General features: G+C 30.2%; 4 protein-coding genes, 1 long non-coding RNA gene and 2 pseudogenes across 6 annotated transcripts; 5 read left to right on the top strand and 2 right to left on the bottom strand.

Moving 5' to 3' along the window:
• The first annotated feature begins 18,261 nt into the window (after window positions 1-18,261).
• LOC129303382 (glutamate decarboxylase 1-like) lies at window positions 18,262-25,219 on the top strand. Its single transcript, XM_054942671.1, has 6 exons — window positions 18,262-18,462; window positions 18,578-18,782; window positions 23,262-23,462; window positions 23,574-24,042; window positions 24,152-24,204; window positions 24,493-25,219. Exons 1-6 carry the CDS (start codon window positions 18,377-18,379, stop codon window positions 25,003-25,005), a joined length of 1,527 nt encoding a protein of 508 aa, XP_054798646.1. The 5' UTR covers window positions 18,262-18,376; the 3' UTR covers window positions 25,006-25,219.
• A 13,048-nt stretch (window positions 25,220-38,267) lies between these two features.
• On the top strand, window positions 38,268-44,213 carry LOC129303381 (uncharacterized). 2 transcript variants are annotated; one of them, XM_054942670.1, is made up of 14 exons: window positions 38,268-38,369; window positions 38,452-38,509; window positions 38,615-39,124; window positions 39,672-39,874; window positions 39,964-40,161; window positions 40,445-40,516; window positions 41,191-41,286; window positions 41,579-41,658; window positions 41,840-41,921; window positions 42,078-42,288; window positions 42,432-42,625; window positions 42,842-42,947; window positions 43,081-43,170; window positions 43,273-44,213. In XM_054942670.1, exons 1-14 carry the CDS (start codon window positions 38,283-38,285, stop codon window positions 44,004-44,006), a joined length of 2,721 nt encoding a protein of 906 aa, XP_054798645.1. In that variant the 5' UTR covers window positions 38,268-38,282; the 3' UTR covers window positions 44,007-44,213. The 2 variants fall into 2 exon arrangements, with proteins under 2 accessions (XP_054798645.1, XP_054798644.1); XM_054942669.1 differs by having other exon boundaries at window positions 38,446-38,509.
• A 2,911-nt stretch (window positions 44,214-47,124) lies between these two features.
• LOC129302570 (uncharacterized) lies at window positions 47,125-52,624 on the top strand (annotated as a pseudogene).
• Window positions 52,625-57,866: 5,242 nt separating this feature from the next.
• On the bottom strand, window positions 57,867-59,848 carry LOC129303383 (universal stress protein PHOS32). The gene is made up of 4 exons (XM_054942672.1): window positions 59,251-59,848; window positions 59,048-59,157; window positions 58,731-58,849; window positions 57,867-58,145 (listed from the first exon to the last, which is right to left on the bottom strand). The coding sequence occupies exons 1-4, from the start codon at window positions 59,507-59,509 to the stop codon at window positions 58,049-58,051; spliced, it is 585 nt and encodes a 194-aa protein (XP_054798647.1). The 5' UTR covers window positions 59,510-59,848; the 3' UTR covers window positions 57,867-58,048.
• A 3,276-nt stretch (window positions 59,849-63,124) lies between these two features.
• LOC129302569 (uncharacterized) lies at window positions 63,125-63,762 on the top strand. The gene is made up of 3 exons (XM_054941500.1): window positions 63,125-63,209; window positions 63,340-63,458; window positions 63,553-63,762. Exons 1-3 carry the CDS (start codon window positions 63,125-63,127, stop codon window positions 63,760-63,762), a joined length of 414 nt encoding a protein of 137 aa, XP_054797475.1.
• Window positions 63,763-63,911: 149 nt separating this feature from the next.
• LOC129302568 (uncharacterized) lies at window positions 63,912-64,758 on the top strand (annotated as a pseudogene).
• Window positions 64,759-66,469: 1,711 nt separating this feature from the next.
• LOC129301767 (uncharacterized) lies at window positions 66,470-68,297 on the bottom strand. Its single transcript, XR_008591089.1, has 3 exons — window positions 68,137-68,297; window positions 67,408-67,473; window positions 66,470-66,858 (listed from the first exon to the last, which is right to left on the bottom strand). It is a non-coding gene; the product is annotated as an uncharacterized LOC129301767 (long non-coding RNA).
• Window positions 68,298-68,436: the final 139 nt, after the last annotated feature.

Raw genomic sequence — 68,436 nt, 5'->3', positions numbered from 1 at the left:
AAAAAAAAGGGGGGACTCATAACTAACTTTTTTGAGCAAAAGAAGAGAACCAGATTCAAAACCTTATGCGGTTAGGCTATATAAATGTCAACAAAAGAAAACGATTCTCGAACGCAGTTGTCAAGATTAATTTAATTAAGAGTGTGAACTTTATATTGGGAAATAAATATATTATTCATAAAAAAAAAGTAAACGTTGAATAGTTAAATATTGTGGAGTAAACATACGGTACAAGTATATTAATAAACTTCAGTACCATCATTAAAGCATAGAAGAATATTCTCCACCCATTTCATACTTTTTCTTTATCATCTTAAAACGTAGTTAAAGATTGAAAATTTATTTTAAAAAAAAATTGAAAAAAGGCTCCAATAACAAAGGAACGAATATGAATGAACCATGCTTGTGAATTGAAAATTGAAAAGTCTTGATTTGAATATTAAGAAATAAGACTGGCGAAAGTGTTTGTTGGGTTGCAAAACTTGACTCGCAATGCGTATGGGTGTGTTTGGATTTTAATTAAAAAAATTAATTAAGAAAAAAATTAATTATTAAAATGTGATAGTATTTGGATAAATTTTCAACAATTGATTATTATATTAATTTTTTAAAATGAAATAAATTTTAACTTGTTCTAAATGAAGTTTTGAAAATTAAATGGAGTTTGAAAAAATTGGGGTGTTTGAATAAAATTTTTTAAAATCATAATTTTAAACCTAAAATTGGTTCTAAAAGGGTATCCAAACAGGCCCTATCTGATTTATTTATATTCAATTCAATGTATTCTTTTATTATTTTTTTATTTTATTATTAAGAGGGGCTAAAAAGCCAGGAAGATTACAAGGAGACGTGTCGTGATAGTTTCACACTGTGTCATGGAATATATAAATTGGTGGTTTTAGATTAAAGACAACAAAAAATATTCTGTCACAGGAAAGCTTCGTAAGTGACAACGTTAACTCAAGGGAAAATTACTAATAAACCCTTCTTGAGATTGAAATTATATTAAATGACCAAAAGACCAAGATGCAAGCTGATAGCAATGAAATTCTAAACTTGTGTACTTTCATCCTGGTACTTTAATCCTGCAGCATAATTTTGATTCCAATAAAGGATTTACTAGCAATTTTACTTATATCAAAGTGTTGTACGTAATCATTGACCGTGTGTGTGTTCGTGTATGCATATATAATAATATTTTGATTCCTATAATTTATTTCAAATCAAAATAGTCCCTGCATGCACACTTTTAATTTGTCTAATTAATTCCCTGTAGAAATGAAATTAATCCCTTTGAAAATTACTTCCATGGTTCAAAGTAAGATATTGAAAACACAATTAAGTCATTTAATTGGTAAAAACACTGATTTAAAAGTTAATAATTAAAGTTATAATTGAATCATAATCAAAATGTTCATAAATAAAATATTTTATTAAATAAAGTTAGCCAGAATTTTTATTATGGCCCTTTTATTTGGCTCCAAGTTCACCCACGTGTCAACTGTAAATGGCTCCTATTGGTGAGAAAGACATAAATAGAATGAACATAAGTATAAGAAAAATATGTTTAGCACTTGTATGAACGTAAAAGGATCATTTAAAAAAAAAAAAAGACAACAAACAATACCTCTTATTTTACTAGATAAAGTTTGCTATATGAATTACATAATATTATTGTATTATAATATCAACGATCAAATTTTTAAATATATTATTAATTAAAATATCATTCAATAATTTTATTAAGTGTTGTTTTTTGTTTTCCACTATCTCTCTTTAAATGATTCTTTTTATTTTTTAATTTTTGTGGGGTCAAACACTCCTTAAAATGATTCAAGGCTATAGATTTTTGTTTTATTGTCCTTGTCGTGCCAAACACGGCATTCTTCCCACCCAAAAAAAAAAACACTATTTAAACTGAATTTTTTTTTTTTTTTAAATTAAGAATATTTTTTGGGTCAATGGAAAATTAAGATGGTTTAAACACTCGATTTCTTTTCCTTTTTCTTTTTTGGTTGGTTTTCTAAAATATCCTCTTAGCCAGAAACCATGAGCCTAAACACTTGATTTCTGTTCCCACCTCATCTCACCATGGAGTCATAGACAAGATTATACGCATCACTAGATGGCCAAGTATCCCTGCTAACACTAATCGGTGTTGTTTAGAAAGGAGAAATAACATATGGATTCCCTGAGAAAAGCCAATTTCACTTGCCCCATAAAAAAAATTCATTTGTCCCCACCGAAAAATAATTTTGTTGTTTAAACCCCATTATTTTCTGTTATATTGATTGTATAAAATATATAGTTTCTCTAGTAATCAATTTTAATATGATTTATTTTTATGTTAATTATATATATATATATATATATATTTAAAACTATGTTTTTTTATAAAATATGTATATTTATAGTACTAAGAATAAAATTTACTATCCTTAGATAATTTTTCTAAACCATCACTACAGCATACCTTTATCATGAGCTTGTTGTTTAATGTTAAAAAATAACTAATTTTTCATGGTTTAAAAATTTTATAAAATGAGATTTATTTTATAGGGCTTTTATAAAAAGAAGATATTTTTATGTAATAATAAAAATAATTAGTTTTATTTTTATTTAATTAATTTTATATTTTATGTTATCTTCATAAACCTTTGTTTATAAAAACTAATTTATTGTTTAATTGTTTTAAAATTTTATAATATATTGCATAGTTTCACATTTTGATGACATTCTCCCTATCATATTATTTTTAGAAGCTATTTAAAATAGTTTCTAAAAATAGCTTCTAAAAATAAGAAAAAAATATTTTTTTTTGGATTATAATTATTTTTAAAAATTTAAACAATTATCCTAATATTTAAAAAATAGCTTTTTTAAATAAATAATTAGCTATTCTTCATTAAAAAAATAACTTAAACAAATGGCCCTAAATGAGTGATCTCCATATCAACTTTCAAATCATACAAAAAAATTTTCAAGGACCATTTTTTCATTCTTTCTATAACTTTAATTATTTTCCTTCCTTTCAACCCAAGAAGTCAATTTTGTCCGAAAAACTACACCAACGTGCTACATCGTACATTTTTCTCATTTTACACAAACCAAACCATGGAATCCTTCGTATTGCTTTCACAAGCTTTGACATTTACCGTACGAAATGAATAATTCTTCATGCTTTAATTCTTAATATTCTTTCAAGGATTTGTTATCTCAATTCACAATCCTTGCTTTGGGTTAGACTAAGCTAATTCATCATACCCCACCGATCAATTCAAATCACATGCAATAATGCTCAATAAGGTATAATGCTAGCTTTTTTTTTTTTTTTATTTTTATTGGAATCATAATAAAGTACAATGCTATCATTTAACGGCATGCAGCTTTTACCTCAAACTAGAAGATAATAAATTAAAGTTCATAGAAAAAGAAAAAAGAAAACTACAAGCTTAAGAAGAAAAAGTTTGCATCAATTCATCTTTCCAATCAACATCATTAAAAGAATAGAATTATTACATGTATATTTCTTTTAAGTTCACCAAAAAACAAACAGAAAAGAAAAGGGAATTGCACATTCACATTCACACACACACACACACACACATATATATATATTTGAGATCACTGGTTTATTTCTTTTAATTATTTAATTTCTACATTGGTCGTCCTCTATACCCTCAATCATCTGCGGGATTTGATCATATGTTACTTTCACAACTTTAATAATTATCTTGCCACCATCTTTTGGTATTATATTTCTCAATATGTAATTGGTAATATTTGTTTATAGAGGCCGGTGTGACTGAAATTGATATACACGTAATCAAAGAGGACGAAGCCTTAAGAAAAGCACAACGGATGGGAGAAATACTTAAGGAAACTTGATTTATCATATTATTTATAGGCTCTTCAATTAAAATGATCATATTTGATTTTTTATTTTTTTTTCTCTTTCTACTATCATTAATATTAAAATTAATTTATATTTAATTAATATCATCTAAATTTTATATTTTTATTAGATAGGCCAAAAATAACGTGATGCACTCGATTTACTTAAAAATTTCTTTAATGGATGAACATATAGATACACACACTCTATTTGCTTTTAAATTTATGACCTAATTCACCAATACAGAGATTAAAAATATTGGTTGAGTTGGTTAGTTATTATTTTGTGAAAAGATAGTCCATTTTACTAAAATACTCCTCTTTTAATGAGAATATTAAATATGGGGAAAGAGAATGAGAAATTTTTGAAATTAATAAGGATAATTTAAAAATATTAAAAAAAACTTCGCCAACATCGAAAAATATTAAATGAAGACAAAGAATAATGAGGTCATATATTTAAAACTAAAACAAGTCCCTGAACTAATTTTTATATTTAGGATTGGAGGGAGTGTGTGTGTGTGTGTGTGTGTTTGGGTAGCTGAGAGGAACAGCATTACCATGATTCCCATTTGTCCTTTTTTTTTGGCTTTTTATTTTTTAATAAACGCTGCAAATTAAATAAAAGCACAAGCTTTCATTTCAATTCAATATATCCCTCAAATCCACACTTGCAGTTTTGTTTAGATTTTACTAATATCGAATTTTTTTACATCCATATATATATATATATATATATTGTAGTAATGATGCAACTATAATAGATAAAAATTGCTCATCTTTTAAAATCTTGTTCAATTTTTATCCAAAAAAATATTCTTTAATTTTTTAAGGGGAAAATTTTTGCCACGAAATCCTTGAGAGTCATCATTTTCAAAGTCTTAACCCACCATATTAAATGCTGTCATGGATAGAATTCTTTTTTCTTTTTAAATTTTCTTGCAAAATAAATAATCCTATTTTTTATCATTAAATACATTCTTTCTAATCCTATTTATAAAACAAAAATATAAAATTTTTTGTCTTATTTATAAGTCTAGAAATATAAAATTTTTTTGTCTTATTTATAAATTATTTCATCAAATTTTAATTATAATTTTTTTCATTTGCCCTCTACTAAATGTTAGGGAAAGAAAATATATTATTAAAGTATATATATTTAATAGAAATAAAGTTAAAAAAATTATTAAATTTTTAGAAAAAATTAATAAATTTTAAATTTTCTTTAATTTTGATAAAATGCTTTGAAAGTAATTAATAAATAAAATTATGGGAGTATTTTCTATTAATACTGCGCGCCACCACCAAAATAAATTATTTATTTTCATATCACTTTACAAGAAATAATTTCATTTGACTTCAAATTTAATGACTTTAAAATAGTATATGTAAAATCAATTAATATAAATTTCTCTGAAATTTCATTAAAATTATATAGACTGTTTTGTTTTTTAAAAAATGCATCCTCATATAATTTTAAATAAATTAGCCAAAAAAATCATGTCTTAGAATATAGAATTATATTAAAAATCATATAATTTCAACATGTTTCAAATAATACTCCATTCATTCAAAAATATAAGTAATTTTTTGAAGAGTTAGATATTTAAAAATGTAAGGTATTTTTAGTTTTTGATGTGTAATTATTATCTTTTTTTTCAAAAGTGTCCTTATTGATAATGACTATATATTTATTATAGGATGTTTAATAGTGATAAATATAGAAAGATAGGACTAGTTAAAAAGTAAATAATTACTTTATTAAAAAATAAGATTCAATTAAAAATATTTTATATTTTTAAATGGAGAGAGTATTTTTTTTTTTGGGTGATGTTTCGAATAATATCAATGACATGTATAAACATATCAAATAAAATCTTACTAAACAGGAACCGCGAATTCAATTGGCATGTGAACTAGTCACCGACAGTGACCACCAATACCAACAAAACCAACGGTAATTGTGAAGAACCGTTTGGACCGATCAATCAAACCAGCCCATTTGACGGACTTCGTCAATCACCAGCACTGACATTGGTTTAAAAATATCTTACTAAAAAATATATGGCATTTTAGGTTTTTGAAGTGTATAATTAATAAGATTTTTTTATTCAAAAAATAATCTTAAGTGGGGTGAAATTAATAGTTTTTTCTAGCCTCCCTTCCAATTTAAAATATAAGCATTTTCTTTCAATTAATATTGGTATAAACTATAAGCAACTTAATATTTGTAAAATTTTTCTTTTTCATTTTACTCTTTAATTAACCTAGATTCTTGTATTTATGAATTTATGACTTTTTTCTCATTCATCATAAATTAAAATTAAGGGTAAAAAAATGAAAATAATACATATTTTTATGAAAATAAGAATTTTATTGATATATGGATTATCATTAAAAGATGTTTATATTTTACACTGGACAGGTATAACTTTAAAGAAAATTAATTAATTTTTTAAAAAGTACCATTCTGATTATATGTGTTTTGTAATAATGAAAATCTTAAGGAAAACAAAATTTTTTCCCCTCAAAGTTTCATGCAATTTGAAATTATATTTTTATGTTTTAATTTGTATTAATTCGATTCTTATGATTTAAAAGCATCAAATAAATAATCCATATGCATTTAACTACATAGCTAAGAAGCACCCACTGCAACAATGGACATCAAAATTTTAAATTTTATAATAATAAATGACTGATATTTTTAAATTGCTTAACGTGCCTAATATAATAAATTAATAAGTGGGAATCTTGACATTGTTTAAGAAAAATGGATTTTTTTCACTTAACCATACTTACAAGTTACAACATTAGTAAGATGTGTAAATTTATTTCAAACAGGTATGGTCAAATAAAATCTAGCCCACGGAATTCTCCCAATTTCTTTGTTTTAAGCTTGATTTGCGTGCAGGGAAAAGTGTGAAGAAAATAGGACGAGAAAACAAGAAAAAAAATTGTAAATTTTTTAATTATTTTTACTATTTTTAATATTTTTCCGTCTTAATTTTATTTTTTCTAATTTTTTTATCCCCATCCAAGCCACCGGTAAGCTTTTGTCTGTTCGTACATTAAAACCCACACACACGGACACAAACAAATAACAATCCCCCACAATTGTTTTTTACTTATAACGGAATAAACAAATTTTTACTAACTAGCTACTTTCATGGTTTTATGTCAGAAGGATCAATTTGACTTCCTCAAAGTGATCGTGCATGCCTTAAATATTTTTCTGATTGTCATACCTTGACAATTCAAAGCCTAATTAATGTGTTTTAACATCATAAGGACAAGTTGTTCGTCAAATTTGGCAACATTATAATGTGATAGGTCACATCTCATGGAATATTCCCATGTCATTCAACTAATATTTTGATTTTTTTAATGTTTTTTTTTTCTTTGGTTGCCATATTGAGCTTCGACAATACATATACATCTTATGTGAATACCAAAAAAACGCGCGCGCACACTTCTTGTGTATTACATATATGGTGACCAAAATTAGGTTGATTTCCCCATCAAAAAAAGATTAGTTTGATTTCTTTTTCTTATATACTGTTATTAGTTCTTATTATAGGATGCCTTCTAAAAAGAATTGTGGGCTATGAAAAAATAATATTGTAATTGTTATATTGCCACAATTATTATTTAAACTTCATAAAATTTATACTGTTTAAGCAACGTTAGTAATTTAATTTATTCATTACCTCAAGCCATTACCATAGGTATATTATAGACACACACACTCCCTCTAATCCCTAATATAAAGTACATCTAACTATATTGGAATCAAAGAAATGCAGTTAAATCATTAATTTTATCAGAAAATACAATAAATTTCAATTTTACCATTATTTAAATCAAAAAAAAAATTTTACATTTGTATAACATTTTTTCATAGTTAATAAGTTTAAATAGAGGTAATATTGAAAAATAAAATTAATATTATATCAAAATTAATTGTGGCAATATAACAGTTACAAATCTGAACGACATAATTCATAACTCATTTCTTAAGTAAACCTACCTTAAGTTCAAGGTATATATATTGGCTATTTAATTTGTCGGCAAACTATAAATGAAATTATATAATATATATTCTTGACCCTCTAAAAGAAAAACAAAATGACCCTTCTCTTAATGGATGTTTGAATTACACATATTTCCCTTCACATGTCAAAGCACTCAATTAATAAATAAATCAGATTAATTTTTTTAGTTTTTTTATTTATAAAAAATATGTATATGCATTGATTTTTTAAATTTTAATTATTCATATTGGAGTATCATCAACCTAGCTAACTTATACTCCCTCTTGTCCACAATATATAGAAAATTACCAACTACTTTATAGTTTTTAAAAGAATATGTTAAAACCTTAATATTTTAAAAAATTATATATTTTTTCTAACTATATGCTCATTAAGTGTCTTATATCAATACTTTAATGATAACAATTAAAATTTAAATGGGATTTTTTTAAAAGGAATAATAAATGAAATATGTGTGTGATTGAAAAAGATTGGGTATAAAAATTGTCTTCTAAAAAGTACCATATATCATGGAGACCGGGAGGAGTACATCATACAAGAATCTAATCTGATTATAGAGATAGTTTGAAAAAATAATTAATATGAGGGACAAAGGAGATAAATATTTTACATTTTCAAACAAAACAAAAACCCTACGAAATACGAACTCTTATAGCTTAGCATAGGAAAGAGTGAGTTGTAGTAATTTTCAAAAGGGTCGCCAAAATCACAAGCATAAAATTCACATAAAAAAAAACTCAAAATTTTTGAATGAAGCTAAAAAAATGGGTTGGCCTGACTTTAAAAGGTCGGCTCTTGATGGATTTAAATTTAAAAGAGTTAGCCCGTTTAAGTTTGAATGTCGTTCGACCTTAAGCATAATGAACTTAAGGATGGCCCTGTAGGTTTCAAGCTGTTTAACTTTTTTTTATTTTTTTAAATTAAAAATAATTTATTCATTCCATCACAATATAAAATCTTACTTCAATATTAAATTGCATAGACAACATCTTAATTCTTAATATCAATAATATCTTGATTATATAAAAATTTCCTTATTTTAAATAATAAAACATTAAAATTTATAAATTTTCAATTCAAGTCATACAATACAAAATTATATAAATATAAAAATAATCTATTATTAAAAAATATAATTTAAAAATACTAACACACATACGTAACATAAATCAAATTATTGTCTAGAATCTAAATTAAATCAAATAATTACTTTTTTGTCCAAATATATCATTATCTAGAATTAAACAAATCAAATTTGATCCAAAAAAATATTAAACAAACCAAAGTATTATGTAAATTTTAATTTTAAAAAACTACTATAACAACTAAATATTTAAAACATTATCAAAATATCAATAATATTATCATGATAAATAATATTTTAAAATATAAATAAATAAATGAACTTAAATAGGTTGGCCTTTAACTCTACAAGATTAGTTTGTTTAGGCCCTAGGCTTGTTAAGACTAGCTCTTATAAGCTTATATTTTGGTTTGAAACTCTAAAACTCAAGCCTGAGCTTAAATGGACTGACTCTATGAGCTCGGCTTGTTTTTCTAGCTCCACTCTTGAATAAAATTTTAAAATTTTAGTTTTACAATTAAAAGAACTTAAATCGAGAGATTATTCCATTTAGATGTGCGATAGAATTTGGATCCCCTTGTGACTTCAGAGTTCAGACAAACAAAGCTAGGAGGGAAGCAAAAATGAATACGGCAACTAGAAATTGTAGCCTCAGGTAAAAAATATTTACCCAAATATTAAAAACTGATAATGAAATACTAGTGGTGAATGAGTAAGAATTTTCTTCACGCGGAGACTTTTTTGGTTTTTTTTTTAATTGTTTAATCGGTTTTGAAAAGTTCATCCCGTCCTTCGTCCGATGGCTTCACTGATATTTTCTCCGTCCAGGTCTTTCTTCCTGAGCATTAGATGACAAGCAAGTACCTTATAAAAATATTAATATTAAATTAAAAATTTTAATATTAAAATATGGTAAAAAGAATATTAAAATTTGAAAATATCACTGTTAAAAATTTTTAATTTGATATTTAAATTCCTTACTTATTATTCTTCCTTTTTTTGGATAGTCGAGAGGAATAGCATTACCATGATTCTCATTTTTCTTTTTTCCTTTTCTTTTTGGTTGGCTTTTTTGATTTTTTAATGGACGATGCAAATTAAATACAGATTAAAATGCACATATGGTCATCTAATTTTATACAAAGTTTCAGTTTGATCTCTTAATTTTATAAATTATCTTTTTAGTTTTTTAACCCTAATATCATTAATTAGTTTCAAATGATATTTTTTTTGTCAATCATTATTATTTTTCTTAAAAAAATTAAATTTAATAAGTCAATATTTAATAATGCTTTGCAAATACTCAAAAGTTTAATGCAAAAAGATTTTTTTATAAAACTAATGATATTAGAATTGAAAGATTGAAAAGACAATTTATAAAAAAGAAAAGAAAGAACAATTTATAATCAGTTTATATAAATTATACTCCCTCAATTTAAAAATATAAGGCATTTTTTGAGGAGTTAGATATTTAAAAATATAAGATATTTTTAATCTTTTGAGGTGCAGTCATTGCCTTTTTTTAAAAATACTCCTATAGATAGTGACTTTATATTTATTATAAGGTATTTAATAGAGATAAATATGAAAAGATATGATTTTTTTAAAAGTAAGTAACTACTTTATTGAGGGTGAGATTTGATTAAAAATGTCTTACATTTTTGAACAGGGAAGTATAAACTTTGCACCATATTCATTAAATTAAATTATAATGTTAGATTAGTTGTTTTATTAATATTGTTTATATTAATTATTTTATATAGAAATTAATTAAATATTTTTTATGATTAAGAGAAAAATGAAGAACAAGAATAATTTTGTCGCTTTCTTTCCTCTATGACTGACAATAACTATCACCAACTTCTTCCTCTAGTGAATAAATGTTGTCATGTAGGGCTATCTACAAGCTCAATTTAGTTTAATTTTGAACAAAAATTAAATCGAATCAAACTAATCAGGTTACTTATAATTGAAATCTAATTGGTTTTTTAAGAAATTAGTTTGGTTTGATTTTCTTTTCAATTTGATTTGGGTTGGTTAAGATTTAGATCAAGTTTTAACATATTCATTTGATTTTTTTTCCTTTTTTTACAACTTGCATCTAGTAAGAGTGTATCATTTTTCCTTGCAGTATGTTTATTTAACTACTCGATAGTTGTTAGGATTTTTTATTTTCCATTAAATATTTTTAACAGTGTGAAAATACTAATAGCAAAGTGATCATATATATATATATGCGTCTTCAAATTATTAATTATTAAAAACTGATGAAACCGCAAGCATCTTTTGAATTATGTAATTTTAGTTCGTTGGCACTTGATTAAAGTATGTTTATTATGAATTTTTGACAGCACTTGAGTATTAATTTCTGCAAAATATATATATATATATATATTTATATATATATATATATATAAAACAAAGTTAGTTACTCTAATTTGCAAAAAAAAAAAAACTAATAACAACAACCTTTTATTGTCAAATATATATAATAGCATTATTCCTAATTGTAAACAATATTTAATTAATTAGACAAGTGCCCTTAAAAACATCATAAAAATTATAGACAATGTTTAGCTAATTGTAACATATTTTTAACAATCAATTTGTAAATAACTAAATTTAGGAAAGAAAAAAAATTTAGACAAATTTATAAAAAATATATAAAATAAATATAATAAGGCTTAGTTCAGTTTAATTTAAATTTTAAGAAATAAAAACTTAAATTGAACCGAACCAATCAAATTTGCCAAAAGAAAAACCAAAACCAAACCCTATCTATCATCAGATTGGATCGGTTCATATCGATTTGTTTCAATTTGGTTAGGTGTCAATGATTTGAATTAGTTTTGAACACTCTTACTGTCATGTATTAGGATCATCAAAATTTAGGGGTGAACTAGTGAGGAGACAAGGTATATGGAGAAGGGCAACTATGGAATATCATTAAAAGATGAAGGGCAAAATGGTCAAAAATTTTGATTCCCCTCCAAAAAAACCTCAAATTGGAGGAGAGTAATATGAGAGGAGGGATAATTTTGGCTCCCCTTTCAAAATTCCTAATCAAATGAGGGGAGGTCCCCTCCCTCAAAAGCCCCTAACCAAATATAATTTTATAGTATTGTTTAGATTTTACTAATATTGAATTTTTTTTATCCATGGATGTAACCATACAACGGTAATAGATAAAAAATACTCTCTCCACGCATATTTTAGAATATATTTTTGCTCCATTTTTATTTGTTTGTTTTTTCAGCCAGGGTCCATTTTTGTGAGTTATTTGTAGACTTGTCAAAGTATTAAACATTTTTTTTTCATAGATGTTCTATATTGAAAAATCCGATACAAGGGTAGCGAGAGGGTTGAACTTAACATGATAGTGGGTTTAGTGTAATTAACATGGGTAACATTAGAGATTAATTTAATTTTATAATAACTTTAATATTTTAAGTAACTTTTAACTGCTACTTTTTTTATAATTATTTATAAATTAGTTGGAAGTGACTTGTCATATTATCACATCAATCTCATTAATGCGAGGTGGATTTCATTTAAAAAATAACTGGAAAAAATATTATCCCCAGATGATAAGGGTGATTAAGATTGAAAAGAGACATGACATATAGTCAATTTAAATCTTCTTTAATTTTTTAAGGGGAAAAAATTTCCCAAGAAATAATCATTTTTAAAATCCCAAGCCACCGTATTAAATGAAATCATGGATAGAATTCTTTTTTTTTTTAAATTTTCTTGCCACATAAATAATCCTATTTTTAATCGTTAGATATGTTTTATCTTTGATACTACACGCAACCATCAAAAATAAATTCTTTAATTTCATATCACTTTACCAACAATAATTTCATTTCTCTTCAATTTTAATGACTTTGAAATAGTAAACATAAAATCAATTAATATAGATTTATCTGAAACTTCATTAAAATTATATAGATTGTTTTACTTTTTAAAAAATATATTCAATATAATTTTAAAATATTTTAAGCAAAAAAAATCGTGTATTGGAAAAAAATTAAAATTAAATCTAGAATCATATAATTGCAACATGTTTCAAATAATTTCAATGGCATGCATAAACACGTAAAATAAAATGTTACTAAACAGGGGACCGCAAGTTAAATCGGAATGAGAACGAGATTCAACGGGAAACTGAGTCACCGACAATGACCACCAAAACTAACCAAACCAATGGTAATTGTGAAGAACCGCATGGGCCGGTCAATCAAAGCAGCCCATTCGACCGACTTTGTCAATCACCAATACTCACATTGGTGGGGCCCCGTCATTGAGTCAAACTTGCCAGCAAATAATCTCACATATTTTCTTTCAAAGGAAAATTTTTTTGCCCCCAAAGCTTCGTGCAAGTTGCAATTTGATTCTTGGGAGAATTTCACTTTAGGACCACTGTAGACAAATATATTCAAATGAGACCCAATCATTTCTGAAAATACACTACAGATTTGAGGCCCAACTTGAAATTATCTTTCTATGTGAAATGACCAAAAAGCCCTATACCTTTCTATGAAATTACTAGAAAGCCTTAATGTTTAAACAAGCATAAAGCTATGAAGCCATTTTCAAAAGAAGATTAGAGTTAACTTCCCATGGTTTGCACGAAGACTCCCTCAAAGTCAATTTCATGAAAGTAAAGGCGATTGCTTGAGGAATCTATTGCGGTACCAAGTGTGCCATTTTGTGAATCAATGCTATTGTGGACATTGTAGTGTGCTATCAGGTTTGCATCTTGCAACTCTTTTTTCATTGTTTTGATGCTCAAACCCAGAAAAAAAATGGTAGATAAAAGTCTAAGATTGTCCATTTTGACTCTGCGTTGTTATTTTTTCTATTCATGGAACCATTTAAGAGCAGTGATTTGTCCCTTTTGTCATTGCATGCCTTCATTTTTTGATATTGCTTCTTCCCTCTATGTTTTGAAATCTTCACTTGATTTGGAAGAATGAAAAAGTTATGGTTGGTGAATGACAAATGATAGTGTTAGAGAATTTACCTGTTATTTATACCAATTTTACAATCAAAATGTCTACCTGTTTGCTGGTAAATTGTCATAGTCAATGAAATATAGTAACCATAATTTACACTATTGAAAACCATAAGTACAAGTACATCTACTAGGTTAACAAGCACAATTATTGAATGAGTTGTTGCAGACAAGTAATAGGTGGAGTTGGATAATTGACAAGTTGCGTAAGTGAATTTACAAATAGTTTTAATTTATTAATAACAGGCTTAATGTTAATTTTTGCAGGGCTATAAATTTGGTGGAGAAGAAAGAAGGACAAATGAAAACAAGGAAAAAAGAAAGAACAAGTAATAGGATTCAAAAAATTCAAAAAAGAATTTCAAGAAGAGAATAAAGAAAAGTTTAAGAGCATTGAAGAAGCTGTTGTTGGTGCCTAGTGCAACATCCATATAGTTCAAGATCTACATCCACCCATTCACTAATACCAACCAACCATATAGAATATGCAAAAAGAGCAACAATGACATAGTTAAAAGATAGTTTCATTTTTCCTGTTGTATAAAAAAAAACTTCATTTTGATGTTCTTCCTTTTGTAGTTGGAGACCCATGGCTGTCATGAGCTTAATGTTACAACTTTGGAAATGTAAATTGACTATTTGCTGCAATGTATTTGTGCTTCTTTTGATGTTTAAATTAATTGATTTTATTATTTTAATTGAGTATTTACCAGACATTGGTATATTTTTTTTTCTATCAGAAGCATTAGTATAGTTAACAAGTGACATAAGGGAATTAACAAGTAATATTAAATATTTTACAAGTGATTTTAGTAATTTAACAAGTCATTGATGGATTACAAGATGGACATTGCACAAGTAGCATTCTAATCTTAATAAATACCGTGAGAGAATTTACAAGTTATATTAAATATTTTACTTATAAAGTTTGTAATTTAACAAGTCATGTTTGGATTTACACATGTTAGATATTGCACAAGTAACATTATGGACTTAACAAATAATGTAAGGAAACTTATAAATTATATTAGACATTTTACTTGTACAATTAGTCATTTAACATGTTTGGATTTACAAAGGTTATTGCACAAGTAACATTTTAAACTTAACAAGTAATATGAGGGAATATACAAGTAATATAAGATATTTTACAAGTGACATTAGTAATTTAACAAGTCGTTTATGAATTTACATGGGTTAGGTATTTGACAAGTAATATTACAAACTTAACAAGAAATGTAAAGAAATCTACAAGTAATATTAGACATTTTACTTGTAATGTTAGTAATTTAACAAGTTACATATGAGTTTACACAAGATGGATCTTGTACAGCTGTGACATTTCAGACTTAGCAAGTAATATAAGAGAACTTACAAATCATATTAGGTATTTTACTTGTGAAATTAGTCATTTAACAAGTCATGTATGGATTTACATAGATAAATTATTTGACAAGTAAAATTATGAACTTAATAAGAAATGTAAAGAAATTTATAAGTCATATTAGATATTTTATTTTTATTTGTGAAGTTAGTCATTTAATAAGTCATGCTTAAATTTAAACTAGTTAAGTATTTGACAGTAATATTCTAAATTTAACAAGCAACATAAAGAAATTTACAAGTTATATTAGACATTTTTTTAGATAATAAGTCATAATAGACATTTTACTTGTAAAATTAGTCATTTTGACAAGCCATGTTTGAATTAAGTGCAAGCATACTTAGCCTTAAATCATCAACTATAATAGATCAAGTTAGTATGTTTCTCTATTTGTGGGGCACAACCAAGTTGTCATGCCACCTCATACCTTGCTATAGTGTTAAGTTTAAGTTTAATTATCTTACTAGCATTGGACATAAATTTACAACTATAATTAGCATATTTATAACATAACATTAAGGTTTTTACAAAATGAAATACAATTATTTTGAACAGCATAACTTTATTACCATTAATGTGCAGCACTTTCACCTAGCCATGTATTTTGCAACTATGATGTTGCAAAATAATTTATACTAGAAAAATGCTCTTCATTTGATATTGCACAAGGGATAAACTAGCGAACATGAAATAACAAAAAAAAAAAGAAAACTATAAAGACCTATATAAATTATAAAGATTAATAATTGTATTTTTTCTATTTTCAAATATGACTATAAGGACATAACGATGGCTAATATATATATATATATATAACTATGTTACTTCACTCGTTAAAATTATAATGGATTGTATAAAAATGAGTAGAATGCAAAAAAAAAAAAAAAAACCAAATTTTAAATTTATGCGATAGATGAAGCTTTAGAAGAAAAAGACATGACAAAAATAAGATAGAAAGGTTAATAACCATTTTACTCATAATGTTCAATTGATAATAGTACCAACTCAGCAATAAAATTAACATAACTATATATATATATATATATATTAACAGATTTAACTTTGTTATTAATAATAAGAATTAACATTGTAGACATGTGAGAACAATTGTATTTTCCTTTAAAATTGACAAAAAAAAATTATAGGGACTAATATCAAAACATGCTAAATATAAAGGTTAGTGGTTGTATTTTTCCTTTAAAAAATGGAATTTCTTCCACTTAACCATACTTAAAAACGCTAATAAGATGTTTAAATTTATTCCGAACAAGCACTGGTCAAAATAAAATACTAGCCCACGGAATTCTCTCGTTTTCCTACTTTAAAGCTTTTGTTTGTTCACACACCAACACACACACACACAAACACTCACGTACGCACAATTCTTTTTATAACGGTATAAACAAATTTTTAACTAATTAACTAGCCACTTGCATGACTTTATTGATCCTTCAGCCACAGGTATCAATATGATGAGTTCCTCAAAGTGATCGATCGTGCACACCTTTGAATACTTTTCTAATTGTCATATATACCTTGACAATTCAAAGCCTAATTAATGTGCTGTTTACATCATAAGGACAAGTTGATCCTCCAATTTGGCAACATTATAATGTGACAAGTCTCGTCTATGAAACTTTCATTCAACTAATATTTTGATTTGTTTTATGCTCTTTTATTTGTTGCCATGTTGAGCTTCTATATATATAATTCAAAACTCATTTCTGTAATAGTATACTTTAAGGCTATTTTGTCGGTCAACTATATATATATATATATATATAATTTAATAACAAGATAAACATATTTAAGTAAATAAGTAATTAATAATATTGTTGACATGTGATTGACAATTAGAATATTCTTTCATATGAAATATATTCTTGCTGGAAAAAAACATATATTCTTGACCTTGCAAAAGAAAAAAAAAATGACCGAGCAAAATGATAATGTAAACTATTATCCCCTTCTCTTAATGGATGTTTGACTTACAAACATTCACTTCACATGTAAACCATTCCATCAAAAGTAAAAGTAGGTGAATTAGTTATCATTTATAATACATTTCTTTTAATCACAGTTATGCTGGAATCTAATTAATTATAGAGGTATATAATTTGGAAAAACATTAACAAATATCATAAACAAAGTGAAGGAAGATAAGTGTTTTATAAATTGTAATTAGAACCAAAACAAAGCTTTCCAACTAACATATATACTCGCTCTTTTTTTAAATATAAGATGTTTTTAATTAAATTTTACATATTGCTATAAATTTATTATTTAGTTAAAAGAACATATAATCACAATAAAAATTATTCAATTATTCAAAAATATTATGACACTCTTTATATTTAGAGATAAAATAAAAGCTTCTAAAACTTTATATCAAAGTAACGTAACTCATATAAAACAAGCATTAACTTAATATAAAAGTATCTCGAAAGTTTTAGAATAAGATTTTAAAATTTGAGTTTTACAATCAAAAGAACCTATATCGAGAGAATTATTCCATTTAGATGTGCACTAGAATTTGGGTCCCCCTTGTGACTTCCGAGTTCAGACCTGCAAACAAAGTTACTAGGAGGGAAGCAGAAATAATACGGTAACTAAAAATTGTGTTGCCTCAAGGAAAAAAATAAATATTTACCAAAATATTAAAAAGTGACAATGAGACAACGGTGGAGAAAGAACGAGAATTTTCTTCACGCGGAGACTTTTTGGCTTTTTTTTTTTTTAAATGTTTAATCGGTCGTGAAATTGAAAAGTTCGTTCCGTCCTTCGTCCGATGCTTCTTTTCTTGGCTTCACTGATATTGCCTTCGTCAGGACCTTTCTCCTCCTATCCTTTTCCCTATTTAAGCCTCTTCATTCCTCACCTTCTGCACACAATCATAAATTCCACTGATTCATTTCCCTCTCTACATTAATTCGCTCTCCGCCATGGTTCTCTCTAAAACCTCCTCTCAGACCGACGTCTCCGTTCACTCTACCTTCGCTTCCCGTTATGTCCGCGCTTCTCTTCCCAGGTAGGTATCTATTTATTAATTTATGTGCTGATTTCGTTGCCGTATATGATTCAATTCGTTTATGATGTTGATGGTGGATTGGAAATTGAATGATCGTCGGCGACGGTGATTGCAGGTTCAAGATGCCGGAGGAGTCGATTCCGAAGGAGGCGGCGTTTCAGATTATAAACGACGAGCTCATGCTGGACGGCAATCCGAGGCTGAACCTCGCCTCCTTCGTCACCACGTGGATGGAACCTGAGTGCGATAAGCTCATCATGGCCGCCATTAACAAGAACTACGTCGACATGGATGAGTACCCTGTCACTACCGAACTCCAGGTATGTGTTTTCATCTCCTTCTTTACTCCTTCTTACTAGGATCCGAATCGTTTGAACATTTCGCTTTTCAGATTGTGCCATATCTTTGAAACCTATTTTTTTAACCGTTTTTTAATTAGCAGAACAAATTCTTTCACCTTATAAACTTTCCACCTTCTTGAAGTTAAGAGTAAAAAGTTCAAGATCTCCGTACATGACTGATACCAATTCTTTTTTTTTTTAAAAAAAAATTATCAGTGAGTTGTGTGGGAGCGATCATTTCATTATCATCTGAACCAACTGCTACTATACCATCCAGACACTCGATAAGCTCTCATTGCTAAACGCATGCCTCGGTGCGGTTGCGATTGCAAAACGCGCCAGTGCTTTATTGCGTGAAACAGATATCAGTTGGAATCCTTCACGAATTCAACCAGTATAGTTGCAGCCTCCGGGCCCACGAGTTTGAATTATTAAAAAAATTAAAAAATAAAGAAAGTGAAGTACAGATCGACATAGTCACAAATATAGTTTTATGAAATAGAGTAATATGTATCCAGCAAAAATTGAAATAAAAAAAGGTAATATGCGAAAAAGAAAATAATACTATCTCTAGATTATTACAGTTACACGGAGGGTTAAGATAAAATTGAAGGAAGAGAGAGGATGCAATTTTATCTTACTATCCTTTAATTTGATTCTCTTTTTTTTTTATTTTTTAAAAGTTTACATTCAACGTAGAAATTATAGTTTAAAAGGGCAAGGAAAAATATATATTAATAAAAATATTAAAATTTTCTTTTATCTGAATCTTCCTTTTTAAAAAGAAACTCCATGAAAGTGTACAATACAAGATTGAACTTTGCTCTGTTCATGCACACGTTTCTTGTCTTCTTCTTCTTCTTCTTCTTCTTCTTCTTCTTCTTCTTCTTCTTGTTTTTTTTTTTAATCCTTTTGGCCTCAACTTGTTTTCTTTCTCCTCACTCCTCTCTTAAAATAAGTGTGCAGTTACTGTCTACCCTTTTTGCAAGGCATGACTTTATACCCATTCTTCCTTTCACAAATATCTTTTTTTTTTCTTAATAATAACATATCATCCTACCTGGAAAATTTTAATAATCAAATGACAACCGGAATCTTATCAAAGATGATGATATACTAAATGCTTTTGATTAGTTAGGTTGGGTGGTTGGATTAGGAATGTTGATTAAAATAATATCCCATTAAAAGTCTTACTTAAATTAATTACTCCGATCACTTTCCTGCTATTTATAAACAAGTCTTTTTTTGTTTAATATCTTCCTTCTTGGCTCAAACCAGGTCTTTGTTACTGTTTGTTTCCAAAACTACTTGTCGTTTTATTATAAAGTAAAGTAATAATAAAATCGATGAGGGACTTGCAATAATGGGAACAAATTACACGTTTAAGTTTAGATACCCCAGGATTATGCTCTAGCTGGTTCTTTCCGGTCCAGGCTACACCTACAGCACATTAGCTTATTTAGTTTATTTCAACATGCGCTTTAATTTGTTTGTTTAATGAAAACCATAACTTATTTAAATATGTGTGCTTGAAATCATAACAAAATTGATGTTATGATTTCCTCCTTAATGCGCCGGTAATGTGTTTCATGTATTAATATATTATACTTTTTTAATTGGCCAAACAAACCTTTGGTATAATATTATTTTAATTTTTATTCAAAACAATTAATTTATTGCTAAGTATCTCTTTAAATTTAGAGGCATGCAAACACACCTGAATTTTTTGCTATTTTTAAAAAAAAAGAAGTTAAAAGGGAAAACCCCAATTTTCTAGAAGATTGAAAATATGCGAAGAAGACCGGCACAATTGACAAGAGCCAGGCTCAGTTTAGTGAGTAAATAAATTTCAAACGCGCATGCGATATTCACGGATCTAAAGAAGACACTTGAAAAACCAAAAAAACCAGCGTCGCATGCGGGCAATCAAAAACCATGAGCCTCCCTCCCAAGCCTCAATCTTGTGTGGAAAATTGTACACTCCACTGATGCTCGGTCCTATGCACGTTCCTTGTCTCATATAATTCAGTGAGACACATGCTTCGTCCCCAGTTACTCCCACCATGGCCGACACATCTTTCTCAACCACTATTATATTATTAATTGATAATTGATGGCAGAACTATATCTAATTTGCCACACATTTGACGAGGATATATTTTTTTATATCTGAAACCTTACTCTCATGTTTAAGATAACGTTTTGAGACTATGTTTTTATTTATTAATATTTTTCTGTTGAAACGTGACAAAGAGGGGAGATATGAACATGTAAAAATATTATTATATTTTTATTTATAAGTCACTTTTAATATATTTTAATAGAATAAAAAAAATTTAAAATTAAACTCTTCAACTCTTATTTAAAAATTCAATAAGTTTTCCATTTTAATTCTCCTATTAATGTTTTATATTTTTTTTTTGTGAGGAGTAACTAACATTTAATCAATGATTAAAAAAATTATGATAAAAATGTATTGGCTTAATAGGATAAAAAAATTTTCCTTTCCATCTTGTAAAGAGGAATAGGAAGAGGGTATTTTCTTAATTATTTACACTCTTCATACTTAGACTATACACCAGCGGTGACTTGTTTTGCTATTCCCTCTCCGGACAATAGTTTTTTCCCCCCTAAAAGCAAAAAAAAAAAAAAAAAAAACTAATTGCATGTTATTACTGTTTTTTCGATCAGTAAAGATTGTTATCTAGTTAGATAACTTGGGACCACAAAGAAATGGCTGGTCGATTCCGTGATTTACTCCCACGAGTGGGTGGTTCTGTTCAAATGCATTCGGCTGCTTTCCTAAGATTGCGAACTGACCAGTGGCAGAATCAACATGCTAGGTCAGCGTGCAGATTAATTTTAAAAATAATAATTCAAAATTAATAATTTAATAATTTTTTAAAAATAATCATATATTTTATAATTATTCCTTATTTATTATCAAATGCTATTAAAAATATTTCCTTCCATATAAGTTATTAACTTATGATATTATTTATATATAAAAATCTATAAATATACAATCATTAAGTAGAAACTTAAAAAATAAAATAAATTAGTATATTCTTTTTTAAAAATATATTATAATTTTGGATTTAGTGTATTCAAAACTGAACTTAAGTTAAAACATTAAAAAAAAAGATCTAAATTTTAGGAGGTGCAAAATTTTGGGACTAGAGAAGATAAAATAACAAACTTTATACTATTTATTTGTAATTTCTATCAAATTGAATTGTTGCATATGTCCCCTCAAATATATGTGGCTCTGTTGCTGAAACTGATACTTTTAAGAAATCACCCCTGAGTCCTAACTATGATCCTTTAGAATCATGCATTTAAGGTAGGAAAATTAGTAAATAACTTAAATTATAACAAACTGTGATATTTTACTAAACTATTCTTATTAATTACTAGCACAAGGCGCTACCTAACCGCGGGAGCAGGTTGTCTCCTGCTCACACAAGAACAGGACTTTAAAAAATAAATAAATAAAAAAATCCCGCCCTTGTGAGGAGAGGATGGGAAATATTCTGCTCCCAAAATGTCCAGTCAGGTGGCACCCATTTTATAGATTCACCAGAGTCAATGGTTCTATAGCTTCTTTTCTTTTGACAATTGCACCAAGAAAAATGAGTCGCGCAGATCAAGGGAAGTTTCCCTGTGAGTGGCCAATGGACAGTTGAGGTCTAATGTTTTCATTCGCATCAAATTGTTGACTGGAGTTTTGAACTAGCTTTTTGAATCCAAATTGCCGACATTTTTATCATTTAATATTTAATCTCCATGACTTGCACAATTGAACTTGTTATGAATTTGATCGACATGACTTTTCTTTTCCCTAGAAATTTTTGGAATTAGCGTGCGGCACCATGTTACTATTTACGGTGACTGTAGTTACAATTTTTCCGGGGGGGGGGTTTTTTTTGGGAAAGCGCATCAACACTGCAACGATAATCTGTCATCAACATGGACAACATTGCAGAGGACTTTATTATATTTAAAGTGGTTTTATTCTTTTCTACTAGTTGCACATATTCTGTTAAGTTTTAATGGTGTAGAAGCTTAGGTATTACAATTCATTTTAACGCTTATGAGTTATAACGTTATTTTTAAAAAAATAAAAGTGTGCTAGTTATTTTTCAAATAAAATATATGAATTACTGAAAAGGGCAAATAATATATATTTAAGTAATTTTTATAAATAATTACTATATATTGTTTAAGAACAACTTAACACTCTAAAATCATGTTTTTATTGAAAAATTTAATGACATGAAAACTATTTTAATCCCTCTTAAAGTAAATGAATTATGTTATTTACACTCACAAACACACCAGAAAAAGAAAGAATTGTGCATTTGATTAATTGAATGTATGATGTAATTATCGATGGAGACTTTAATTTGTTGGATGAAGTGCATGTTGTGACATTGTATGCAAAACGAATGATTGCAGAATCGGTGCGTGAACATGATAGCTCATCTTTTCAACGCACCTCTCGGAGATTCAGAGGCCGCCGTCGGTGTTGGCACCGTTGGTTCATCAGAGGCCATAATGTTGGCCGGTTTGGCCTTCAAAAGAAAATGGCAGAACAAAAGAAAGGCCGAGGGAAAGCCTTATGACAAACCCAACATTGTCACAGGAGCCAATGTTCAGGTACACACACACACACACGCTCTATCACCCAGTACTATAAACAGAAAAAGACAATAATGTTGTTTATATTGATTACCCAGTGATTGATCTTGGACACATATATGTGTGAAGGTTTGCTGGGAGAAATTTGCTAGGTACTTCGAAGTGGAGCTGAAAGAGGTGAAACTGAGGGAAGGGTATTACGTAATGGACCCTGAGAAAGCAGTGGAGATGGTGGACGAGAACACCATCTGTGTTGCTGCAATCCTCGGCTCCACACTGAATGGAGAGTTCGAAGATGTCAAGCTCTTGAACGATCTCCTTACAAAAAAGAACAGTGAAACTGGATGGGATACGCCAATTCATGTGGATGCAGCGAGTGGTGGTTTCATTGCACCATTCATATACCCAGAACTTGAGTGGGACTTCAGGTTGCCTCTAGTGAAGAGCATCAATGTGAGTGGGCATAAGTATGGTTTGGTCTACGCCGGTATTGGGTGGGTCATCTGGAGAAGCAAAGAAGACTTGCCTGAGGAGCTCATCTTCCACATCAACTATCTCGGTGCCGATCAACCCACCTTCACCCTCAACTTCTCCAAAGGCAATCATCAACACCTCCTCTTATATTTGGACCTAAATTACTCATATTTTACCAGTTTTCATTTCATACTTCTCTTGCTTATATCGATATTCTTCATCTGATAATGCAGGTTCAAGTCAAGTCATTGCTCAGTACTACCAACTCATTCGCTTGGGTTACGAGGTACTAAACTAACCAACACTTAGCCATCTAATTACTTTTCACAAGTCCCGCAATTTTCCTGCTATATATATGTGTGTGTTAAAAGTCAGAGTTATACCTTACCTTTACCTTACCCAATAAGTGTTGACATTCATATCAGACACAATACTCAGAAACCCAGCATTTACATGCATATATTATGCTGTATCAGATATGGACACACACACACGCACGCACGCACGCACCTATCTTAAGCTACTGTATATGTGACATTGTTGAGTAAATGGGGTCTATGTGTATCAATTGCAGGGATACAGGAACGTGATGGAGAATTGCAGAGACAACATGCTGGTGCTAAAAGAAGGACTTGAGAAGACAGGGAGGTTCACCATCGTTTCAAAGGACGATGGTGTTCCATTGGTGGCTTTCTCTCTCAAGGACAAAAGCCAATTCAACGAGTTCCAGGTTTCCGACCTGCTGCGGAGGTTCGGCTGGATCGTGCCGGCCTATACCATGCCTCCCGACGCCCAGCACGTGACCGTGCTCCGCGTCGTCATCCGCGAGGACTTCTCCAGAACCCTCGCCGAGCGTCTCGTGCTGGACGTCCAGAAGGTCCTGCACGAGCTGGAGTTGCTTCCTCCCAAGGCGGTGTCCACCACCACCGTCACGGTGGCCGAGCATCATGAGGAGGTCGTGAACAATGGCAGCGTCGTGGTCACCAAGAAGAGTGAGTTGGAGACGCAGAGGGAGATCACTGATGTTTGGAAGAAGTTCGTGCTGATGAGGAAGAAGAACAATGAAAAGATGAGTGGCGTTTGCTAAAGTATATAAGAAAGGCATTGATATGTGGAACATTTCCGAGAAACTCAGATTTCCTCGGGTTATGTCCTTCTTCTTGTTATGTATTGCTAGTACCATATAGAGAGGTCAAGTGGCCTCGTTTATGTAGGGTATTGTTCTTTTTTTGTTTTATAATTCCTTTGTAACTCTCGGATTCTTTTTTGCCTATTTATATATGCACGCAAACGCGATGAAATGTTGGAGTATTTTTTATTTATTCTATTTTTTTCAGTTGTTGATTGTAAGTGAAGCTAGTCAAGAATGAAGACCCTTACAAAATTAAAGACTACGTCTGCGTACCAAATTATTACCTACACAAAAAAGACATGCCGTATAGCAATATAGTATAGTATACCTCTCGATTCTTTCTAAAAATTGTCATTTAAAAAATTAAAAACTCAGATAAAAAGAGACTTGAAAACTTGCGGTGAAATTTGGATCCTCTCCATAATTTAATCTCGTGCGTCAATTTCATTATTCATTTTATTTAGTGGCCGTGTATCGATTATTATCTTTTAAATGCTTTTAATTTGAAAACAATATTACAATACTCATTCATGGTAGTAATTCATAGATGAATAATATATTTAATTCAATGCCATAATTATCAATTAACAATCTTAGTTGGCAAAAAACTTAACAATCTCACACCATTAAATTAAATGGATAATTATATAAATAGAAGAGGTTGTATGAGAGGGTATTGAGAGAAACTATATATGGATAATCGATCATCATACTCCTTGCAGTATTGGCTAGGTTATAGCAGATTTGAGTTCAGTGACTATACTTAATACAAACATTGAACATTCAATATCATTTAAATTATTAAAATTAAGATTAATGATTATAAATTTATTTTCCATTTGAAATTAATGAATGAGTGAATTTATCTGAATCATTGATTTAAATTTGAACAATTTAGATGATACAAACACTCAATATCTGTATTAAATGCATTTACTGAATCCAAATTCAGGTTGTAGCTATGTTTCAAGAATTTAATGAAGGAACTCAATGAGACTCAATCTCCAATATTGTAATTTGTAACTCGTTTTTCTATACGTGCGTATTTAAGAAAATCATGGTAATGGGCCAGTTATAGCCATGACAGGCTCTGGGCTGATATGTATCTAACTTTTTTCCTTTTCTTTTTTATTTTTTATTTTGTGAACAAAAGGACTTTTGCTCTTTGGCATTAACACTCAATTAGAAATTTCAAAAAAAAAAATTACATGTCATTTCTAAAGATACAAAAAATAGATTATGGTTATAATAGTTTTATAAAATATTGATAAAAATTCAATATAATGCTAGATATGAGATGAGGAGAAGAAAAGAAGAGTAAGGGATCCAAACCCTGTGCAGTGTGACACATCTTTTGTACTTATAAACTGCTTTTCCATTATTTTTCACAAACCCAATAGAATAATTTATTTATACAAAATGTTGCGCATTGATTAGATTAAGAAACTCTCTCAGGATCAAAAGGGCTCAATCATTTTGAATACGAGATCGAATACCTTACTTATAACTCTCTTCTTTTCTTTTTGATTTTGGTTTGCAGTAATAGTTTTGATTCAGATCTTAATGAGCACCAATTCATTTTTCTTAAAGATTGTGACAGGGCAAGAACCATTAATTTCGTCACCGGGTGATTGCTTACACTCTCCAGCAAACACAATTTAACACACCACTTTAACTCTCTTTTATCACTTTCACACACACACACACACACACACACACACAGAGGCCCGAGATGAAAGAAACAATTTACAGACGTAACCACAAAAAATAAAGAAACAAATTACAGAGGATTCCACTTAGGGCCATCCAAAGGAAGATGTTGGCTATAAGGGCCTCAACACGCTGAAAAATGCCCTCCAGGCCCAATATCCTTTAACCTAAGGAAATTTTAAGTTTCAATTACCAAACTGCGCACATCTCTTTTTAAAAAAAAATGAAAAAAAAAGTGTCACTGTTGCTCGGAGCTCCCGGACACACACTATTACTTTTATTTCCAAGCATTTTCATTAGCCATTATAAACTTCAGATAAGTTGTTTTTAATACCCGAAACAATCACTTGTTAATATTTAAATATGCATCACTTGTTATTTTATTTAAAAAAATAGTTGTTAATTTTCATAGATTAACTTATTCAACTTTTTACAATTTATTCATTTAATATTGACAAGTGTCATATTATTTAAATAATAAAAATATATATGTTATGCATTTATTTTTCAAGTATTTTCATGGGTTTTTATTAGTTATGAATGAGTTGCTGTTAATATTCAAATAATCACTTGTTCATATTCAAACGTGAACTGTTAATAGTTAAAAAAAGTTGTTAATTTTCAAAGATTAAGTTGTTCAATTTTTTATAATTTATTTATTCAATATTGACAAGTGATTAATATTATGCTAAATTAAAAAAAAGATAAATTGGCTCACCAGCTGAAAAATATCTTGTGCCCAAAAAATATGGATCAAGTTTTTTAAAATTTGAAAGTATGACCAATTCATATTGATATATAAAGAATTTATTATTGATATATAAGAGATTTCTAATTGAAAATTTAAAAATTTGCAAACAGTTTACCATTGATGTACAATATTATATCATTGACAAATATAATAAACTAATCATAATGTAAAATATAATAAATATTGGTATGTTTAATTGGCTTAGTTCTATAATATGAATTATATCTGCAAAAGCCTTTATAATATGTGTTATAGATTTGTTTTGCAAGCATTTTTATAGGCTTTTGTTAATTATGAACGAGTTATTATTAATATTGAAACATTACTTATTAATATTTGAACATGAATTGTTAAATTAAAAAGTTATCAATTTTCAAAGGCCAACTTATTCAATTTTTTTATAATTTGTTCCTTCAATATTAATAAATGATCAATATTATACTAAATAATATATATATATATATATTATAAATTTATTTTTTAAATATTTTCATGGGCCTTTGTTAATTATGGACGAGTTGGTAGTAAGATTCAAACAATTACCTATCAATGTTCAAGGAATAAGCATGGGAATATGCAAATTCTTAGTTCCTAACTTGCTCTTTTTTTTTAAATACAAGGCCATGAAAAATTTGTGAAACAAAATAGAAATTAGATGAATATATGATTGAAGGTAATGATCCAGTCATTCATGACAAAATTTTTGACTCTCTTGAAAATTCTTGAAAGAGGGGATTACTGAAGATATTATGCTAAATAAGTGAAAGAGTTTTCATAGAGTCAGAATGAATATTGATTTTAGTAAATTTTGCATTCTAACAAAATTGAAGCCTTTCTAATATGCCTAAAAGTTTTGTCACGATGCTGAGTTGGTGACCTAGATATTTGGAGAATGTTTTAGTCCAATTGTCTTTGTCATCCCTTATGATGTCACCACATGTTGTAGCTCCATTGGAATTGACAAACCCATCAATATCAAGATGGATCCATCCTACTTCTGAAGGTTTCCATTGAGACTCTAATCTAGTAAGGATATTATTTCTTGATTGAAGTCTTATGTCATTAATAACTTGCTAGGTGCTGGAAAAAGTAACTTGGTTGATTCTTTCAGAATAAATGTTTTTGCATCTCATTTTTCAAATGTTTCAACAGATTTGAGCGAAAAACCTTTACTAAGGGATTCTTCTAGTATTTAGGTTGCCAACCTTAATTTTTACATTCCAAATTATCTAATCCTGTAAAGAAAGAGAGGAGAAAGTTTTTAAGTTTAGAAGGTTTCACAAATTTGAGCTAGATATTATGATGGAGGAATCAGTATGTTGCACCCAAAAGAGCAAGCTCGTTGAAGATGGGTGCATCCTTCAAAATTTATGGAAATGAATTGAAGTTTGTCCCATGCAACTTTGCAAAGAAAGTACTTAATTTTTTTATAAGTAGGCCATTTTTAAATTTGTGACCAAATGTCATTATTGGTTTGGTCCTTTTGAAAAGCCAAAGCCTCATAAGTAGATTTAATAGGAAAATTTTCATTAGAGGAAGGTCTCCAAATAAGGACATCTTCATCACTATAAGGGTTGAGAGGTTGCACAAGTGTAATTTGCCTTATCACCTTAGGGTGAAGGTGGCGATTTGGAAGGCTAAAATTTCATCCTCCTGAGGGGTTGTGAAAGTAAGAAACAATAGCATGGAGGATGAACTCAGCACTAGGGAAAGCATATCTAATAAGAGGTTCTAAAAGAAGGGACCATTTATTATACTTGAAAGAAATTGTCTCCTTTACCAACTTTCCTACCGACATGTGTCATGAATTTATCCCAAATTTTACATATACTATTCCAAGTATGAGAGGAAGTAGCTCTAGGTTCGTAGACTATAGGAGGAGAGGGAATAAGACATATGTGTTTGTCATGAAGGATCCTAACCCATAAGTGATTTGGTTGAGTGATATGACCTAGGCAAAGTTTCATGATGTATGTAATATTTTGAGACTTGAGATTTTTTATGTTGAGGCCTCCATTAGTTTTCTCCTTGGTAACATAGTTTCAAGAAAAAAGATGAAATTTTTTGTGCCCATTAAAAAAATCCCAAGCAAAATTTTTGGAGCTTTTTTCCACTTCAGCCAAAATATTATTAGAAAGTAGAGTGTAGTTGTATATCACTTCCAAGCACATTAAGAGAGAAAATTCTAAATAAATAGTCAACCTTTTATTTTCTCTTCCAATATTTTCTCATCCATATTTTTCTCCCTAGTCAAACAAAGCCTTGTTAATAATTGGCACCAACCAGTCACATTCAAAGAGGGTTTGAAACTTTGAATATTGGCTAATAACCATCATATTTTAGAGTACCAAAACCAACCAACCACACTTGTGATTCTTTTGTCTTCTACATGATATTTAAGTGACATTTAAAAGATTGTCCTCGCTTAAGTAATGCTCTTTATATATACTTTCAAGAATCAAATTCTGAAATAATAGTTTAAAAGCTCAGACTGCTATCATGTATACCCCAACCACTTGATTAAACTTATGGTTCTTTTATTAGATAGTTTTCATTTAATTGTTGTATCTTTTGTAGCATATATATTGTATAAATGGTGGGATTTTATATGGCTGTTTAAAATATTAGAGTTCATAACTGTCATTTTTATACTAGTATAACGGTCATTTTAAAACTTTTTTTTGCACTAGTACACGCAAAACAACCTGAGTAACTTGTACTACTTTTGCATAGTCGCAATCTTTTTGGGTGAAGATTACAAATAGACCGTCTGGTGAAAATTTAAAAACAAAGATAAGTCACTAACATATCATAGCAATCTCACAATCAACAAGCACAGAAGGAAAAATGCTGTCCTAAGCTAAGCCGTGATTCTATGTTAATTTTTTTAACTATAATCAGTTGGAAAAATATGGTAAGCCTGCCGTTGTTGCTAGTTAAAGGAGCACAAATGGCTGAAGTTAATTACGAAATATTAAGTTTTGTAATTAAAAATTAATTTTGAATTGAATTGATTTTTTTTTCTTTATACAGAAAATATGGAAGAAATTTCGCACTCACAATAATGTCTTGTCAAGTTCCAAATATTTTGATTCAAGTGATGATTAAACAAATGAAAGTTTAGTGGTTGAGGATGAATCATCATTCAACCACCCACCTTGATGTTAATTTCCATCACCCTCTCATTCATCAAGTGTCGTAAAAGAATCAACAAGCTTTTTTTTTCCCCCCTTCCTGGCGATCCGTAAAAGAAACAAACTAAGTTCATTCTGTCATTTTCACTTTCCTTCGCTGCAAATAAGTTTTGTTTTGGATGAGAAGAAGATAGAGATGAGAGAATGTGATGAGAAAATTAGAGTGAAATGACATTTTTCACCCTAATTTTCTCTTAATTTCCTTTTAGAGGTGGAGAAAACTGACAGAGAAACTTTATGAGGGGAGGGATAATATCTTTTTGGGAGAATTAGATATAGATTCCAGATGACAAAATTAATTACTCATAAATCCAATTCACTAGTAAATACTAAAGTTTAATATGTATATATAGAAGTTTGACTTGTAAATGGATTGAAATAATAATTAATTTACTTATCTTCCTATCTTTTTCTTCTAATTTTCCTTTAATTTTCTTTTCTTGCTGTTGTCATTGAGAAATTCTTGCATAGATATGATGTATCACATCATTCATAGACTGTCTAATAAAAATATATCATGTTAGATGATGTAAATATAAAATTGATTTTGACATTGATGATGGTAGAGAGAGGAAAAACAACAAATTAAATTGGCACACTATTTCAAAAACAAATTATTAAAATAATAACATATTATATTTTATTTGATTAAACTAGTATAATATGGTATATTTTTATTGAAAAAATTATGAATGATGTGGTATATCGGGTCTATATAAAAATTTATCATTTTCATCACATTCCAAAGGGAGGGTAAATTAATCACATTTAAAACTTCCTCCATTTAGTATTATAAAATAATTTTACTTGCTGAATTATTATATTAAAAATATAAGACATTTTAAGTTTTTCAAAATATAGTTAGTAAAGTTGTTTCAAAAATGCCTTAGTTGAGGGTGTAATTAATAAGATTTTAAATTGAAATACCTTATTAAATAAATATAAACATATAAACAGTATATATTACTTTTTCATGTCATTGACTAATTTATTATAAATATCTTACAATTCTGAACGTGAGAGATAGGGAGTATTCCTTTTGTACTAATTTATAATACACTTTTAAAAGTAATTTAATGTTAAAATATATAAAACACTTCAAAAAAAAAATAGTATCTCATTAATTTAAGTTGTTTCAACATTACCCTTCACTCCTTATTATATTTTTTCACTCTGTTTTATGTTTGACAAATGAGGTTATATAAAAAGAAAGATATTTTTAAAAATTTCTATTTGTGGTTTTTAAAATAAAAGATTATAAAGTATATTTAATAAATCTCATAAGTATATATAATTTTATTAAAAAGTATTTTCTAACCAGTTAAGGGCCTTTGATGCGTCTTTCTTTAATATTTTTGTAATGTTACAATTTTTCAATTTTTTTATTTTTTTCTTTTAATTATTGGCTTTTAAATCAAATAAGTGACATTTTGATATATTAAAATCTTAAAATTGTAAAATTTTATATTTTTTATAATTTTTTAAAAAAATATCACAATTACGCCTTTTTATTTTGAAAAATCATAAAAGAAAAATAAAAATTTAATATTTTAAGATTTTAATATATCAAAATGTTTTTAATTTTATGTATAAGTCAATGAATCAAAAGAAAAAAAAATTATTTTAAAGAATATTAGAAAAAAGTAGTTAAAGACACTTTCCCTAGCTCATAAAGTAGGTCCAACATTTATCAACGCTGTGCAGCCTCCATCCATTATATGATCTGGTTTAGTATCATTCCACTTATTGACTTTTGCCAAAGGCAAACTAAAATAGTTCAGCGGCTTTCACTTTCATAATTGTTTGTCCCTCTTCAATGAGGCGACCCTGCAGGTAATTTGTATGTGTTGTGAATAAAAAGCTTTTATTCTTTACCATACTCTTCTCACCAACATCCACTTTTGCCAAGTTCATGTTCGGACCTTCTTTTACACTTTTTGGTAAATCGTGCCAACACCTTTTGAGTTTAATTTAGAGCTTCATTATACTTTGAGATGACCCTATCCTGTAATTGGATTCCATGTTACTTCTTACACAAAGCCTCAAAGTGCTTGTTTTTTCCCCCCTTAATGTACATCAATTGTATCTGATATGATATGCCACCTTTTATTTTTCTTTCATGAGCTCACATTCCTCTTCAACAATTACAATTACATATTTACATAACTACATTAGCAACGAAAAAGTGGGAACATGAGTAGCCCCCTCCCGTACATCCTGAAAATGTATAGAGAAAATTGGTGGCCCATAAGATTCAAATATTTATGTATAAGTCCCAATTTTTTAAAAATAACCTGCACAGGACCATGGTCCTGGAGACGCAATATGTTTTTTTTTTTAAATGCCAAAATACCTTTCTTTTTTCTGCGTTGGTATAAAACACATCCATGAATTTTCAATAATTTGTACCATGCAAACGAGTGTTAAAAGTGAAGGATATTTTGATTTTTTTAAAAAGAAACATTTTTCCTTAAAAATTATAGTATTAGTTTCTATATTTGGAACTTATATCTAGAGCCACTAAATGGGTCGGCTTGACCCATATGAGCTCAAGCATAGAAATTCAATTACTATGAAATTGATCTTTTTTTAAACTTGACTCTTATTAATCGAGTTTAGGGTCGGGCCATGAGCTCTTTTTATTTTTAAAAATTTAATTTTTATATCATAATATTACATTTTCTTTTTCTGAAATACAAATTATAATGTTCAAAAATTAAAACTAAGTAATATAAATTTTAATTTGAAAATAAAAACATATATTTTAAAATTTAAATTTAATTTAAAAGTTAAAAATATTTTATTTTTTTTAAAATGGGGCCTAACAAGGCTAGGCTTAAAAGCCAATTTATACTAAAAAAATTCTCAATTTTATAAGTACAAATTTTTATAAAAATGAACTTAAACAGATAACTCACTTTACTTATATCCAAGTATTTAACCATTTTGGTCCTTGTGGACACTTTTTCCAAATATATATGAATGGATGTATGTATGCATATGTATATAAGCAGCAAAGTGCTGATTGCTGAAGCAAGCAATCACGAGGGAATAGAGTAGTGGAATATTGTCACGCTTGTCCAAAAGTGCTTGTGACGCATACACACGCATTTGCTTTGGTCCTCTATATAAAAGCTAATTAATTAATTGACACATACTATTAAGGAAATATTATAAACATAAAATATACATCATGTAAGAATTCAATTATAGGGATAGTTCGACCCAAAAAAGAAAAAAACTAAAGATGGGAGGCAAATGATGAGATTGGATTTTTACATTTAGAACCATGCAAAACGAATTCACGACTAACTTCTACGTTGAGAACTAGAGGGAATATATTTATATTGTTGAAGGATAAAGGGAAAAGAAGCAAGAATCAAAGTAAGTGGTTATACATGTTGGCAAAAAAAAAAAATTTGAGTGGTTGTATATGATATGTTTGACACGAATATGCTGTTAAATGATCACATTGTCACATGATTATGTTTTGTGTGGTTGGTTTCAAGTTTCAATTATTGAAGGTCAAATTAGGTCATTAATTATCACACAATGTGGATAGAATTAAGCTCAGGATGAGAGAAGTTGCTTAATGGGTTTGGGGACTTTGAGGATCACAAGTGCTTTTCTAGTCTCAATGTTAAATAAATAAATAAATCCTTTCTTGTCTCCTTATTGCCACTTGATCCTCCTACAATCTAGATATGTTTCTTTTATATTTTTAGGGCTAATGAATAATATACTCTCTACATCATAATATTAGTCACTTTCTAAAAGTACATCTTGGCTCAAAATATAAGAATATGGGATAAATTTTATATATATTTTTTCATTTATATCCTTACTTTTTTTTTATATTCTTAGTATTCAAATACTCTTTATTTAAAAATCATACACTTGTTACTAAAAACTCTTGAAATGAAAAAAAATAAAAAGATATGGACATTTTTAAAAAATTAAAATTTCAATTAATATTTTTTGTAAACTGTAAGTTAATTAATAATGACATATAATGTGGACACACTAGTACAAAATATAAAATTTATGGGATACTTTTTACATAAGTTGAAAGGCAAACTATAAAAAGTAAAGGCGATAATATTTTTATAATTATGTTAAAGTATGTGACACTTTGTACATCGGGAAAGGTCACTTTGTACACCGAGTGGACATAGGAAATAATTCATTATACATTTCTTATTTTAAATTGATATATAATTAAATTTTTGGATTATTTGGATGGCGCTGTATATTAAAAAAACAATTGTGTTAATATTAGTTTAATTAAAAGAGAATATTATGTTTTGAATTTCAAAGGTAAAATTAATTATTTAATCCCTATAGCTTTGAGTAAGTTCAATTATAAAACTCAGTTCTTAAATTTTAATTAATTTAGTGCAACTTAATTTCAATAATCCCAGTTGTTTAAAACATTGACTAATTAGCCTTGAAAAATAATTTTAATACATATAATTTTATTTTTTAAATATAGAGGACTAACATTTTAAATAGTTATATGTTGCATTGAGTCAAAGTTCTCAAGGACTAAATTGTAATCAATCAAAAATTATAAGAACTAAGTCATACAAAATAAAAGTTTAAGAATTGAGTTTTCACAGGGTAAAAATCATAAGAATCAAATAATTATTTTTTTAATTTTTAATTAAAATTTCAGGAGGTTAAGTTTTGTTTTCAAAAAGACTAAAGTATATATTTGGTCCTATAACTTTATATAAAGTTTCATTTAATCCTTTAATTTTATAAAATATCTTTTCAGTTATTTAATTCTAATAATTATTTTAAAATGATTATTTTTTTATCTCTATCATTGTTATTTTGAAATATTAGACTTAAAATGTTAATATTTAATAATGTTTTATTAATATTTAAAAGTTCTATGTAGGAATTTTTTTTATTGATGAAACTAATTGTATTAGAGTTAAATGATTGAAAAGATACATTGTAAATTAAAGGATTAACATATATAAAATTTTATGTATAATCAAAGTAACAAATATATAATTTAACCTAATAAAAATAGAGTTTGAGGGTGCAAAGAAGTTTTTACCTTGACTCTCTAAAGATGAGAAAAAACTCTTGCACTTCTGCTTAACTCCTTCCATCTCACCCTCTTGAAGGGACAAAAACTCTTCGGACTATGGTGCATCTGTTCACACACACACACCCATGTTTATATAAGGCTTAAATATTTAACCTTATATATTTAATATACTTTTATTCAATTAAATTAAAATAAATAAATTTATTATAAAATAAATAATTTATAAATGATACACATATTTTTGATGTATTTGAAAACTAGCACCTTGAGTTTACAAGACTAAGAGCCATTTGATTATTAAAATAAATTGAAGAAAAAAGGAATATGTTGATGGTAAACAAAATAAACTAGAAAAACATTGTGTATGATAGAGAAATGAAAATTATAAGGAGGTAAAACCCTTGAAATGATTGAAAGATGAGAATGGGGATTAATGACTTTATTCATGACAATTCCCATTCTCACTTCACTATCACCCCATAATTTTAATTTTAATTTTTTTTTACTGTCTCTATCTCTTTAAAATTTCACGAGTTTATTTTAGTTCATTTTATTCTTTATAAATTATTTTTTTTTCATTTCATTCTTTTTCAATAACCAAAGACTTCAAGTATATGAGTTTTTCCATGTATATATAGATTGGTTTATAATTTATAAACACCAATAATTATTACAAGAACTCAAAAATACAGATCATATTATATTGTTTACATGTTAATTCTTGAGACGGTTGGAAATCAACATATGGATATTATATATAAATATGAGTTAATCAGTAATTACCTGAAGCTAACATATATATATATATATATAAAGCTAAGATTCAAATTCTTTCAATGTAACAATGTCACATTATAAAATACTATATAGTAATTAATAATTAAATTATAATAACTGTGTGATATATTGCCACACCTAATGGTCATTGTGATACATTATAAAATGAGAACTTGAACAAACTCTCTTCTACAGGCATCGATGGTGCGTGCAATTCATGGTGAGATTGAGACGTTTTCAAATTTATTAATATATAAAATAACAAAAATATCAGTTACGAATTATAAAAAATAAAATGAAACCGTAGATTTTCCTCTCATCCGCGTTATGCGCAAAACTGCTGCGATTGTACGCGACTTTCGATGTTATCCCAACAAACAAAACCTACGCTCGCTCACTCATTCACATGTTACACCCAATAGTTGTTACACTCTTAAGATGAGTCAAAAAGAGAAATGTCCACTTGCATTCACGTGGGAAAAAATATACTTGTTTGAGCAAAATATAATATAAATTCTTGCAAAAAAAACATAAATTAAATTAAATTAAATATCTAGTTAAAATTTATCCATATTACCAAAATCAACCATCCATATATCGCCAAAATAGATCTATTTTGGTGATATTCACAACCGTATGGGCAAGCTAATAGCCTAATACCAAAAAAAAAAAAAGACCATTCCTAAATTTTGATCAATTTTGCTAAATCTTGAATGAGAGAATAAATTACCCTTAGGTCCTAACCACTTTTGAATACATGAAAATTTGATTGTGGCAGAAAAAATTTTTTTTGATATATGTAACTGAGGCTGAAAAATAATTAGTTGTCTCTATTTAAGAGATAATTATATATATATATATATATATTGGATTTTCAGGATATCTCACATTTGGTAACCATAAAATTAATCTCTCAAAAAATCTAAGTCAGGTTATTCTTTTTCAAATGATGCTTTCCATACATACAGGGAATTCTTCTTCTTAATTTTTACTTAAAAAACAATTTTACGTATAATTTTTCTAAGATCTTATACAATATCCTAATTTTTTTAAGTCCACTGACAATTTGAGTATAATAAATTCACAACTAATATAATTATCAATTTGCTATACTCAAATCAACAGACTTTATAGTATTTTAATTTACAGTATCGTGCAGGATAAAAGAAAAAAAGCAATTTTCCCAATTTTTTAACCATGGTTAATAGGGAGGATAAAGAGGAAGACTACTCATTTTTTTTATAAATCATTTCTAATTGACTTAACTAAAATCAAGGTGAGTTAGTTAGAATAATAAAGTTATTTTAAAAATAATTCACATTTTAACTTTTTTCCCTAAATTTTTAAAAATATTTGATATGGAAGAAGAGTTTTCTTAAGAATTGAAATATTGCACTCTTTTTTTAAATTTGTTGGAGATTATTTTCAAAATCGTACAATAAAAGATTACAGATTTATATAAAAGAACAATTTTTTTAAAAAAATATGACTAAAAAATAGGATGAAAAGGGGGCCAAAAAAAAAAAAAACAGACACACACACACACAGGCGGTGGTGCTTGTCTCAACTCTCAATGCTCATCCGTGAACCTTCTTGTATTATCCTCTCCATTCTCCTGCCTCCATTTTTGATTTTCTCTCTCATTTTCTCGCTATTTTCTTTTCCTCTTTCACGGGATTCTCTTTCCCTCTCATTCTCCTCTGTCCTTTTCTTCCTATATATTCCCCTCCATGCGACCATGCCCCACTCTCTCACTCACATGTCTCCCTTCCCCTTCTCTCTCCTCTCTTCTCTCTCTTCACTTCCCCTGCATCCTATCAACCAGGTCTGTTTTCTCTTCTCTTTCTTCCTTTCTCTCTTATTTTCTCTCCAACCAAACAAGCTCATGAATTTTTATGCAGTTGCAGCAGCAGATGTATCCGAATCCGACTCTTAAGTCCACTCCCAGGCCTCCACCTTCTTCAGGTGATTTTCTCAACTGCTTGTTAGTCTCAGCAGCTTTTATTTTATTTACTGAACAGATTGATGAAGAACAAACTGATCGCATGTGTGTGTTCTTGTTCTTGTCAGGCCCATTGGTCTCCCCCATCATTGTTCTGCTGGTGATGCTGAGTCCTTTTTCTGTCACTGGTCTTAAAGAATGTACCAACACTCCTAGCCAGTCTCATACCTTGCGCGCTCTGTTATCAGAATCCAAAAACCAGACATGGAAGAACGAGGTGATGTCTCATTATCATCTCACTCCAACGGATGACTCTGTCTGGGAAAGTTTGTTGCCCAGAAAGTTGCTGAAAGAAGAAAAGGATGAGCATGATTGGGCAGTGTTGTACAGACAGATGAAGAATAAGGGGACGTTGAATGCACCTCAAGGTATTCTGAGAGAGGTGTCTCTGCATGATGTGAGATTGCATCCGGATTCAATCCATGGTGGAGCACAGCTCACGAATTTGGAGTACTTGTTAATGTTAGACGTTGACAACTTGCTCTGGAGCTTCAGGAAAACAGCTGGTTTGCCCACTCCTGGCAAGCCGTATGGTGGTTGGGAAAGTCCTAATATGGAGCTTCGAGGCCATTTTGTTGGTGAGTCCCTTTCATTCACTTTCTTAACTTTTTTGGTTTCACCATGTCTAATGTTCTTGTCTTTAATTTTTTAATCATGTGTTACTTGTGTCTCGCTGTAAATACTTATTATTATTATTTTTGGGTTTAAAGGTGAGTTCATATGAAAAGAAATTAGAAATCCCACATTAGAATTAGATTCCCATCGCCCTGGAAATAAGGTATATTAGTGGGACAAAAAAAGAGAAAAACACAATCATTCATTACTATAATTTTATTGAGCTTTGTTTTTAATCTTATAACTTATTTCTAGTATTTTTAATATTTATAATTCCTGTAATTTAACATTGTTAAGGATTTAAAGAATAAACGTCACGTAATTAATTTCCTTAAAATTATAGGGGATGAAAATACTAGAAAAATTATAAAAATTAAAAATGAAACCAAATAAAATTATAGTGTTTAATGATGGTGTTTTTTCCAAAATAACTAATAATTTGTATCAAAATCACTTACATGCTTCTTACTCACAATCGGTTTATAATGAGTTGTTTTGAACATTTTGAAGGGCATTACTTGAGTGCATCGGCTCGAATGTGGGCTAGCACTTATAACGATGCTCTGAAACAGAAAATGTCAGCTATTATTGCTGGCCTTTCAGCATGTCAACAGAAATTTGGCACAGGATATCTCTCTGCATTTCCATCTGAATTTTTTGATCGGTTTGAAGCAATTGAGTACGTGTGGGCTCCCTATTACACCATTCACAAGGTAAATTAATGCATAACTTGTTTTTGAGTACATAATTGTACTGTTGGGTCAATATCATGGGGACTAATTAAGTTGATCAATTTTGACAGATTATGGCTGGCCTATTGGATCAACACACTATAGCTGGTGACCCTCGTGCTTTGAAAATGCTAACATGGATGGTTGACTACTTTTATAATCGTGTACAAAATGTGATCACAAAGCACACTATAAGTAGGCACTACCAATCATTGAATGAGGAAACCGGAGGAATGAATGATGTTCTTTACAATTTATATAGCATCACGGTAGGTTAACTAGTCTTATTGCTTCATTAATTTGATTGTTCGATGCTTTTCACTCTCATACTTTCTTGATATAACTTTTTGGGTCGTTTCAAGTTGGGTTAGGTCATGGGTTGATTTTTTCTAACCCAAAGATCTTTCCGATTTGAGTAGTAGACCAAAATTGACCCGACCTGTTAATGTCTCTAAATATAAATATAAATTCAAAAATATTATAACTCATAATATTCAATTCTAGCTCTTACATTCAATTTTCAATATGTGCATTTCTTGTAAACCTATGCAGGAGGATCCAAAACATCTGTTGTTGGCTCATCTTTTTGACAAGCCATGCTTTTTAGGCTTGCTTGCTGTGCAGGTAACCATTATATTAATTTATAATATTTCTTTTATATCAATTTTAAGTATCTTTATGGCCCTAAATCATTGTAAGTAATTTAGACACTTGCACATCTTCTTCAATACCCACTAAACTTCCAATGCCTGGAAATTAAATGTCTTGCTAATTAATAAATCATTTTCGTTTTCAGGATGTTGCAATGTTAGCATCATGGTCTTTTAATATTATTTTATCTTAAATTGTTTGTTCACAATTGGTGAAAACAAAGTGCATATATATAAGTTAAAATGACAACTAAGTTTTTCCATATAAATGCTATTGTTGACTCAAATTAAATTTTAATTTTGATTTCAAATGAAAAAGAGATTATAAGTTGGAAGTATGATGAGGGCAATCATTATTTACTCTTTCATTCCCCAAAAATATGATTTTTCAAGTGAACATCATTAACAATATTGCGCTCACATTTTAATAACATGTTTAAAGATTTGGATTTGAACTTATATCATAGTTTTAAAAATTATATTTAAATAATTTGCGTTTCCTACGTTGTATAAAATTTGTGATTTGTGATGATTCACGGTTCATAATTTATCAATATAAATTTTATTAATAAATATAATGCATGATGATATTATTTTTACAAATTAAAGCCCAAGAGTTTGAAAATTCTATTTCCCCTTTTCATGCAGGCTAATGACATTTCAGTGTTGCATGCTAATACACATATACCAATTGTTGTTGGATCTCAAATGCGGTATGAAGTTACTGGTGATCCACTTTATAAGGTAAACTTCTGCTTGGATATCATGTCATGTTTATTTAGTATTATTGTTGGCCATAATATTTGATTATATATATATATATATATATATTTATTTAGTTATTTATTTTTATAGATTGTGATTTTGATGTTTTCTTCCCAATTATCTAGTATGATTATTGTGGCTAAGGCCATATGATACAACTTATGACAAAACTTGAAGATAAAAACGCATTAATTTTATGCATTGCTTAGGTTGCCAAGATTCAAAGTTTCTTACAAGCTCCATTATTCATGCCTTTTGCTATATATGATAGGAAATTGGAACATTCTTTATGGACATTATTAACTCATCTCATAGCTATGCCACTGGAGGGACATCGGTTGCAGAGTGGTGGTAATGTGACCTAATTAATTATGTTTTTATTATCAATTTCTTCTATATAAATTTCAAATGATCCATTCAATTATATGTGTGTGTGCGCGTGCGCCAAGATGATATTGTGTATAGCTAGAGTTTTATTCCATCTTGTTATAGTAATTACTCGATGATTATAATTTATTTATTTATTTTGAAGGAGTGATCCTAAGAGAATGGCAAGTAATGTCTTGTCAACAACAGAAACTGAAGAATCATGCACAACTTATAACATGTTGAAGGTACAACTACAACCAATTATATATCATTTTATTAGCTAATTCTCTGTTAAATTATTTCTTTATACCCTATCCACAATATTTTACCATAAACTGTTGTAGATTGTTTCCATAGTATCTGCAATTAAAAAAAAAAATTAACCAGGCTTAATTTCATAGGTTTCAAGGCACCTATTTAGATGGACCAAGGAAGTGACCTATGCAGACTATTATGAGCGTGCCTTAACGAATGGTGTACTAAGCATTCAAAGAGGCACGGATCCTGGAGTGATGATTTACATGCTCCCACTAGCCCCTGGGGTTTCAAAGGCTAAAACTGGGCATGGTTGGGGAACAAAGTTTGACTCTTTTTGGTGTTGCTATGGAACTGGTATTCATATATTTTCTTTATCAAATAATTTAAATTGTTTCAAGAGTTACAATATATCCTTTCAAAACTGAAGTATGCATACTCAATTACTCATGTTATCTACTATCTCTTTTGTTTTTTTTTTCTTGGATTATCTTTATTAGGTATTGAATCATTCTCAAAATTGGGGGATTCTATTTATTTTGAACAAGAAGGGGACCCCACTCTTCACATAATCCAGTACATATCAAGCTCTTTTAATTGGAAGTCAGGGGGTCTCATGCTTAATCAAACTGTGTCTCCTATTACATCATGGGATCCTTTCCTAAGAGTGACCTTCACGTTTTCTCCAGCCAAGGTACTTACAAGTATTTTATGTTACAAATGACACTTGCTTTTGCATCATGAAATATTTCAGTCCATTAGAATTTTTGACCTCCACGTTTTTGCCTTTTTATAATAGAGATTGAATATTTCAAACAATATTGACAAAGAGATTTACAGCTGTTACATAAAAGAAAAATATTGCTCTGAAGAAAATAGCTTACATTGAAATATTAACTTAATTTTGCAGGAAATTGGCTCTTCCTCTACATTGAATTTCAGAATACCAACATGGACAATTTTAGATAGTGCCAAGGCTGTATTAAATGATCAGATTTTATCTCTACCACCTCCTGGTATTCAACTCTTTTCATTTGAAAGCTAGAGGTTTCACCTTATTCATATCACAATAATTGGGTCTAGCTAGCCTTCAGTTTTTCACACAATTTAATCTCTCTCTAGTAAAAAGGATCTTTTGTGGATGTGCAGGAAATTTTTTGTCGGTCACAAGAAAATGGAATGTCAATGACAAGCTAACCCTTCAGTTGCCCCTTACAATAAGAACAGAGGCTATTAAAGGTATGTAGAAATCCATTTATGTTAGTCACTACCATGCCATTGAATAAAAGGGACAGCAAAATCTTATCACTAATATTGTGTTTTGGGTTGAATTCAATTCAGATGACAGGCCAGAATATGCTTCTCTTCAAGCAATTCTTTATGGTCCTTATCTCCTTGTGGGTCATACCACCCGTGATTGGGACATCAAAGTTCGGTCAGATGAATCTAATGCTAATTGGATTACTTCAATCCCTACTACACACAACGATGAACTAGCAACACTTTCCCAAGATATTTCAGGCTCAACTTTTGCTTTAACAAACTCAAATCAATCTCTTATAATGCAAAAATTACCTGAACCTGGCACAGAATCAGCTCCTCATGCTACCTTCAGACTTATTTCAAGTGAATCTAACTCCAAGTTTTCAACAGTGAGAGAAGTTGCTGATACATCAGTGATGTTGGAACCATATGATCTTCCTGGAAAGCTCCTGACACACCAAGGAGCAGAAAATGTTCTTGTCATTACAGATTCTTCAAATGCTGGGATCTCTAGTGTCTTCAATGTGTTAGCAGGATTGGATGGACAAAATGGAACTATATCCTTAGAATCAAAAAGCAATAAAGGTTGCTTTGTGTGTAGTACTGGTTCTGGTGAAAGTGTGAAGCTCAGTTGCAGTTCTGGTTCTGATGCTAATTTCAACCAAGCTGCTAGCTTTATAGCAACAGAAGGAATAAGCCAGTACAATCCTATTAGTTTTGTTGCTAAAGGGGCAAGGAGGAATTTTGTTTTGGAGCCATTATACTCCTTCAGAGATGAAACTTACACAGTTTATTTCAACATTCAAGCTTGATATAGATTTCTTTTTCTCCTTTTTAGAGATAGCTAGGGAAATGGTTGGAAGCTGTATATGGTACATTACATCATTGGATGGAGTCATTTGAGCATATTAAAATATCTCAAATGGCAAGAATGGTGATGATGCAATGTACAGGAAAATTAAATGAATAAATAAATATATAGGGAAAATTAATCTATCAGTCCCTATAGTTTATATCAAGTTTTACATGGCTCCTTGTTTTTTAAGAATTTTCAACACAATTAGCGCGACCTGCTCCCAATCAGCGCCACTTGAATCTCCGTCTTTTTTTTTTTTTTTTGGGTGGTGAAACGATTGCAAGTAGATAACAAAATGAAACAAGCCCATTAAGAAAAGTAGACCTTGGGCAATGCCGGCCCACAGGTATCATCATGAAGGAATTAACATGAGGCTTGTACCAAGAAAGAGGGTCCACAATGTAATGAACTCCTGATTTTGTTGAAGTTTTTTAGATACGAGATTTCTTCTTCTTTTGATTTTTTATTTTATTTTATTTAATTCCACAGGCTTAGTGATTTTAGTTCTCAAGTAATAACTTTTTTTTCTTTTTGTGTGGGCTTATACTCTTAAACTAAAACCTCAAAGAGACAAAAGACCGTATCTCTTTAATGAGTTTAAGTATTGGAAAATCATCTCAATTAAATCTAATTTTTAAGAAAAAGATATAGGGTTAAATGGGTCCTTTTTTGTAATTTTCTTATTTTTTTTAATCATTTTTTGGTTAACTAATGGTCAAAATAAATTTTTATTAATTATAAGTGACATTGTATTATTTTTAAAAAGTAAAGGGAAACATTACATCAATAACAATTTTAGGATTTCAAATACTCCTAGACTTACTATAATTTAAGGGTGAAATTACTCTTTAACCCTAAGATATATCTACATTTATATATATATATATATTTATAAAGAGGACTAACAATGATTATAGGGAATGTATGCGTGTGTTTGTGTAATAACCAACAGGTCAAAAAAGAGCTATCCTTGTTTAGATAGTCTCGAAAATGTAATTTTTATTAAGGAATAAGCTAGGATTGGTCCATATTAATAAATAGTTAGTTACTTAATTAGAATTGCCAAAAGATTTATTTTATACCCTTAACCTTCTTATTGACTTTATTAATTATTATACTTTCCATATGTTTTCCAATATACATTTCCCCGATTATTCTTCTCTTGTATCTTTCTTTCCTCAATATGAGTAATAAGTCAGTAAATCTGAGAGTAACTTTTTCAACTCAAACAGAATGATTTCCCAATCCCATTTAACTAAATCTTCAACCTCTTATTTTATCATAAGCAATTTGGAACTTAGCAAATTGCAAGTAGGACAAGAAGTTTACAAGTCTGAGAGTAACAATTTTTTTCAACTCAAATAAAGGTGACGTTGTAAGTAACAAATTTACAAGGTCCCTGCCCCATTTAAATAAATTTCCAACCCAATTAAAGTGAAATTGGGAGTAACTAGTTTGCAAACTTGTTACTCATACTCGCAATTTTTCAATCCCAAATTGATAGTGCTGATATCACACTACTTGTTTGGACATTTAGTTAAATGGCGTTGAGACATCACTTTATTTGAGTTGGAAAATTTGTTACTCCCATACTTACAAACTTGTTACTTAATTATACTTGCAATTTTCCAAGTTCCAAATCGCTAGAAATTGAATTGGAATTTTTGTTAAATTGGAATAGGAAATCACTTTATTTGAGTTGAAAAATTTGTTTCTATAAGACTTGAAATTTGTGGCTCTTACATACTATTAGGGGTATTTTAGTCACACAAAAATATTTCTAATTACAGAAAAGGACCACGATCCTAAAATTTAATTTTAACATTTTATGGTCCTAAATGGTTATTTCTCATTTTCACAGGTCCTAATTTGGGGTATTTCTTATATATATATATATATATATATATATATATTGATAAAAGAGCTAACCTTCACCTTAAAAAGGAAAAAGAGCTATCTTTGTTGAGGTGGTCTTGACAATGTTAATGTTTTTTGTCAATTTGTTTTAGGCATATGCTTAAATTCATCCAAATTGATAAATAGTTTGTACTACTTGACAAGCTTTTATACTCAACCTTCTTATTGATTTTATTTACGAGACTTTCCATATGTTCTCCAATATATAGTTCCCTTGATTGTTCATCTCTTGTATCTTTCTTTCCTTCATTGCGAGCGCTTTGTGTTTTTTCAGTCTCCACAATCTAAAGTCATCACCACCTTCATTTTAGGCTTATAATAATCTTCCACCTCAAAAACGTTGTGTGTGCACGTGTTTGGAGTTTCCAATTTTATCGCCATTAAGAGACTCTCATTTCATGCTAAGTTTTGCATAAGTTACACTGACATAGATAAAGCTAACCACAAGATAACACAAAACAGAGAATGATATCTATTTGAAATTGTTTTTATTTTATTATTTTGAGAATTGGTGTTTTATAGAACATGTTCTGAGAATAAAAAAATAATAAAAATATATATTTTTTTTTCATTCTCATTTGTTTTTCAGAACAATAATCACAAAACGCCTAAAAGTTATTTTTTTTTATTTCCAGAACAATATTTTGTTTTTTTGTTTTTCAAAACACTTTTTGAAAATACGTTATCAAACAAATTTTTTTGTTCTCTTGTTCTGGAGAATAGAAAACTATTCTGAGAATAGGTTTCCAAACAAGCTCAATTTTTATCAATCTTAGTTGTCCAAAAATGTTTTTTCCTCCTTTTTTATTCGGGGATGAGTCGGCATTGCCAAAAAAAAGAAGGGGTGGTGGTTTTATCTGTTTGTTCATTACCTCAACTTTTCTATTTGGTTTAAAATTTATCCTTTTTCTGTTTTGTTTAAATCTCCTCCCTCCATTTAATTCTTCTCCCTCATTCTTCTATGCCATTTTCTCATTGTATATATGCCCTAGTCTCACATTCGTCTCACAAGTATTTGGTATTGGTATTGCGAAGGAGAATTTGAATGCAGCAGAAGATGTATCCAGCTGTTTAAGTCCATTAACTTGCCTTCACCTTCTTCAAGTAATTCTTCTTGCTTTTATATTCCTCTCTCTTTAATTTTTTTGTTTGAGCCAATGATCACCACGTGCGTGTTCTTGACAGGCCCATTCATTGTTGGCATCACTTTTTACGCCATTGTTGTGCTGGTGCTGAGTCCTTTTGCTGTCACTGGTTTAAAAGAATGTACCAACACCATTACCCAATCCCATACCTTGCGTGCCCAGTTATTAACATCCACAAACCAGACATGGAAGCAAGAGGTTATGTCACATTATCATCCCACTCCAACGGATGACTCTGTCTGGGAAGGTTTGCTGCCCAGGAAATTACTGAAAGAAGAAAAAGATCAGCATGATTGGGCCGTGATGTATAGACAGATTAAGAAAAGGGGTCTGTTAAACGCACCTCAAGGTTTTCTCAGAGAGGTGTCTTTGCATGATGTGAGATTGAGTCCAGACTCAGTCCATGCTCGAGCACAACTTACAAATTTGGAGTATTTGTTAAGGTTAGATGTTGACAGCATGCTTTGGAACTTCAGAAAAACTGCTGGTTTGCCCCCTCTTGGCAAGCCTTATTGAGGCTGGGAAAGCCCTGATTTAGAGCTTCGAGGCCATTTTGTTGGTGAGTTTCTTTTATGTATCATCTTAACTCTTGTGTCATATAATGTCTACTCATACACACTTTGTTGGGGGTGTGAGTGTGATTTAATTGGAGATATACAAGTAAATAGAAAAAATCATCAAAAACTCTCAAGATTTTGTGTCAAAATGTGGCATTGAATCTACCAATATATTTGGTACCAAAATCTAGCGAAGTACAATGGCTTGGAAGATCTATCACAAAGCTTTACTTTTCATAATTAACACATAACTGTTTCACTTTTCACATTTTGAAGGGCATTACTTGAGTGCATCGGCTAGGATGTGGGCTAGCGCACATAATGATACTCTGAAACAGAAAATGTCAGCTCTAGTTGCTGGCCTTTTTGCTTGTCAACAAAAACTAGGCACAGGATATCTCTCTGCATTTCCATCTGAATTCTTCGATCGCTTTGAAGCTCTTCAATTTGTGTGGGCTCCCTATTACACCATTCACAAGGTACATTAATTGGGAACTTGTTTTTGACAATGCAACTACACAGTGTTGGGTGAATATTGTGGGTTTGAACTAAGTTGATTAACTTTGACAGATTATGGCCGGACTGTTAGATCAACACACTGTAGCTGGACCCTCGTGCTCTAAAAATGCTAACATGGATGGTTGAGTACTTTTACAATCGTGTGCAAAATGTGATTACAAAATACACTATCAATAGACACTACCAATCATTGAATGAGGAAGTTGGAGGAATGAACGATATCCTTTACAATTTATATAGCATAACGGTAGGTTAACTAGTCTAGTAGTTTTATTAATTTTTCATGCATGATGATTTTCTTATATTCTTGATTTTGGCACTTCCTCCATTCCTTAATATAAGTTCCAAATTTGAAAAATACACAAACCAATGAAAACTAAAATCTATGCGATATGTAAAAGTTAGTTTTTTCTTTCCATTCTTACTCTCAATTAAGTGTCATCATGAGAGAGATTGCATTTTTAAATATCAATGGTAGGTGGGATGGGTAATTTAGATTTTCCAAAAAGGGTATTTTTGAAAACATGCATTAATTATGCCTAGAAATTTGTATTGGAACTTTTATTTAGAGACCGAAAAAAAAAAAGCTATAAATGAGGATCCATATTGAAGGATGGAGCAAGTGTAACTTATCAGGATATCTCAGGCAGGGCCAAGGGATTCCTTAGTCATACATGCCTTTGTTAAACTCAATAAAGCCATTTAGAGATAAAAATAATTGCCATAAAATACAAAAAATAATAATTATAACTCATAATAGCCAATCAACTGAGGTTTGAAGGATTCTAACTGAGGTGTGGGTTTAAAAAGCTCATTATGTTTTGTTTGGTTTAAATTTTTTAAAAGAGCTTTTATCTGAGGACCTTAGTTAGACCAAATGCTAATGATTCTTACTTCCAACATTGCATTAGACACATCTTGATAGCATGTAATGCTATTTACATTTTTCTATCATTTGTTAATTACGATCATGTCCCTTGTCCACTTCTGTTGACATTCATACTCTTAGAATAATTTTGGCCTCTACCATCTATATTTTTTAACTTAATAAACTCTTTATCAGGTTTTATTTCAGTTGTTTTCATTTTTTTTCCCTTCTATTTTTTGGATATTTTTAGACTCCAACTGTTGGATCTAGAATGACTTTTTTACTACTTGTACATAGGGTTATTTTAGTTTTTTAAAATTTAATAGTTTGTAATTTGTTAATTTACTTTAGAGTTTATAATTTACAAACAATAAATTATATAAGAACTCCTTTTTAAAATTATAACTTAAACTTTAATATTTTTCATTAAAATATATACAAGAAAACTTATGTTCATTTTTGTTATTAGAAATCTTAACTGATTTTTAAATTAAATTATCCAAACAAATTTTAATTTGTTTAACTGACTTTTTAAAAAAAAGTATCTAAACATAAATCACATTATATTTATAGACTTTTTTGCTAGTCTCAGTACATTTTTAACTTTAGTTAGAAAATTTTTTGATTCAAAAACACACACAACCTATAACTATGCTTGTCTTGTTAACCTATACAGGGAGATCCAAAGCACCCATTGTTAGCTCACCTTTTTGACAACCATGCTTTCTAGGATTGCTTGCTGTGCAGGTAATATTTATATTCATTTATTATATCGTTTGTGCAAATTTTAACTGAATTTGCGGCCCTACACCATATCAAGACCTAATCATCCAATGACTTATTTAATTTTCTTACAAGCTAAGAGTTTTTAAAATTCTCATCCCATTTAGGCCGATGACATCGCGAACTTGCATGCAAGTACTCATATACCAGTTGTTGTTGGATCTCAATGCGATATCAGTTCACTGGCGATCCACTTTATAAGGTAAACTTCTAAATGTATATTATATTACTAAATTTAAAAGGAGCCATGTTTAGGCTTTGCTGGCCTAGGTATTTTTTTAATTTAATAATGTTATTTACAGATTTAATTTTGACATTTTCTTCTCAATTATCTACTATAATTAATCATAAAAAACATTGAAAACCTATTAATTAGTTTCTAATGAGCTCTATAAATATTTTTTTTTATGATAGGAAATCGGAACATTCTTTATGGACCTTATTAACTCTTCTCACAGTTATGCAAGCGGGGGCACTTCAGTTTCAGAGTGGTGGTAATGTGACCTTGTTAATTAAATAAATTGACTTTTTACAAATAAACTTCAATTAATTATATTCCTTCTTGCTATAACAATTCATTGATGTCATTTTCATAGGCATGATCCAAAGAGAATAGCAGATAATATCTTGAACACGGTAGAAACTGAAGAATCATGTGCAACTTATAATATGTTGAAGGTACAACCTATCGTGCATATGTTTTTAATAGCTCTGGATGGAATGCTTTCTAGGAGGAAATGTTTTTAGAGAAAAACTTTAGCTCATGTTTTAAGTTGTTGTACAGTTTTTTCCATAATATCAGCAATGAGAATTTAACAAGAGTTAATAATTTCTTAGGTTTCAAGGCACCTATTTAGATGGACCAAGGAAGTAACATATGCAGATTATTAGGAGCGTGCCTTAACAAATGGTGTATTGAGTATTCAAAGAGTCATGGATCCAGGAGTGATGATTTACATGCTCCCGTTAGGCCGTGGAGTTTCAAAGGCTAAATCCGAACACAGTTGGGGAACAAAGTTTGACTCTTTTTGGTGTTGCTATGGAACTGGTATTCACATATTTCCTTCGTCAAATAATTCAAATTGTATCAAACTACAATATACTCTTCACCGCTTAAACATGCATACTCTTATGTTTGAACTATCTTTGTTTTCTTCAGTATTGAATCATTCTCAAAGTTAGGGGATTTTATTTGTTTTGAGCAAGAAGAGAGCCCTACTCTTTACATTATCCAATACATATCAAGCTCTTTTGATTGGAAGTCTGTGGGTCTGATGCTTAATCAAACTGTGTCTCCTACTACTTCATGGGATCCCTACCTAAGAGTGACCTTCACATTTTCTCCTACTACGGTAATTACAACATTGACTGAAATTCTTCTCCCATAACTTTAGCCTTAGAATTATCATGATGATTAATTTGGTCCAAGTTTGATCCCTTTCGTCCTCATCCATTGCTCACTAAGTGATTCAATCCTCAAAACGGAAGGTGCTACAGTTTTAATGAATAATTGAAATTTTTACTTTGGCAGGAAACTGGCTCTTCATCTACATTGAACATTAGAATACCAACATGGACAAGTTTAGATAGTGCCAAGGCTGTACTAAATGATCAAATTTTATCTCTACCATTTGCCGGTACTTAACTATTTTTTCTTTAATAATGGTATTTCACCTTAATTGTATAACAAATTGGTCTAACCCTTGGTTTTCACAATGAAAATGTTTTAAATCCCTCTTGTTAAAAAAAAAAAAGACAAGATTGTTTGATGTAAATGCAACTATTTCTTTTATTCTAGGAGGATAAGTAGTTCTAATGAATATATAACACAACAAATATAACTCGTTTTTGTGGACATGTAGGAAACTTTTTGTCAATCACAAGAAAATGGAGTGCCATTGACAAGCTAACTCTTCAATTTCCTCTTGCTATCAGAACAGAGGCTATAAAGGGTAGAAATCAATTTTTCGTTTTCACTTCCATTGCTTACACGGAGGGAAAAAAATTTCCCATTATTGGTATTGTGTTTTGAATTGAATTCAATTGATCAGATGATAGATCGGAATTTGCTTCTGTTAAAGCAATTCTTTATGGTCCCTATCTTCTTGTTGGCCATACCTCTGGTGATTGGGACATTAAAGTTAGGTCAAATGCATCTAGTGCTAACTGGATTACTCCAATTCCTGCTACTTACAACAATCAACTAGCAACACTTTCCCAAGCTATTTCAGGCTCAATTTTTGCTTTAACAAACTCAAACCAATCTCTCACAACGTAAAAATTACCTGGACCTGGCACAGAATCAGCCCCTCATGCAACTTTTAGACTTATTTCAAGTGAACCCATCTCACAGTTTTCAGCAGTGAGAGATGTTGTTGGTAAATCAGTGATGTCGGAACCATATGATCTTCCTGGAAAACTCCTAACGCACCAAGGAATAGAGAATGGTCTCGTCATTGCAGATTCTTCCAATGGTGGGGTCTTTAGTGTTTTCAATGTGGTAGCAGGATTGGATAGGCAAATTGGAACTATATCCTTAGAATCCAAAAGCAATGAAGGTTGCTTTTTGTGCAGTACTGGTTCTGATGCTAGTGTGAAGCTAAGATGCAAGTCTGGTTCTGATGCTAATTTTAATCAAGCTGCAAGCTTTACGATAATAGAAGGACTGAGCCAATATGATCCCATCAGTTTTGTGGCTAAAGGGGCAAAGAGGAATTTTGTTTTGGAGCCATTATACTCCTTCAGAGATGAAACTTATACAGTTTACTTTAACATTCAAGCTTGATATAGATTTCTTTTTCCACCTCTTGAGAGAAAGGGAAATGATTTGACAATTGTATATGATGCATCATTGGAGTTCTTTGTATTTGAGCATACTAAAATGTTTCAAAGGGCAAGAGTGACGATGATGCAATGTATATGAAAAATGAAGGAATACACACACACACACACATAGGGGAAAGTTAATCTTTCAGTCCCCAAAATTTATAGCAAATTTTACATGGGTCCTTTCATTTTAAGAATTTTCAACACATTGTTATACTTGACAACATTTACATCTTTTTGGACAACATTCACATTGTTAGTCTTTATAATTTTTTTACTAGAAAATCCGTCCTCCACATGCATATGTCCATTAACAATGTTATTAACGGTGGAGATATGTTTAAAAATGATTATGTATACCAAATAGAGTAGTAGCTTATTTTTTTTCAAGTTTTTTTGCCATGTAAACCGAAGAACACTCGTTCATGTGATTTAAGCGTAATTATTTTTACGCTCGAATAGAAAAGAAATGAAAGCAGGATTTAAAGGAGGTAAATAGTCTCAAAAAAAAAAAAAACAACCATGGAAATTATATTGTGAAATCTGGATATAAATGGCTAATGGGAAATAAAGTCATAGCTAAGTGGACAAAAAATGCATGGGGCAAATTCAATGTACCCAAACACTTAACATTTGGCTAGCCTTGAAAGGAAGATTACTTGCAAAACAATACCTCTTCATTCCTATATATATAAAAGGTGTTTTGATACTTTTAAGAAATTAGATAATTTTTCCTTCATCTTGAAAAATAAAAAAATTAATTATTTGCTTTACTCACCATTATCATAATATTAAGTGTGGCATTATTAGGAGTAAAATTAAAAAATCATTATGATTTTATGCAATTTCAACTAAATAACAAACTTTTATCATATAAAATTTGATTAAAAATATTTTATATATAAATATGGAAGGATTATTTAAAAAAAAAACTCAGAAGTAAGTGATTGACAATACATGCGCTTTCTGTGAGATAGAGGAAGAACCACATGAACACTTATTTTTAAAATGCTTCTGATTAAGCAATCTTCTTAGATTGATTATAGATTTGATTAATTGTATTGGCTTACTTCTGTAATATGATAGATGTTTTTTCATATAGGTATTGTAAAATTAAAAGATATATTTTACATGCCACAACAATTTGCTATATATTTCTGGAAAGGAATGTGAGATTCATTATTTACATACACATGAAAAAATAATTGCTAGAGTAAATTAAAATCCAAGAAAACAAATCTCAATTTCAAATCTTAAAATTAATTTCTAAGAGTATAGGAGAAAATATGATGAATTTAAATCTTTGAAAGTCATCTCAAGGAAATCAAATTTTATAATAAATGGATAAAAGAGCAAATTGACATTTAAACTATAGATTTAAGAGCATTTGATATTCTAAACTCATTAAATATGTAATGTTTTCTTTCAACTTTTGAAAACAATATAATATAACCATACCATTAATAAAAATTAACTTTACTATTACTTGAGCAAAAAATAATAGAAAAGACCTAAAAACTTACAAAAAAAATGGGCAATAAAATTTTCTTGATTATTTTTTATAATTTTTTGGGTTCTTATCTGCAATAAACTTAGAATTTCAGATATTTCTAAACCTATATTTTAGAAGTCAATTTGCCCTTACCCTAAAATAGTATGCGTTTGCATGTGTGTGCGTGTGTTGACTTTATCAATATTATCTTTTGGGGATAATAAAACTTTTAGTCCCTTATGTTTGTATCAAAACTTTTAATTCTCTATGTTTGTCTCAAAACTTTTAATTCTCTATGTTTGTCTCAATTATTAATTTGGTTATTCAAGTTTAATTTTTATTGATTTGATCCTTATCATTTCTTAAATTATCTTATTAGTTCTATAAGTTTTAAAATATAAATTAACTCTCAAATTAATATAATATATAAAGTATATTAATGACTTTGTTTGTACACATAGCTAAACAAAAATAAATTATCCTTCAAATCAGTTTAATTTTTATGAATCCAATCCATTGTGCTCCATTTTTTGTTTTTAAAAATTTCTGAGTCTTTTTTTTTGCCTATAGTTCTTTTTATTAGTTTACACGGTTATTATCAAATATTCCATTATTCATATTAGTAAATTTTAATAGTGTTACCTTCTCTTTAAATAATAACAATCAAATCAATAAATGAGACAAATTTAAAGGAATAAATTGATAAAAATTAAATTTGAGGAATAAAATCGATAATAAAAAAAATTTAAGGGACTAAAAGTTTCATGATCCTTTATTTTTTGTAAGTTATCCAAGTTGGGTTAGATATAATCCCAAGATGGGGAAGCTGCTTATGGTAGACCTATACTTGATAAGGATGGTAGCCAAAGAGGCGGATTCATGTTGAAGTTGGGTTACTTTCCTCGTACTATTGCAAAAATGTTAAGTATCAGGGAAGGTTTTAAATCTTTGTAGGAGTATTGGCTTCACGAAAGTTAATTTATTTGTTGATTCAATGGCAGCCATAGAGAATATCCAAAAGATTTAGGATCACTCACCCGGCTCTTAGTTTTGCTAAACGATATTAAGAAAATACTGACTCAATATTAGGTGGTTTCTTATGATCACTTGTTTAGGGAATCAATGACCTTTACAAATTGGCTTGCACGCAATGCAGTGCGATGGAACCATCCCTTTATTGTTTAGCCATCATAGACTATGATCTTAGATTCAGTTTCAATGATGTGGGATAATTACCCTCTTGTTCCTTTTTCAACCTTTATTTTAGCCTTTTGCCTTATCAGTTTGTAATTCAATATATATATGTATAAAGGCATATTGTCACGGATGATATTTCCGTGACCGTGTAAAGACCAAGATAATGAACGGTCCGCTGGTTAGCCTCGCACAATATGGGTAAAGGGGGCGACATTAGCATTGGGGGTGTTCTGCCTCAGTCTTCGGACTGTGTGCACAACTGGTCGGGGGCTAGTGCCGCCTCCCTGATGAGCCCATGGCAGGGCGAAACCAGTGTGATCCGTACGTGGTAAGGCTTGTCTTGAGGATTATGGGGTCCTCCAGGACGCCGCACGGGCGCCGTGTGCTGCGCCAGACTCTCAGCCCGTGATAGAGTGGTATCAGAGCAGGACGTACTTTACTGTCGTGTGCGCGTGGGGTCCCACGTTGGGACTGGTCGGCCTCGGCACCGCTCCAGAAAGGCCTCCGAGCAGGTGGGTCCAAAAGTGGGGACTCGGGCGGGAAGGTTGGCCGTTGTCGACTCCACTCCTGTTGGCTCGCGGGTGCGAGTGGGTCCGAAGAGTGCAGGACTCGGGTGGCCACTCAGCAGTAAGCTGATGTGTTTGTGGCAGTACTGTACGTACGATCCTTGGGCGGAGTCGTTCTCCCCTAGCACGAGGGCGTGCTAGATTGGGTGTGGGAGAATGTCACGGATGATATTTCCGTGACCGTGTAAAGACTAAGATAATGAACGGTCCGCTGGTTAGCCTCGCACAATATGGGTAAAGGGGGCGACATTAGCATTGGGGGTGTTCTGCCTCAGTCTTCGGACTGTGTGCACAACTGGTCGGGGGCTAGTGCCGCCTCCCTGATGAGCCCATGGCAGGGCGAAACCAGTGTGATCCGTACGTGGTAAGGCTTGTCCTGAGGATTATGGGGTCCTCCAGGACGCCGCACGGGCGCCGTGTGCTGCGCCAGACTCTCAGCCCGTGACAATATGCTTAGATTTATCTGTATCATAGTTCATACTTGTTAATTAGGACTTTAACACCATTTTATACTCTTCGACCTACTCTTATCTGGTTTTAATTACAAAGGGACATGTATAGGACCTTCCAGCTTCTACCAGTGAGCATCACTTCAACCTCTTTTTTTTTTTTGTTAAAAGATTATAAAGAAGATAACAAGAACCAAACAACAGGCCCATTAAGTAAAGTAGATTCTGGGCAATGCCAGCCCATAGGTACCATCATGAAGGAATCAATTGATGCTGAGGATGAGGCTCCGTGAGGCGATGAACTCCTAATTTTATTGAAGCTGTTTAGATATGATATTTCTTATTTTTTATTTTTTATTTACTTAATTCCCCCAGCCTAGCTAGTGATTTTAGTTCTCAAGAATTTTTTTTTGTGGGCTTATATTCGTAAACTTAAACCTCAAAGCCCCTTTGTCTTTATATTTTTAATGACTTTAAAATTATAAAATCATCTAAATTAAATATAATTTTTAAATAATTTCTAATGAAAAAGATATATCTATATTGATGTCCATATCTGTTTACAAAGAGGATTAACAATGACTTCATGTGTATAATACACACACACACACACATGAGAACATCACAGATTAGGACATGTAAAAATGAAAAATAACTATTCAGGACCACAAAATGTTAAAATTGAATTTTGGGACTATGGTCCTTTTTGTAGTTAAAAATATTTTTATGTGACTAAAATACCCTCAATGTAAGAAATCGTACCTTAGTCTTTGAAAGGTTAAATTGATAGCTGAAGTATTTTTTTTATATTAAAAGTTTCTTTTTTTTTTTTTGGCCAACAGATTAAAAGTTTTATTAATCTCTATCTTTTGTATATGAATTTTTGTATAGGCATATTAGATTCATTTGTATAAATAAATAGTTTATACTAGTTAATTGAGATTTCCACAACATTTTATACTTTCCAACCTTCTTATTTTTTATTACAAAGGGAATATAATTAAGATGAGAGGGAATATATTCTTTTATAAACATTATGTTAGAGTTTTAGATTTAGTTGATTCAAAATGGTTAAAGTTAAAACATTACAAATTCCCACAAAAAAATCTAGATCTCTAAGGGTGCAAAATTTTGTGGCTAGAGTTTAGAGGGAGTAAAATAACAAAATCTATACTACTTTCATGTAATTTTTTTTCAAATTAAGCCAATCATCCATTGTTGTCAAACTTTTGAAATGACTTTATAAATTTATCATTTTTACATTTTTAGTTTATAAAATTAGATTAAATTACTTATAAATTTGAACTAAATAAAAATTCAATTAAACTCATTAGTTAACTCCTTGAGTGTATTCTTTTTATGTTTTCAATTTATAAAATCATGCTAATCTATTCATAAATTTGTCGAGCAAAATAAATATGTATTAAGTAGAACTTAATTCATTAAGTTAACTCATGATAGGAATGTATATAGCCACATATATGTGAAGAAAAGAAAAAAGATAAAAACAATTTTTTTTGTCATTATATACACACACACACAAAATATTTACACACTATACATTAAAAAAAAGGAAAAGAAAACCTTATTTAAATTTAACAGACAAAAGTACTTATAAGAGATGGAAATCCAACAGCAGGGGAATATACAAATTATATATTGAATTCAATAATTAAGCTTCAGCGCCTGCAAGTGGGAGATGGGCTTCCCTTGACGACTGTAACCGGGCAAGATGCATTCTTCACCACGTGATTGCTCACACTCCCCAGCAACACCCTGATGATGACATAAATAATAATAATAATAATAATAATAATAATAATTTCCATCAATAACATAATTAGGAGAATTTCATTATAGGACAATGACGTGACATTATTTTAAATCAGTTTCAATAAATTCTAAAAATTTACATTAGGAAAAACTATTAAAGGATTTAATTGAAAAAAAAATTTGAAGAAAAATGACTACAATGTCTTTTTTTTTAATTTTTTTTTAAAATTCTATTTCACTGGAGCTCTGGTAGTTGGATAACCGTCAACCACATTATGGTCATTTCCCTTCAATTTTTTTTAAAATTAAATCTCTTGGTTTTGGAGTGAATTACAACAATGTCACATCACTGGTCCAATAATAAAATTCTCCTAATATAATTTGAAAGATGGGAGAAAAAGTTCATCTTCGGGAGAGTACGACGGTTAAAATTTGAATTATGATGCTTATTAGAATGATGAGATGTGAACAATATATATTCATATTAAAATATGAATGATCCATATTTAAAGTATTAATTTATATTTATTAAAATAAAAAATTATAAAAAAATTAATAAATCGTGAAGAGAGTGTGTTATGGACGTACCTTTTAATGGGACCAAAACCTCTGCTGCCAACGACCAAAGACTGAAGCAGAAGCTGATCAACAGCTTTGCACAGCTTCTCCTTTGGATCTCCCCAATACACCTTTGCCTCTATCTTTGCCTGTTCCATCCCCAACACTCACTTCAATACATATACCCTACACTGCCCAACACCACTTGTGTCTCTAATCATTTTTAAACTAATTACCGCCTTATTTCAGGCTTTTAATTACGTCCTTCTTTCTAATGCTTCTTGTCTTCTCAATTAAATTGACTAGAAACACGCAGCAAGCAAACCAATATATAAAATAATAAATACCCCTTTGGTTTTGGAGGCAGTGTCAAGGATATTGATCACTTCAGCGTCCCTTGGAATCCCATATTGCTTGGCCAAGTTCATCTCTCTCAGTTCCTCCAGAGGCACCAAAGCTGCAGAAGCCATATACGAAGATCGATCAAAGCCTGAACAGATCATTGATATACAAAGCCTTATTATATATAGTTTCGAAGAAGAGTAGGTACGTGAACCAGTGTCGTGGAAGAGCTGCTTGCTGGTGTGATCAGAGTGGGGAGGCTGAACGTTGATGAGGATGAGGCGATCTCCTTTGTCGATGAGATTGTAGAGAGCCCATTGGAGTGCTAATTTGCTCGTCGGAGAGAAGTCCACAGCCACACCAACGGTGCGTTTCGTTGCCATCTTCGATGACGTTAATAATTTACTGTAACACTGACGCTGATCAACTTCTGAGCTTGGTGTATCTTTTATAATGGTGGCTTCCATCTTCTTGTTGGTTTCGTCTTTGCTTTATTTATTCTCTGTATTGAGTTGTTTGTCGACTCTGCGGGCTGCTTTTGGTTTGGAATCTTCTCGGAGGAGAAGAATACATATCGATGGAGAATTTAGAAACAAGAATTTTTGTGGAATACGATCCAAGCAGCCAACTCTGTTATAGATATTCCTTGTTGAAGATAACATATTGTAACAATTAAAGGTGGTGGGAACAGGGGACTAACAGCAGCCAAATTGGGCTGATGCGATACAGCTACAGCGACAGTGAATCTGATGGCTTTTCCAACGCAGAAATCCACAGATAATACCATCTCAAAGAGATTCCCTTCAAGGGAGGGATTCGAGTTTTATACTCTTGATCTTGAATACTAAATCACATTTGGCAGGTATAACTATTTGCACAGGCAGAGCAAGCTTTATCTCATTAGATAATTGGTCTCAGTCTCAGTAAAATATATATATACATATATATATATAGATGACTGATTAAATAAATGAGGTCAGAAAACGACTTTGAAATTGGCACCGACAATATTCAAATATAACCCCAAGCAAATAATTATATTAAAAAAATCACATTTTTTCATTAGTATATAAGGAATGACATAGCGCGGATGACAAATCAAAACGTTTGGCAGCAATGATTTTACTTTTTACCATTGATTGCATTGAAATCACCAATTGCATTCAAAGTTCAATCCATAAACAAGAAGGAATAAAGCAGATTCAATGAATTTACTCTATCCTAGGCGGACGCCGAACTAGGCAGAAGAAAAATTTACTTGGGGGTTGGGGGGAATCTCATTTTCCTCTGGCCAAATATAGCCATATAGTTAGGGGGTAAAATTTATGATTCATTTTTTGGAAGCTCAATTTTAAAAGAAATAAAGTATTTAAAGTTATAGATAGTGTGCTTTCTGTGGAAAACCACAAGGCATTGGCTTAAAATAGAGCTTGTATGGCTAGTCTATCATAGTGTTACCGTGAATGCCGCTTGTACTAAATAAAATTTTCTTGTCACTAGTAACTCAAAACTCGCTTTCTTCGTCATCAAGTCTTCCTGAAAACGAACTCATCATAGCTGGCTCTTATTGCAGTTATATGCAAGTGTGTCCAAAGAATAAGTCTCATATTGCCTACACGAAAGGAGCTTCAATGGTACAAGTACCAAGGATTGAATGAGTGAAAGTGGACTAATGGATGGGCTGAAGAGGCGGGAGCTCTCACACCCACAGTAGTGAACCTGATTTTGCTTCACTACTGCAAACAGATTTTTGTGCCACAGTGCGTCTTCTTGTTGGGACTGAGCTTCGTCTGTGACTTGGAGGAATTGATTCAAGTATCATTTTTGTACCTGTCCACATGCATTCCTCTAACTCATTTTGAATTCATTTCTTACTTTTGGTAAATTGGACTGATTTTCCTTCGTTTCAATCGCTGAAGCACATTCCTTCTTCCTTCAAAGCTTGCCATGTTAACCGTGTTCGTCCATGCCTTTAATTCAAAGATCGCAACATCTTGAGAGAGTGCAAATAACATTGTTAATCTGATAATATCAAATGAGAACATGAAATTGTGTATGAAACCTTAGAGACTTTATTGATAAAAATTAAACATCAAGAACCAAACCAATAATTAAGACAAACTTGAGGATTAAAATTTTCATGCTTTCATTATCACAAAAACCTGCATCTCTACCCTCCATTTATATAAATGATAGGAGATACTGGTGGAATCTGGTTTTCTAGTTTTCATTTTTCTTACACTATAACTTCACTAAATGTCTGCTGTTTGGTTGCAAAAAGAAGAAGAAAAACTCGTCATTGGGAATTTTTTTTAGTTTATATACTTAAAATTTATTTTTAGAGATAGATAATTATTTCTGACAGCTTCAATAGAACGACATACTCCATAAAAGTACTTCATAAGCATTGTTTCCCTTCTGTGCCTTCGCATTAGCACTTCAGACTAGAGACACCAGCAGAGAATATGATGTTTCATGGACCCAGCTCTTGTGCTGCCAGAAACAGAAAAACACGTGATTTAGACAGAAACAAAAGAAGCACTTCATTTGTATCATTATTTTTTTAATGTTTACAGTTAAAAGTTATTTTCATTCTGTAATGTTTGAATAATTAAACAAAATCTAAATGATTCAGATGCTGTTTGAGAAAAAATGAATAAATAAACAAACGCTTCATGATGAGTCATAAGCGATGCTTTAATAGAATTCGTTCCACAAAGAAAATTAGAAAAAACAAGCATGTTTAGAACAAAATTTCTGGCTTTCTGGGTATCACACAGGCAAAGCTGAAGTAGCAAAGTAATCGTAGGGCGGCTGAAAATATTTGGCTAGATTATTTCCGAATTATTAAAGAGGAAAAAGTAAAAGTAAAAGAAGGAAAGGGAAGGATAGCCAATCAGACAACAATGAAGTGCTTTTTTGTTCATTTATGTAGAGTCTCCCAAAGTTTTAAATTGACATTAGTTCCCTCATCTACTCATTCTATTTTTTGTTTCCATTTGTCATGTTATCAGAGTCAAGTTGATACGCAGTCATCCTGTTAGCTCAAACATAATCCTTAATAAGCAAAAGATATTTACCATATGAGCTAGCTCATGAAAGACAATGGTTTTTACTTTTCTTAGTAGGGTAGCTACTAATTTAATTAGGAAAAAGAAAACAAGATGGTAAAGCAATCTCACAGAAATCAAGGCTGAAGCATGATGAGCTAGAAAAGATAAAAGTACAGGGCATCTTCTTCGTTTGTCCTCGTCTAGCAGAAACAGGTGCATAAAGAAAACTATGATAGAAAATGAAAAACGACGCCTAAGGAAAAGATATTCAGGCTTTGAATCTAAACATAGAAGAAAAACATATAAAGAAAAAGAAAAGCAGGTGATGATGCTTTAAATCTCATTTAAATTTAGAATAGCCATCCATTGTCTACTTTCGTTAGTTGTTATTATTCAGCATCATGTAACGAACTGTAAACAATAATTGCCTTGTGGCTTAAACTTCAGGTTTTATAAGTATAAAATTTCCCAATTTTATGTCCACAAAATGTTTAAAACTAAAAAGGAGGGGAAAAAAATCAAAGATAAAACAAAACCCACTGTCTTTCTTTCTGTAGCTTTCTCTCTCTCTCTCTCTCTCTCTCTGTGATCAAATAGAGACACAGACAAAGAGACATGAGTCTCGCAGAGACCATCAGATCGAGTTATCCTTTAATCAAATCATGTCATTCTTGTCTTGTACTAGCATCCCTTTGGAAAATAATGCATGTTTTGAGAAGAATACAAAAAAGCTTGTCTTCAATTCCCGAAAGAATAAAAGACCTTCTCCAATGCAGCTACACCATAATTTTTTTTTTTTTTGGGGCCAAGAGCTATACCATAATTTAAATCAACTTCTATTCACATTGCATAATCAATATTCACACTTTAATTAATGTCAGTTAGGTAGTTAGGTAATATCAGAATATCGAAAGGGTCCATTACAGCAATATTCCTTATGCCATAAAGTGAAACAGAGATAAAAATAGCTATTTGTTAAAAAATGAGTTTCAACCCTGCATATATACAGGGCTTTCCTTCTATGTCATAATGCATGCCCGACACAGCTTGTGTTCTCACTGCCTTGCCTCCATGGAATTGGAGATTGAAGTCACTAATTCAGATGCATCTCTAGGTACAGATGGATTTTTTTCAGCAGCCCTTTCACTTTGATTTCTAATTTTCTAGCTTTAACTTGTTTCCATGCATGCCTCTAACTGACATTTTACTGTTTTTACCTACTCGTAATCTTGTTGCTGAAGCAGAGTCCTGGTTTTCGTCTGATGATACATCTACTGGGTATCTTGAAGATGTTATTGCAGGCTGGAGTGTTTGGTACAAGCAACAAAACTTACCATTCTACTCTCTGTCTCAGGATCAAAAGGTTAATTTATAACTATAGACAGGTTTCATGTTCCCTTCTTCAATCGCTAGCTGTCAAATCCTTGAAACTCTGATTACGTTTTTGTCTATGACAGGAAATCCATAGTCTGGAAAACCATTGTATAGATCTTTTTCCACCATGTTCATCCACAAGAACCCAACGCCTCGACGGTAAGCCATGCCTTTTTCTTCTTCTTGTTTTTTGGGACCAATTTATCCCTACCTTCCTTAACTCTATAGTCTCTATTGTTTATTTTGGACCAATGTATTCCTATTCCTTCCTCCTCTCTATTCCTCTGCTCTAGGGAATGAATAAGATTTTTTGTCAGGAGAATCTGTAGCATTAAGGCTTATTAATCAGATAAAAATTTAGATACTATTTTTTGGCATTTGGTATCATTTTTTTTTTAACAGAAGCATGACACGTGAATTCTTTTATAGAGTTAACGGGAGGATGTTGATGTTGAGTAATAAAAACTCGTTCATCTGTTATATTTTATTTCAAAAATAAAAATCCTTGATAAAATTAAAAAACACCTCCTAGTTGTAGAGTTGTAGAGTCTATTATTTGAAATAAATGGTCAACCTAGAATTTGAATATTAGCCCATCAATTTGTTACTTATTATGTTAGAAAGCATAATGACAGTACGCTGCCCACAAGTATTGTTTTTTGGCATTATCGCATTCAGTGACTGATAATTAGATACCTCAGTGCCGCCTACTGCAGATCACACAATTCCAGACAGTGAAAAATTCAGCACTAGGAGCCAATCATCATCATCACCAAAAGATACGCATGCAGCTTCAACACAAGATAATCCTCAGAGGAGAAAGGCATCTAGAAAATCAGATGAAAACGATGCTTCAGTTTCAAGTATTACACGCACTTTTCTTCAAACACAAAAGGGCCATTACCAAAATTCAGTAGTCAATCTCTCTGCTTCTCCAATCTTTTTTCTTCCACATACAATGGTTCATTTACGGTATGGTTTTTGTGTGTTGTGGAATGCAGAGGGTCAGAGGAAGCGAATCGCTTACCCATTCGAGATGGTGAAGCGAGGAGGGGCTGAAGGAGGAACAGCGCTTGAAGACATAAATCAGCAGATGCGAATGAGCCCAGCGAAGCCGATTCCGCATCCTGTGAGAGATCGAGTGGGCGTTCCATGCATTTCAGACCGAGGTTTTGGGATTAAAGGAAAAGCAGTGGTGGCTCTTACTAGGATTCATACACAGGGTACAGGATCCATCACCATTGTTAGAACCAAGGGATGAAGTGAGAATATTAATCACTTGGATTTAATTCCAGAGAAGATTTGATTCGACAAACCATCGGTGCCGGTTTGAAAAATATCAGTGCAAGGTTTTTTTTTTTTTTTAACAAAATATCAGTGCAAGTTCGAAACAGTTATTTGCAGCGGAGGATGCAAATTTTGTTGATGTTTTTTTTTTAATAATACTGAAGTCATTAATAATTAAACAACCAACCAATGAGCTAATTACAATCATATATACTCCATCATCCGCTACCTTCAAACATTTTAAATGTGAAAGTGAAATGTGGGATTCATCAAAGGGGGAAAAAAAATGAACATTGAGCTTATGAGTTATGAGACTCCTCGATAAAATGACTAAATGAGCACGTCCTTTAGCCTCTTTATGCACAAAACTAAGGGCAGGACCACGCCGCAGACCATATGGAAGAATTAGTTTGACTATGTATAAAAAAAATAAGGATTGGGTTTGAAAACTTTGTTTAAATAAAAATTTAAGTTTAAAAAATTAATAATTTTTTTAAAAATTGAGCTTCTAAGTTGAGTCTTAATAAACTCTAAAAAAAGAGACTTGAGCTTGGGTAACCTTTCAAAATTATTTTCCAAAAGATTGATAATTTTTTAAGTGTTTTATTGTTAAAATAATTGGCGTTGATTCTTTTATCATTTATTTTAGCACCATATTGATAAATTTTTTATCAACTTCTTAAATACGATTACTTTGTAAAATTTATTTTTTGATTTTGATTAATGATGTGTGTTCTATGATATACAAATTTTTGTATTAATCAGATTTGATAAGGTTGATTTAGATTGAAAATTTCTATCTTTACTTTAAAACTTAATTAAGATTCTATATTTATATTTATATTTATTTTATTAAATTTTTTATTTTTAAACAAATTTAAAAAATAAAATAGGCTTATAGGCCCGGCCTTAAACCCTTCCAATAAGGGTCGACCTTCAAAAATCAATCATTTTTTTAAAAAATCAAGCTCAAGCGTTAGGTCTACCCATTTTTCCACCCCTAACTATATAGTAGGGCAGTTAATAGGAGTCAAGTCTAATGGGCCACTCTTTTAAGTCATGTAATTTTTTAGAGTCAAGCTTGCAAAAATAAAAGATTATGATATAAAAGGGTTTTAGATCTTATTTTTATAGGCCATGCAAAAATGGACTTGAGCTTGAGCTAACACTTGAACCCTCATAATTTTTTTATAACTTTATTATTTAAGATAAATTATGTCACTGACTGAAAAAAAAAATTTATACTTAAAAAATATGAATTAAATTTTTAAAAATTTTGGAGTATGATGAATTCACATGGATATACAAGGAGATTATCATTAATATATAAGAAATTTATCATTAAAAATTTACAAAAGATTTATTATTAATATACAATGGTATATTATCGACAAATATAATAAATTAGCCATACTAAAAATATAATAAATGTTGAGTTGTTTGCTTGATTCGGTATCATAACATAGGTTATATTTGTAAAAACTCTTATTATTTATATAATTTATATACATTTTTAAACTAGTATATGAGAATAACACAATTTGTTAAATATTTATTATAGGTAACAAATATAAAGTTGGTGAGGTGGTTGAAAACTTAGCATAGCACTACCGTTGAATGTTTTATTTTTGAATTATAATATTAAGGATTAAAGAATATTTATATTTTGGATAATAGACAATGTAACACCCTCAAATTTACAAACCGATTTTTCGCAAATTATTAATTCAAGAAATCATTTTTTTTTCATTGAACCCTTATCATACCCTTATCATGGTAGAAAAATTTCTACCATGATACATCCAAGACAATATACCACAGGTCTTAAAATATCTCAAAAAGCAATTAGAACCATGAGGGACAGACATGATCCTCATAGCATGTTATTTAAATTAGGTCATGAATCAAAAGGGACAGACATAATCTTCTTGGACATATAAATGCATTTAATAAAAAGGATTAGAGTTTACATGCTCCATAGACAAGATATGTCCTAAGTTGGCACAAGATACATTGTATAATCCAAAATAAGAGGCAACGTAAAAGATGGTGTCTCATACACCATAATTACACCTCTGGTGCTTTCTCGGCCGGATTCGCTCCTGTAAAAATATTAACCACGAGGAATGAGACTTAAAAGTCCCAATAACCAAAAATTAATATGTAATGATGCATGCGGATGTAACTAATCATGCGATTGCTAAGTGGGCACACAAAACATTTAACCAAACAATATTTTCAAACAAACCGAACAAGTATTTAATTGCATGACTGCACCTTATCTCCTCCTTTCACCATGCTCGGACGCCAAATCACCCGGCCAAAGGTGAGTTGGACCAAGCGACACGCCACTCATTGGGTCCAATGAGGGCTTACCACGTGGTAATAATTAACCGAACAGAAATTCCCATTAACACCATACATTAAAATACCCTGACAAGTCATGCATCATTCAAATATCCGAACAGGAATATATCCGAACAATAATATCTCATTATGATAAATAAAAATAAATTTTTAACCCACTTGGCAATAATTTCAAACAAGTATATACAATATTTATTTTCAATAAATTCATAATTTTTCCAAACAATAAAACAACACATAACCATTCACAAACACACCCATCACAACACATTAATAATGGTTACCTTGTGTCTTGAATAACAAGTTCCCCTTCACAACTCCTTTTTCACCACTATCTTTGTCAATATAATCTACATAATTATTTCACAATACTATATATTAATTTTACATTAAAATAAATAACTCTAATTTAAAGAATTAGAAAGTCTTAGATCTATAATCCATATTAATACTAATTTAAGATTTATGCCTCATTTAACTTTCTAAATTCTTTTCTAAAATTCTCGTACCCTAATAAACTATTTTTTTTATCCTCAAATCACTTCTAGTATCACAATTTCATCATTCTATATTCTAAAAATTCGTTCAAAAATAAATTAAAAATTTTAGAATTATCCTGAAACCTCAAATCACCTTTCTATAACCTCAAAAATACTTATTCATACTTAAATAAATATTTAATAATCAGAGGTTTATCCCTACATCTCAGATTCCACATAAATTCAACCATATAGATCTAGATTTTAACTCAAAAATTCTTAAACATGAGTTTCAACCTCAAGAAAATATTCTATAATATTTATTATATCTCTAAGAGTTTTAACCTATATTTTAATCTATCATATCATCAGATTAACTATCCTATAAAAAAATTCTAATCAAAATATTTACTCTATCCTACAAAATAATCATATCACTAGAAAGCTAATATTATTTAGAAAATAACTATAAAATTAATTTTGTAATTAAATAAATTTTTAAATGCTAATCTAAACAGGAAAGTTAGAACATACCTGAAGAAAAAGAAAATAATCCTCCCTTGCGAGAAAACGCCGAGCAACGTGAGAGGAAGAGAGAAAAATAATATAAAAATGGGATTGTGAGTCCCAAAATTATATTAAAAAAAATTATAGGTTTGAATTTAATTATTCAAACCTTTGGGCCAAAAGTTGTAATTTTCTCTAAATTGCATCTTAGCCTCTCATGCTTCCTAATGCACACACCCCCTCCTTTTTATACATGAAGGCACCTCTTCTCTTCCCTCATCTAACTAATGTGGGACTTAGAAACAACAACCTTCCATCCCCCCCTTT

Source organism: Prosopis cineraria, unplaced genomic scaffold (assembly GCF_029017545.1).
Source record: "Prosopis cineraria cultivar Desert tree isolate PC_DT_omini unplaced genomic scaffold, ASM2901754v1 PC2, whole genome shotgun sequence".
NCBI lineage: Eukaryota > Viridiplantae > Streptophyta > Magnoliopsida > Fabales > Fabaceae > Prosopis > Prosopis cineraria.
Note: the sequence above shows the minus strand (reverse complement) of the source record. Positions and strands in the feature narration are given on the sequence as shown.

What these genes read in the sequence shown, in the direction of transcription:
- LOC129303382 (XM_054942671.1), top strand. Translation starts at nt 18,377, where the DNA reads ATGGTTCTCTCTAAAACCTCCTCTCAGACCGACGTCTCCGTTCACTCT. An exon ending in CTGTCACTACCGAACTCCAG is followed by an intron (nt 18,783 to 23,261) that starts GTATGTGTTTTC and finishes GAATGATTGCAG; the next exon opens with AATCGGTGCGTGAACATGAT. An exon ending in TCACAGGAGCCAATGTTCAG is followed by an intron (nt 23,463 to 23,573) that starts GTACACACACAC and finishes ATATGTGTGAAG; the next exon opens with GTTTGCTGGGAGAAATTTGC.
- LOC129303381 (XM_054942669.1), top strand. Translation starts at nt 38,283, where the DNA reads ATGCCCCACTCTCTCACTCACATGTCTCCCTTCCCCTTCTCTCTCCTC. An exon ending in GCTTCGAGGCCATTTTGTTG is followed by an intron (nt 39,125 to 39,671) that starts GTGAGTCCCTTT and finishes AACATTTTGAAG; the next exon opens with GGCATTACTTGAGTGCATCG. An exon ending in CAACTTATAACATGTTGAAG is followed by an intron (nt 41,922 to 42,077) that starts GTACAACTACAA and finishes TTAATTTCATAG; the next exon opens with GTTTCAAGGCACCTATTTAG.
- LOC129302569 (XM_054941500.1), top strand. Translation starts at nt 63,125, where the DNA reads ATGCATGCCCGACACAGCTTGTGTTCTCACTGCCTTGCCTCCATGGAA. An exon ending in TAATTCAGATGCATCTCTAG is followed by an intron (nt 63,210 to 63,339) that starts GTACAGATGGAT and finishes TTGCTGAAGCAG; the next exon opens with AGTCCTGGTTTTCGTCTGAT. An exon ending in CTCTGTCTCAGGATCAAAAG is followed by an intron (nt 63,459 to 63,552) that starts GTTAATTTATAA and finishes TGTCTATGACAG; the next exon opens with GAAATCCATAGTCTGGAAAA.
- LOC129303383 (XM_054942672.1), bottom strand. Translation starts at nt 59,509, where the DNA reads ATGGAAGCCACCATTATAAAAGATACACCAAGCTCAGAAGTTGATCAG. An exon ending in CTTCCACGACACTGGTTCAC is followed by an intron (nt 59,158 to 59,250) that starts GTACCTACTCTT and finishes TGGCTTCTGCAG; the next exon opens with CTTTGGTGCCTCTGGAGGAA. An exon ending in GGTTTTGGTCCCATTAAAAG is followed by an intron (nt 58,146 to 58,730) that starts GTACGTCCATAA and finishes TGTCATCATCAG; the next exon opens with GGTGTTGCTGGGGAGTGTGA.